This window comes from Nicotiana tomentosiformis, chromosome 10, assembly GCF_000390325.3.
Source record: "Nicotiana tomentosiformis chromosome 10, ASM39032v3, whole genome shotgun sequence".
Classification (NCBI taxonomy): domain Eukaryota; kingdom Viridiplantae; phylum Streptophyta; class Magnoliopsida; order Solanales; family Solanaceae; genus Nicotiana; species Nicotiana tomentosiformis.
The window spans coordinates 59,883,070-59,955,158 of NC_090821.1; the positions used below are offsets into that span (position 1 = coordinate 59,883,070).

General features: G+C 39.5%; 3 protein-coding genes across 4 annotated transcripts; 1 reads left to right on the plus strand and 2 right to left on the minus strand.

The window, feature by feature from the left end:
* Positions 1–36,760: 36,760 nt before the first annotated feature.
* Positions 36,761–37,639, minus strand: LOC104090646 (uncharacterized). The gene has a single exon (XM_009595796.1). It carries the CDS (start codon positions 37,637–37,639, stop codon positions 36,761–36,763), a length of 879 nt encoding a protein of 292 aa, XP_009594091.1.
* Positions 37,640–43,486: 5,847 nt separating this feature from the next.
* On the plus strand, positions 43,487–48,609 carry LOC104090644 (transmembrane emp24 domain-containing protein p24delta9). Its single transcript, XM_009595794.4, has 4 exons — positions 43,487–43,840; positions 44,951–45,160; positions 48,018–48,094; positions 48,209–48,609. Exons 1-4 carry the CDS (start codon positions 43,628–43,630, stop codon positions 48,351–48,353), a joined length of 645 nt encoding a protein of 214 aa, XP_009594089.1. The 5' UTR covers positions 43,487–43,627; the 3' UTR covers positions 48,354–48,609.
* Positions 48,610–48,961: 352 nt separating this feature from the next.
* Positions 48,962–57,858, minus strand: LOC104090645 (serine/threonine-protein kinase VIK). Of its 2 annotated transcripts, XR_004505528.2 has the most exons (12): positions 57,453–57,858; positions 56,605–56,679; positions 53,220–53,336; positions 52,367–52,461; positions 51,680–51,800; positions 51,499–51,578; positions 50,968–51,027; positions 50,702–50,823; positions 50,520–50,605; positions 50,312–50,427; positions 50,127–50,225; positions 49,341–49,490 (listed from the first exon to the last, which is right to left on the minus strand). XR_004505528.2 is itself a non-coding variant. In XM_009595795.4 (11 exons), exons 1-11 carry the CDS (start codon positions 57,765–57,767, stop codon positions 49,364–49,366), a joined length of 1,314 nt encoding a protein of 437 aa, XP_009594090.1. In that variant the 5' UTR covers positions 57,768–57,857; the 3' UTR covers positions 48,962–49,363. The 2 variants fall into 2 exon arrangements, 1 of the variants encoding a protein (XP_009594090.1); XM_009595795.4 differs by lacking the exon at positions 50,127–50,225 and having other exon boundaries at positions 48,962–49,490; positions 57,453–57,857.
* Positions 57,859–72,089: the final 14,231 nt, after the last annotated feature.

Below are 72,089 nucleotides of genomic sequence, written 5' to 3' on the forward strand. Positions count from 1 at the left end.
GCTTTCGAAACTTGGTATGCTTCTATTGTAACTTTATCTTCACCAGAAGCTACTTCATCCCTTTTGGACACGATATTATCACATTTGGCCTTCGTAATGTCATCAACTTTTACTCCCTTCACGATATGGTTCTTCAAGTAGAACTTTGCATCATCGAAGTATGTCTCGGCTTCAGTGAACAGCTTGTCGTCAGCAACTATCTTCTTTTCGATTCCGTCTTTATTATATTTCAAACATTGGTAGTAAGTTGATGGGATAACTTTGTTCTCGTATATCCAAGGCCTGCCAAGCAACAAATTATATGAAGTCTTTGCATCAATCACATGCATCCATACAGTTTATTGCATATCTCCCATGGTGATTTCCAGTTTGATAGCTCCTATGGCCCTTTGTCCCCCTTGATTGAATCCTTGAATCATCAGTCGGCTTTCAGAAAGTTCTTCAGTTGAGATGCCAAGTTCTTTCATTATGCAAATTGAAAGAATGTTAACTGCATATCCTTCATCTATCAAGATTCTGTTTATCCTCCACTCGAGCACATAACCCACCATAAACAAAAGGCGATTGTGTGGTGTCTCACCAAGTAGGAGATCGTCTTCAGTGAAGGTGATTTTTTCATTACAGACATCTGCTTCTTGGAATGAGGACTCAACAAGACAATTATATAGTGATAGAGACGGTGTTGATGTGACTTCGTTCTTTTTCTCTTCTTCTTTATCAGCATTACAACACAAGGCCTTGTCATCATCGTCAGGAATCCTCATGCAAAACCAACTCGGCAAGAATTCTCCCAAAGTCACCGGGTGGCGTGGCTTTTGGTGATGGTGTGTCTCTATCTCCACCTTCTTTGGGTTCTTAACCATTTGTTGCTTCTTTGGTCTTCTCACCATCTTATTCCTCATAGGTTGCTTCGTTGATCCTTTTTGCGGACTCAATTTACGGCGTCTTCGACGAGTCACCAGGGTTCAACCTTCTTTATCAGGTTGATCAACTCGGACTTTGTCATCCTCCAATAATTTTTTATCTTTATTCCCTTCACAGGTGCATACCTCAATCGGATCAAATAAGCCAAAGGAAATGGACACATGGTTTGTGCTCGCATTTTTGTCTTCAAGATCGATCTTCTTTTAACGAGCCAAATCCATAATTTTGTCCTTGAAGACAAAGCACTTCTCAAGAGGGTGACCTACAAGCTGATGGTATTTGCAGTAATTTGGGTCATTGATTTTTCCAGCTTCTTCTGGCCGCTTCATCTCTGGCAGCTCAATAAGCTTTAGCTCAAGGAGTTCTTCAAATATTGCAGGCACATCGGAGTCTAGAAATGGGTACTCCTTTTCTTGCATCTCTTTGAGAGTCAACTTCCGATTTGGATTGTCTTGAGAGGAAGCGGTTTTCATACTCTATTTCTTGCTCGCCTTGGTAGTAAACTTCAAAGGAGAGGCATTAACGTTCATGGATTATTTGCTTTCATTCTTGGGTACGAACTTGCTACATTTCTTAACTTCTTGCTTATCTCTTCCCTTGCGAGGTTCGTAGATGGGCTGCCCTTCATTTCCCATAGAAGCCATGCTCAACTCCATATCATGAGCACGGGTGGCAAGTTCTTCAAATTTTCTGGGCTTAATTCCTTGCAAGATGTAACGAAGTCCCTAATGCATTCCTTGGATGCACATCTCTATGCCAGAAGCTTTGCTTAGTCTATCTTTGCAGTTAAGGCTTGCATTCCTCCATCAGTTGATAAAGTCAATAACCAGTTCATCTTTTCGTTGGCGAGTGTTCGTAAGTTCCATCATGCTCACAGTACGCCTCGTGCTATAAAAGAGATTGAGAAACTCTTGCTCCAATTGGTCCCAACTATCAATGGATCTAGCCTCGAGGTCGGTGTACCAATCAAAAGCATTCCCCTTTAGTGAGTGGACGAACTGCTTGACAAAGTAATCTCCATAAGTCCCTGCATTGTTGCATGTCTCAACAAAGTGCGCGACATGTTGCTTTGGATTTCCTTTGCCGTTGAACTACTGAAATTTGGGAGGTTGATAGCCGGCAGGCATCTTCAAGCTATCGATTCTAGTTGTATACGGCTTTGTGTACGTGAGAGAAGACTTTGAATCAACCTCATACTTATCTTTGATAGTTCCCACAATGAATTCCTTCAATGGTTCGATGGGAATTGATCCTTCGGAGGAGACATGAAGTTCTTTGGCAGATGACACTTATTTTGTTGGAGGATCAGCCTTCTCGTGGACTTCAGGGAGCTTTCTAGGTGCATGACTTGATTCTCCATCCATCATGATTTCAACTATGCCTGTTAAGTTTGCGATACGAACATCTTGATCTTGAGCATACTTTGTTAAGCCTTCAATCGCCTTTGTCAGGTTTGCGAGTTGCTCCTCTATTGTCGAAGTGTTAGTCATCATTGCCTCCATGATTATTGCCGATGATGAAGAATAACCGAGACCTTCCCATGGATTGAACTCAATTTGGAACATGTCATGCGGCAAGATTTTCGTAGAGCCAACACTTAAAACTTCATCATCAGGTTGGGTAAGCTGACTCTTGGTATTGTATAAAGTAAGTTGAGCAAGAGCTTTCTCCACAACTCCTGCGATATTATCTTCTCTCTCTGATTTGCTAGCAGAGGACCTTTCTTCTTCGGATGATGAAGATCTCAAAGCATGTATTGGTGCAGACAACACTTTGAGTGCTTGATGTCCCAAGACGCTCGCCTTGCTTCGAGTGATTGGCCCAAAACTCCCCATAGTAGCGTTCAGGATACTTTCAACGTCAGAAGAAAACTTGGAGTCAGCAACTTTTGAGTAGATCTTCTTTGAAGCCATCTTAGTTATCTTGAATGTTGAGAGTTGAGAAGAGATGAGAGGTAGAGATGGTCCCACTGGGCGTGCCAAAATTTGTAATAACTAAATTTTGTTCCTGAAAAATAATAATGAAGACAAGAAATATAGCGACAAATATTATATTCAATTTCAAGTGATGGGGTTACAATCTATATAATATCCTGAATCTAAAGAGATGTAGTCCTCTGATTCTTCTCCTCACGAACGATGGTTCAAGATCTTGAGAGCTTGATCTTGAACTTGACAGATTTCAAATTTGTGGTGCGTCACGAACAACTTGAAGGTCGTCACGAACCAGAATTTGTTGTTGGGTTATCACGAACGGAAGATTTGAAACCGCCCGCTAATGATTTGCGTTCGCCTTTGGGATTTGACCACAGACGAAGATTGCATATGTGGATGGAGACCTTGATGCTATTCTTCAGAGCTTCTTTAGTCTTTCCTTCTGCTTACTTGATTGATCCTCTAGCCTTCTCCTGTGACCCCTTTATATAGGTGTGGGATGGAGCAATCTCCAAGAAAACCCTAGTGGGTTATTGGGCTTGAGGCTTATGGATCGACCCAATTAATAGAAGACCAACTAATGGGCTAACCCAATAATATACTAGACCTTTATTTAAATCAATTTAATTAGATTTAAATAATTGACCCGATCATACTAGCCCATAATATATATATATATATATATATATATATATATATATATATATATATATATATATATATAAAATTTATGATTAAATCTAAATTTCTTATGGATTTAAATTTAGTAAAATTTTAATTGTCTACAATAATTCTTGCACAAAAAATTAGAATGCTTCCATGCCTCAGTCACGAGGAAGCGTTCATTTTCTGCAGTTTCGTCAGGCAGAACAGGAACATATTCCTTAATGAACTTCTGTAGACTTAAAGTCGTCAAGTAGAAGAACATCTTCTGCTGCCACTGCTTGAAATCAATCCTGAAATTATTTTCGGGCTTTTCTGCCGGTGCCGGTGCTAATGCCGGTGTTGTTCGGCTTGTCGATGCATTGACAGTCACCATAGGAACATGTTGATTTCCGTTCCTGTTCGTTATTTCTATAAAAAAGAATGACACAAACAAATGTATAATATACGGCAAAGTTTTTATATCTTCAAACCGAATAAAATTGGAGTAGAAAATCACATAAATTTTAATTTCTAATGGAGTAGAAAATCGCTAGGATTTTAATCTCCAAATGATAGATAATAAACCAAACAGAATATACGTTAAAGTAAACAATTGGAGTAGAAAATCACAGAGGCTTTAATCTCCAAAACGAGAGTAGAAAATCACACAGGTTTTAGTCTTCGGAATAGTATATACAACACAAATACAAAATATAATTAAGTTCCTTAAGGTTGTTAGTAATCTGTATTTGCAAAGTAACTCTGGAAATAGAATAACGTAAAAACAAAAATGTAGAAGAAAAATAATTTAATCTGTGCCAACTGAATTCACAGTGTTTTCTTAAGAAACTTAATCCCCTCCTAGTATCCGAGGTTGTGGATTATTTCTTCCTAGGATAGAACGGATTACACACTGGTGTAGTGGCACTTCAAACACCAGTATTTCAGTGAACACAATGATCGGTAGCAAATCACACTTACAATTGCTTTCTTTGAGTTGAAATAATGCATAAGAAAGAAGAAGAATTTAGAATTTTCTTAATAAAAATATGAGGGAATCACCTGCTATTTATAGCCAACATATTGGGTTTAACCGAAGAGGTGCAACTCTTCAACATGACTCTTCGCATAAAAACGGTCATTACGTAAATCGTTATTTTCGCAAAATAAAACGGGAAAATCAAATGCGGGGGAAAATTAATTTACCATTACAAAAACGACTAATTTGAATTAAAATAATATTATGTTAATCTTAGTATTAACAAATAAATTTTGTCTAAAACAATTAATCAATCAGATCATTTGACCAAATCCGAAGCCGAAGCCGAGCCGAGCGACGACGACAGCGCGAGACTTGCCTTCTTCTCAATTCTTTAAGAGCTAGAAGAAGAGCAATTGTATATATACCCATCAAAACTCTTTTTTCCTCCTTCAATATGGGACAATGTCCCTTTGCCAAAGAGAGAAATTCAAATATTTTATTTTCCCCTCAATTTTCCATTCACTCTATCTTAAGCTTTTAACAAGTTTAAACCCAACACTAATATGAGGGTGTTTGAATTGACTTGTTTCAAGTGCTTATTGGCTTTAAAGCATTTTTTTAGTTTGTGTGGTGTTTGACAATGATAAAAAGTGCTTAAAAGCACTTACTTTTAAGCATGAAAAGTACAAAAATAAGTCAAAAGCCAAAAGTTGGGTATTACCAACTTATGGCTTTTAGCTTTTAGCTTAAAAGCTACTCCACTTTTTAAAAGCCAATCCAAACACCCTCTATACCTTATTCAACATTATTCTTATACACCCTACCAAACGACCCCTAAATCTACCACTTTCAAAGTAAAATACCAAAAGCAGAAAAACATAAGCCAGTTGCTGTCGATTAATGTAATTCTAAGAATTTAAAATCAAGTAGCAGTAAAATAATTGTATTTAGTGATAATTTATGTATTATTTTATGTGAAATAGAATGTAGAATAATGATATTAGTATCAATACTACATGGATTAAAGCAGTAAATTGACAAAACTAATCCGCATAACAGTAAACAAACTCTTACTTTGTTTCAAAGTAAACATATATTTTACATTATACGTCGCATGCTAATTTGTCATTTATCAATATAAACATTTGACATAAATATTTGCTACATGACAATCCTTGCGTTACTAAAAACACATGTTTCTTTCATATTTTGGACCTTAACTCCATGGAAAAATATGTTATTGCTGGATCATAGAAGAATTATAATCTTAAATCATAACATTATATTTGGATAGTATGAACTGCATACACAAGAATTTTTGAATAGCAAAAAATCATAAGATATTCAAGAGCAAGAAGTACTAGATTCTCTTTCGGATATGCCCTTAAAGGAGAAAGAAGTTTGAAATGTCAATAAGCGTCTATTATATTGGATTTACTTGATAATTCCTATTTCGGGAGCATCTAGTGCCCAAGTCACGTAATTGTCTATTCATGGATTATGTAATATACTTTATCTGTTGGATTACATGTGAGCATTTTATCGGAGGTTTCTAATATATTCTGTGTGATTCATGTTGAAGTATATACTCGGGGATGGTGCAGGACAGATGATTTTAAAGTGGGCTCCCCTCCCATTATTTAAATAAGATCACCAAGATTTCGCAATTTGATATAAGTATTCTGCATTACAAATCACTTCACACAATATCTTTATCTAAGCATCCAATCTTAAAACCTAAAGTAATGAGTGAAGTATGCTAGTATCATTTAATTTTCTTTAGAAATTTTTTTTGTTGCCCTTTTCTTGGAAGATTGAAGAATGAATATGATGTAGGAGAAACAGATAAGGCTTAAAAGGCTGAAGAGTGGCCCTGGAACTGAGAGAAGAGTAGGCTCAACAAGCTAATTAAGGAGCAAAGTTTGTAGTTCGATTTATTGAATAGAGAGAGAGATCAGAGTAGCTATATTGAAAGAGAATCCTACTGCATTACAGTAGGTAGAGAATTATTTCACAATCATATTCTATATGGACAAAAATTGATACGTAATATGAAAACTTTAAAGAGTCGTACTAAAATCATATTAAAAAGGAAAAAGGGTAAAACATATTTTCTTTTTGCTATATAAAATTTCTTTATTTTACCATTTGTTGTATTTTGGAATTATTCATACTCTTGTCATTATTGAATCGTTTTATAGTTTTTGTTAATACTGTTGAGCTTCAACCTGAATTATAACCCGAACAAACTTGAATTGTAGTAAAAAGTCAAAAAATAAATTTAATTATTTTTCTAATTGTATACGGGTGAAACCGGACCCATGAGATGGCCCAGTTTCCGATAAAATAAATCAAGTAAGAGACGTAATGACAAGGAGTCGGAATCGAGGTAAGAGACTCATTGAGACAGGTTCCGGGGGCACGACGCCCGCCATCGAGAATATCGGGGACGTGACCCCGGTATCGGTCCAAATCTTAAAAGACTTCAGAGAGCATTATCGGTCGACCGAACATGATTAACAGGAGGCCGTGATATCCGTGACCGGCCGGGTATCGCGGCGTGAATCTCGGCACGTACCAGCGAAAATCCGGTGATTAGTTAAACCGAAGATGTTTTTAACTTTTATGGTATTGTACTTAGAGTAGGCTTCCCCTACTATATAAATGGGGGACTGATTCTTCATTGAGGACATTATAATACGCATACCAAGGCAATTACTATTATTTTTCTATTATTCAAAACTCTTACGTTTGTTGATCAGTGTCTCATTATTATAAGCCCGGGATCAGAGACGGATACCTCATTGAAGCTGCCTTCGAGTCCAGAATCATCCCCCTTATTTTCAAGCGGCTTGATAATTTATTACATCTCTTATCTATTTATTCTAGCAATCTTTATCGTTTGTATTGAATAAATCCATGTATCCTTAAAACTATTTACAAATTTGATTGTTATCCGTTTTTTAGGGTAAACAGTTTGGCGCCACCGTGAGGCTAAGGATAATAGTGACAATTTGATATAAATTTCCATAACACACATCCTATTTTACACTTGTTCTTTGAAGTGTCTTTAATTTCAGATCAAAGTTTAAAATGTCGAACTCCCAATCTGCCCCACTAAACGTGGATGCTGAGTCCGGTCACCATGGCGAAAACAACAATATGGTACCCAGTAATAAGGTGCCTGATTGCGTCCAAATGCACACCTCAAAAGAGGTATGAAACGGTTGTTTGCAATAATAGAAACCCAACTAAGAGTTGGGGTCGAATCCACAGGGAGCTAAGATGGGAGTTAAGGGTATATATTTTAATGTCAGTGATTGAATTATCTAGAATGTACTTCCACACGAAGATTTATTTTCTATTTCTAATTTTACTCTAAAGATTGCAAAATAAAGAAAGAAGACTAGAGATAATTGTTTTTGAGCTTTTTCCAAATTGATAAAAAGCCTAGGGTTGTGACCATTACCTAGGTGTTTGCTTGATGGGATAAAGACTTTAATGCTTGTTTTATTGATTGGGGTGTAATATAGCTATCAACTCTAAATTATCCACTTAATACCTCTCGGTCAGAGAGTAGTTTTGCCCAATTTGGATTTCTCAATACCAAATGGATATCACACAAAATAGTTAATAATAGCTCAAGTCGGGTTATTACTATCTCTAGATTGAACCCTTTAATTGGGTTAATCAATCTCTTAATTGACCTAATTCTTGTTAGCTAAGTTATCCTAGACTAGGTCTCTCTTTTTCAAGTAGAGATTAAGTCAAATAAGCATGAATTAATGTTGGCAACCATTAATTTCACAATTAAAGCATGAATTAAGCTAAATAATTAAATATCCAATCATAAACAAGCACTTAATTAGATACCCATAAGATTTACACACTAGGGTTGGGTCACAACCCTAGTAAAAATCTAGCTACTCATACTTGGGTTTGAAGAAAATAGAGAAGAAAGACTAATTAAACTCATAATGAAAGCTTAAAATGACTAAATCTATTGTAAAATACACCAAAGCAAAATAAACTTCCAAAAATGGCAAAGAAAAACGGCTACAGTAATTTCAGAGGTTCAAAATTTGACCTAATTTTGTAAAACTCGTCTATTTATACAAGGCAGAAAATCTCGGATAAAAATACCCCTCGGGAGATTCTACGGCCGCACAATTCCATGTGTCATCTGCAGATTTCTTCATCTCGCAAGAGCTGGAGTTCTGCGGCCGCACAATTCTAAACTGCCATCGCGGAGTAACTTTTCTGCGGTCCGCAGATTTAGAACTGTGACCGTAAGATAATCTTCTGTGGTCCGCAATATTAAGATTGTGGCCGTAAGGCAATCTTCTGCGGCTGCACAAATCTTGTACGGTCCGCAATTCATTAAGGCTCTGGACTTGGTCTTTTTGCATACTCTCTGATCTTGACTCCTAGCCAGCTTTTGCGGCCGCACAATTCATGTGCGGTCCGCAATTTGTACAAATGCCTGCTAATTGTGCCTTCTTTATTTGTGGTCGCAGATGGAATTCCGCAGTCCTCGATTTCTTCTACGGCCACAGAATTCCTTCTGCGGACCGCACATTATGTGCTTATGTGCCCTTTATTGCCTTATGCATAAACTGCTCCTTTTTTGGTCGGATTTCATCTTGGGAGCCCAACTTCCAGCATTCCAGCAATTTTGCACAATTTCATTAGTTTCGGGAATACAATTCAATGCTTTTAGACTAAAACAAAAGTTAAAAGGCGCTAATAAGTAGTCAAAATCCCTACTTATCAACTCCCCCAAACTTAAGTCTTTGCTTGTCCTCAAGCAAATAAACTAACTCCCACCTCCAAAAGGTAAAGATCATTTCAACGACTCGAAGGTGAGCCATCCACATATCAATTGGTACCAACAATTACCCACACTACCTATGTATTATCAACAAGGTGACAAGTTAAATATTTATGCACATATAGTTCTAAAGTGACATTTGAGCATCAAAAGTTGACTTAACTTATCAAGGACTCATTCTCTGTCATGTAGGTCATGGTGGACTCCAAAATCTTCCTCTTCTACCTTCCGGTTGTCTGGCTCACTTAAGAATTTTAGTACTCAATCCAAAATTTTATGAAAGGTTCACTCATCTCTCTCAAGAGAATGTCGCAAGTACGGCTTCAAGTACCATAGACTTGCCCCTCATGTAGATCTCCACTAATGTAAGCTCACTCAGCTCGAAATCAGATAGGACTTCTGTCGGGATGTAATGAAGGCTTTTGGATTAGGGTTGGGTACAATATGGGTGAGTGGTTACACCTTTCCTTAATCACTCCATTTTTCATTTCTCGACTCACACTTTGCCAATTCTTTGAGGCACTTTCTTTTCCTTGGGAATCTAGAGAGACTTAACATCATTCTTTCTTGATCATTTTATTCATTTTCTCCCTCTTTGATTTCTTCATATTTAGGATTATTACCTCTCTTTGAATCCCTTCAACTCTCCCACTTATTCACTATTTTGTATTTTTCCTTTTGTTCTTTTATTTTCTTTCCTTTTCTTCTCATCACTTCTTATTCTCTTTTTGTCCCTTGATACCCTTTTCAAGCTCCTTATCTCTCCCCCAAACTTATATTTTTAGTCAATTATTTCACAAGAGTGTTAAGGAAAGCTCGGGTACCAAGAGAGAGTCACGATCAAACAGGTAAAAGCTTGTAACATGGCTGTCAAATGAGAAAGGCTCGAGGATCAACGGGGTTGACTAGGGATCACAACATTGGTGGGCAATAGAAAACTCAAACAGTCCAAGGAAAGCCTATCATCACTTCTCAAGCCAAGCAAAACTTAGGATTTCGCCTTGAATCACATCCAGGGCAAGTTCTAGACCTTTCACACGGGTACTTGGACTAGAAACAAAGTATCTCACCTCTCACGCAACCGAATTGTTAATGAGGACAGATTCGAGGGCCCACCACGACCACATTTAATTTTAAAGATCACTATGGTTCAATTAAGCTACTTGATGGTCGTCAAAGTCAACTCAAGAGTTACAAAGTCACTAACTAGAGCTATTTCTTTTAGAAACTTTGTTTTTAACCATAAGCACGCAGTTAAGTGTGTTGGTACCAATTGAAGCACGTTTGACTCTTCGAGCATGACTTAATTAGGTCTTTTTATTCATTACTACTACTATTATTACCTAAATACCAAAAACAGACTCATTCCCTTAAGAAGGTTATCACGCCATCCATCGTTGGGACGAGTCACTTGGTTCACACAATAACTACCTTTGGAAAGAACCGTGGCATTAAGAAAACCAAATACTTATTATCTACTAAAACATAAAAAGAAGCTACTAAAACAGACAAAGAAGCTGCTATTTCAAACTACGAACTAATAATGGAAAAAAAATAAAGAAGCTAATTAAACAAAAACTACTGAATATACATAATGAGAGAAAACAAAAAGAGAATATATACAGAATAAGAAAGAGAGAGAAAATAATATCAAGTTATTTAGGCCAATTGTCTCAGAATGTACCAAATATCATCAATATAAATTCCACCCCCACCCCCACCCCCCGAATAAAAATAAGCATTATCCCCAATGCTTAACAAAATAAGAGTATAAGAGGGGAAAGAGTGAAGAAAACTCCCTATGGCTCCTTGGACATCACTGTGTCCACAACAATGTCACCACCCTCAGTCTCATCCAACTAGATCTCATCGTCCTCAACTCTGGGAGTGACTGGGTTGGTGAACATCTGATGCACTACCTCGGTAGTGTCGGCAGTAGAGCCTGGCTCCTAAGACTGGCCAGCTGGTGCCACCAGTGCTGATGGTGCTGCAGGAACCGGGTCTGAAGGGTGTGGGTCAATCAGCATGTCAAAAGGGATATTTCTGGCTGCAACAAGCTGGTCACCTTCCTCCGGAGCTTGTCCACTGACTTCTTACTGGCTTGGGACTTTCTTATCTTCTTTACTTCTTTGCCCAGCTCTTCGATCACTGACTCGTGATGTACTAAGGTAGCCATGATGGTGTTCTGGTTCTCTAGGAGCTTCTTCAATGTCTCCTCAACTGTCGGGGAATCTGAGGTGCCTGAACTGAAGACTGTGCTGCAACAGTACTGGATAGGTCAGACAACCTTACAGTGGCTGTCTGTATTAAGTTGTTGAGGCTCGTGAATGTCTGGGAGACTCGCAACGTAGAAAGTGGGGTAGTAGGCATGAGAACCGGCTTCAAAACCGAGGTGGAACCTGTGACAGGAACTGCAGTATAAACTAAAGAAGATGGTGGAGTCATAGCTGCGACACTAGAGGAAGGCTCGGCCGAAGTGGATGGAACATTAACTGCCTTTGCAACTACCGCCATTGGCTCATCAGACTGGGCTGTGGTGGTAGACGACTGGCCTTTTCTCTTAGGGTTGTTTGCATCTATCAATGAGTACCATGAGAAAGGTTTCTTCGCCCTCACCTTTGTATCAACATCCCTCGGCTCTACCCTCGCATCCGTGAGATACTCTGTAATAGTGTTGGGATATGGGTAGGACGAGTCATCTTGCCGAGAAATCACTGAGATGTTGGCCGACATCACGACATACACATTAATAGGGTACCCGACCATGATAGAAGCAACTAGAACTGCCCAAGGAATCGGGAGATATGTATCATTCTGGCTCGGGTCCAGTCTGCTGCAGACAAAGGTTTGCCACCCCTTTGCCTCAAAGCTCAAAGTGCTCCTGTGAATAGGAACCCATGATGTGATCTATGGTGGTGGTGTCCTAGGAGCTGCAAGAATCTCTGCTAACCAAGGCCAAGCTGTATCTCCCATTTCATACTTCTCTAAGTATTCCGTCGGCTCGATATCTTCGAAACCCAAGTACGTGTTGAGAGTATTTTGATCAAATATCACTTTAAGGTTACGTACTTTGGTTACCTTTGTCCCTTTCTTGATATGCACCACATTGGCGTAGAATTCCCGGACAGGATATTCTTTGGCGTCCACCACACTCTGGGTGAACCACATCCACCCCTTGCGTTCCTTGAACTGTCTCAGTACTGCCAGGTTATACTTCTCCAGATCCTTCAGCTGAAACTGCTGCTCAAGAGTAAGAGACCTCACGGGCCACCATTGACGGAAGCTAGTAAAGGCGGCCAAGCTGACAAATCAATCTTCCTAAACCTCTTTCTTTTTTGTCCTTTCAAGGCCGGCAAATGTAGCATCTCCCCCTCTGCCATCATCGGGGATGTCCTGAACTAATGTATCTGGTGCCTCAGGGACAGGTGTAGCAGATGGCTCAGAAGCCCGACTAGCACTTTTCAAGCCCTCGGAAGTGCTGTGTGATGATGACGACTTGCCCCTCAGTTGAAATCTCCCTGACAGGTTGGACTGTACTGCTGGTTGTTCCTGACCAGAGGCCGAGTCGCCCTCTGATACGTCCCTAGACGGGGTGTATGAACTCGTCTCAGATAGATCTGTACCTCTCCCTCTCCCTCTCCCGGCTTTTGATTTCTTTGTGATTGTTCTTTGTTGGCCTAGGGGTAAGGCACTCTTGCCTCGACCCCTAGAAGGTTCACCCCTCCTTTTATCAGTATCACCTCTGTCTCTCGATCGAACTATTATCTGTATCAAATAGAAGCAGTTGTTAGTGGCAATTCAATGTTCAATCAGACACATGAGATGTATAAGAAAACACTAGAAAACACAGTGAAGGTCACAGTTAAATCATGCTTGCGGAATAAGGATCTTCGGCCCGCACATGTTTCTTTGTCGCCGCAGATGAGGCCTTGCGGACCACACAATTCTCTCTTGTGGCTGCAGATGTGAAGTGCGGTCCGCCCATTTTTCTTTGTGGCCGCAAATCAGAATCTAGAATTATGCCAACTCTCTAATGACAGAGAATCTGCAATATGTTTTCTGCGGTCCCCATAATTTGTCTTGCGGCCACACATCTGAGTCACAAAATGTAGACTCTTTGAAGACAGTAAAAGAACTGTTCTGCGGCCACAATGGAAATTCTGCGGTCCGCACAATTTTTGTTCTGACCGCAGACTCATCCTTAACTAAACTGACCTATAGTCAACTTCTGTGGACCGCACAATTTTTGTTGCGGCCGCAGAATTCAAAATATAAGAACAGTCAGTTAATTTCCAACTAGGGTTTGCAATTTTTGTGCACATTTTGACATGGTAACATCATCAAAGCATGAGAATACATTTACCCAGTCCCTCTAGAACATGTACTAGTTAACCCACTACAAATTTACCCACATATGTATGTACAATTGAATTCTAATGACATATGGCCTAAAATTGACTAAAAATCTACAAATTAAAAGAAGAAGATTAACAAGATTTTGAAACATACCAAATGAATGAGTGTGATGAGAAATTGATCAAAGATGTTGTATGAATGCATATGTAGACTCAACAAGAAACTTCAAAAGATTACTGTGATTTTGCTCAAAGAGGGAAAAGAGTAACAATAGCCCTAGCCCTCTATTTATACTCTTTATTTTCTAAGGGAAAGAAGAGTGAGTGAGGACGCAGAATTCTAATTGCGGACCACACTCTGTTACCTGGTGAGCTTAAATCATTATTTTGTCTGCGGTCCGTAGAATTTCGTATGCGACCGCAGATCCCATGTTGTGGCCGTACATTTCCTGTTGTGGCCGTAGAATGACCATTTTTATGACAGACCAACTTTAGAGAGTTGACATTTTCCACCTTCCATTTGTGCAGTCCGCATGAAAATTGTGCGGCCGCAGAGCATTTTTGCTGAAGCAAATGTAAATGTGTGGTCCGCACAATTCAACTACGGTCCGCAAATCTTGCAAAACTTAGCCAGATTTCTTTCCACCATTCCTGTTAAGCACACTCACCCCTATAGCACACTTCAAATCAAGTTAGCACACAAAAAATAACCCCTAAATACAAAAGAAGAAAAGAAAAGAAAAAGAAACATGGGTTGCCTCCCAAGAAGCGCCTGATTTAACATCGCGACACAACACAGAATACCATTAGTTGAAATGAATGACCACCACGACCTGGCCATCTCCAACTTTTCCCAAATAGTGCTTCACCCGGTGACCATTGACTTGAAATACCTCATTGTTTTTGTTCTTCAAGTCCAATGCACCAAAAGGCATCACACCCATAATTTCAAAGGGACCACTCCATTTAGACTTTAGCTTTCCAGGAAACATCCTCAACCTTGAGTTAAACAGCAACACAAGAACGCCCACCTTGTACTCTTTGTTCCAAATGTATTTGTCATGAAGATATTTCATCTTTTCTTTGTACAAGGACAAACTTTCATAAGCATGGTACCAGAACTCATCCAATTCATTCAAATGTGCAACCCTCAAGTTAGCAGCTACATCCCAATCAAGATTCAACTTCTTTAAAGCCCACATGGCTTTGTGCTCAAGTTCCACCAGAAGATGACAAGCTTTGTCGAATACCAAACGGTATGGCGATATTCCGATAGGTGTTTTGTAAGTTGTCCGATAGGCCCATAATGCATCATCAAGCTTCTTGGACCAATCCGTCCGGTTAGTATTCACTATTTTAGACAAAATACTCTTTATCTCCCGGTTGGAGACTTCCACTTGACCGCTAGCTTGTGGATTATTGGGAGTCGTGACTTTATGAGTAACACCATACTTGCAAAGTAAAGTGTCGAAAGCCTTGTTGCAAAAAAGTGACCCCCCATCGCTTATAATAGCACGCGGAGTACCAAACCTTGTGAAAATTTTCTTCTTCAAGAAGGTCGCCACACTTCTACCCTCATTGTTAGGTAGAGCAACAGCCTCAAACCATTTAGACACATTATCAACCGCGACCAAAATGTAGGTGTTTCCATAAGAACTCACAAAAAGGACCCATGAAGTCAATACCCCACACATCAAAGATATCAATCTCCAAAATAGTAGTGAGAGGCATTTCATTTTTCTTCGATATTCCACCGGCCCTTGACATTCATCACATCTTTTCACTACATCTTTTGCATCCTTGTAAAGTGTGGGCAATAGAAACCGCAACTTAGCACTTTGTCCGCCGTTCTTGATCTACCATGATGACCACCATATGGCGAAGAATGACAAGCCCCAATAATTTCACATTGCTCTTCTTCCGATGCACATCTTCTAATCACCCCATCTGTAAAAATCTGAAAAAGGTATGGTTCGTCCCAATAATAATCTTGAAAATCCCGTTTGAGCTTCTTCCTTTGGTTTGAAGAGAACTCAGCTGGGATGATACCACACACAAGAAAATTTGCTAGATCCGTGAACTATGGCACCTCCTTTATCTAAATGGCCAAGAGTTTCTCATCAGGGAAGGCATCATTGATTTCAAGGCCATCATGCGACCTCCCCTCCTTCTCCAAATGAGACAAGTGGCCCGCCACTTGATTTTCACTTTCTTTTCTATCTTGGATGTCAATATCAAACTCTTGCAACAAAATCACCCATCTCATCAGCTGAGCTTTGGAATCTTCCCTGCTCATTAGATAACGAAGTGCCGCATGATTTGTGTGGATAATGACTTTCGCACCCATCAAGTACAGGCAGAACTTCTCAATTGCAAACACAATGGCAAAGAGCTCTTTCTCCGTAACGGTATAGTTCACTTGGGAACCATTCATGGTCTTACTAGCTTAGTAGACCGAATGAAAAATCTCGTTGATGCATTGCCCCTAAACAACCCCAACCACTACGACACTAGCATCACACAAGAGTTCAAAAGGGACACTCCAATTTGGAGCGATAATGATGGGAGTAGTTGTCAACTTGAACTTTAACAATTCAAAGGCTCTCATGCAATCATCATTGAAGTTAAACTTAACATCTTTCTCAAGGAGCTTGCACAACGGGTTTACTACCTTAGAGAAATCTTTGATGAAATGCCGGTAAAACCCCGCATGGCCTAAGAAACTCCGCACACCTTTCGCCGAAGTTGGAGGTGAAAGTTTAGAAATCAGCTCAATATTTTCCTTATCAACTTTAATTCCATTCTTTGAGCTTTTGTGGCCAAAGATAATGCCTTCCTCGACCATAAAATAATACTTCTCCCAATTTAGCACCAAATTTGTTTCTTCACATCTTGACAACACTTTATCTAAATTTGAAAGATAATCATCAAAAGAATCTCCAACTACCGAGAAGTCATCCATGAAAACTTCAAGATAGTCCTCCACCATGTCCGTGAAGATAGCCATCATACACCTTTGAAAAGTCACCAATGCATTGCACAAACCAAATGGCATCTTCTTGAAAGCGAAAGTACCATAGGGACATGTAAATGTTGTTTTCTCTTGAATCTACGGAGTAATAAGGATTTGGTTGTATCTCGAATACCCATCAAGAAAGCAATCGAAAGCACGGCCGGCCAACCTATCCAGCATTTGGTCTAAGAAAGGAAGTAGAAAATGATCCTTCCTTGTGACTTTGTTGAGCTTGCGATAGTCCATACACACTCTCCAACCGATCACCGTTCTTGTAGGAATCAACTCATTCTTGTCATTGGTGATCACCGTCATGCTCCACCTTCTTTGGGACACATTGAACCGGAGAAATCCACGAACTATTAAAAATGGGGTAGACAACCCCGGCATCTAACCACTTGATAATATCTTTTTTTGACAATTTCTTGCATAGCCTTATTACGTCTCCTTTGATGTTCAATAGTTGGTTTGGCGCCTTCCTCCAAGTTGATTTTATGCATGCAAAATTCGGGGTTTATCTCCCCGAATATATGCCAATGTCTACCCAATAGCCTTCTTCCTCTTTTGTAGCACCGCCAATATAGAATCTACCTGCATGTTAGTCAAATAAGAGGAAAGAATAACCGGTAAAGTAGAACAACGGCCAAGAAATTCATACCGAAGATGTAGAGGCAATGGCCTCAACTCCAAGGTAGGAGGCTCTTTAATAAAAGGCTTTATAAGAGGAGTTTTCCTATTTTCAAGATCCAAAGATAGTTTTCGGGGTGTGTAATTGTACGACCTCATTCCTTGGAAAGAGTTCACTCATTCCATGAAACCATCCATCTCGTCATCATAAAAATTGAGCAATACAGCCTCCAACATATCACCAACATTGATTGTGGCACTTGTATCATCAACAATAACATCAGTCACCAAATCCACAAAAGAACACACCTCGTTGCTATTTGGTTGTCGCATGGACTTGCATACATGGAATGCCACTTTTTTATCACCCACCCAAAAAGTGAGTTCCCCGTAGCAAGGAAAGGTCTTTCAAGAATAATCGGCACCTCATAATCAACTTCACAATCTAGAATGATAAAATCCGCCGGAAGAATGAATTTATCAACAAGAACCAAGACATCTTCAATCACTCCCAAAGGTCTCTTCATGGTACGATCGGCCATTTGCAATCTCATAGAGGTGGGTCTTGGTTACCCAATTCCCAAGGTCTTGAAAACCGAATAGGGCATCAAATTGATACTTGCCCCAAGATCACAAAGAGTTTTAGGAAACTCAACAATTCCGATTGTACAAGGAATCATGAAAGCACCGGGATCTTCCAACTTAGGAGCCATTGAATGCACAATTGCACTCACTTGATGAGTGACTTTTATAGTTTCAAAATCCATTGACCGCTTCTTCGTCACGAGATCCTTCATAAATGTTGCATAACCGGGCATTTGTTCCAAAGCTTCAACTTATGGCACATTGATTGAGAGACTCTTCATCATTTGAATGAACTTTTTGGCAAGCCTTTGAAGGTATGGGGTGGAGGCTTAGGCAATTGTGCCATAACCTTTTGCACTACCGGCTCCGATATATCAATAATATGATCCCTAGACGGGTTCACCTCCTCTTGAGTCTCTTCCATACTATCATCAATATCAATTCGAACTTTATCATTTGCTTGCACCACATTGTTTGAGACCTCTTCTTCTTGTTCCACTTGCTCATCGTCCACATGTTGCTTTTGACTTGAGGTGGATGCATTCCCACCTCTTCCACTTCTTGTAGTAACGGACATGAAATGCCACGTGTTGTTTCCACCCTTTGGGTTTACCACTGTGTCACTTGGTAGTGCCCCCTTAGGATGAGAATTTAGAGCTTAAGAGATTTTCCCCATTTGAATTTCTAAGTTGCGGATCGATGTGTTGTGTGAGGCAAGTTGGGCATCCAAATCGGCATTATTTTCCATCATTTGCTTGAACATGTTCTCAATACACCCCATCTCATTGGTTGAAGAACTAGGACCATGGGAAGAATAATGAGGTGAGTTGTTTGGATGTTGATACATCAGGGGCCTTTAAAAACCCGACCCCCGATTGCCTTGATTATTGTTCCAACAGCCTTGATTGTAACCCCCTCCCCCCCTAAATTTCCTTGATTATTGCCACTCTAATTTACTTGATTATTGTTGTTATGCCAATTCCCTTGATTGTTTCCACCACTCCAATTTCCTTGGTTGTTAGAATTCCAATTGCTTTGATTGTTTTGAGGTCGCCATTGTTGTTGGTTTGGGCCTTGGAAGTTGTTACGTTGCCCTTGAAAGTTGTTCACATATTGCACTTCCTCTTCTTGGTCATTATAAGACTCATCTTGATCGAAACCACTATCATCTTGCACAAAATTCTCCACTCGATGTTGCACCTGTGGACCTTTGGTTCTCCTCTTATTCACCATCATGCTCACCCCCTCCATGGCATTGACTTGCTTCGGATTTTGCACTTGTTGAAGTTGAGCCTTCTCTAATTGATTCATGGTGGTAGTCAATTCGGCAATGGCTTGCCCATGGTCATGCAACTCTTTGTGAAGGTGGATCACGTTGGGATCACCTTATGGAACATTAGCCCGAGATTGCCATGCTGATGATGTTTCCGCTATTTCATATAAAATCTCACATGCCTCTGCATAAGGCGTGGTCATGAAGTTCCCACCGGTAAGTTGATTCACTACACATTGGTTGGTTGTGTTGATCCCATGATAGAAAGTTTGTTGAATAATGTTCTTTGTCATATCGTTGTTGGGATATTCCTTAACCATTGTTCTATAGCGTTCCCATATCTCGTGTAGTGGTTCATTCGACTCTTGCTTAAATGCCAAAATCTCACCCCGAAGTGTATCCATGTGCCCCGGAGAGATGAATTTAGAAATAAAGTTTTCCGCCAACTCATCCCAAGTGTGAATAGAATGGTTCGGCAAACGTTCTAACCAATCTAAAGCTTTACCCTGTAGAGAGAAGGAAAAAATCCTTAGCCTCAATGCATCCTCGGAGACATTTGTTTGATTGCTCCCCCAACAAGTGTCCACGAACCCTTTCAAATGTTTGTATGTATTTTGACTTGGAGCATCGGTGAAGAAACCTCGTTGCTCTAGCAAAGTGAGCATCACATTGGTGATTTGAAAGTTGTCCGCACTAATAGGGGGGGGACTATTGCACTTGCATATCCTTCATTGGGTAACACTCGGTGTAGAGCCGCTCATGGTGAAGGTGGGGGTGGAACGAGCACATGCTCATGAGGCACTCGACCTCTTCTATTGGCTTGAGGTTCAAGAGGAACCTCATCCACTTGGTCATCCTCAACGTCCACATCCCCAAAGCAATATTTTCAAGCTCATTGTTTGCCATGGTTGTACCTACAATTTTTTAAACAAGTTAGTAACACGGAAGGAAAAGAAGATACTCCAAAAACACACCCAAATATATAGCTAAAACCATTTTTAATGTTGGCGGGAAAAATTGATCGCATCCAAATGCACACCTCAAAAGAGGTATGAAACGGTCGTTTGCAATAATAGAAACCCAACTAAGAGTCGGGGTCGAATCCACATGGAGCTAAGATGGGAGTTATGGGTATATATTTCAATATGAGTGATTAAATTATCTAGAATACACTTCCACACGAAGATTTATTTTCTATTTCTAATTTTACTCTAAAGATTACAAAATAAAGAAAGAAGACTAGAGATAATTGTTTTTGAGCTTTTTCCAAATTGATAAAAAACCTAGGGTTGTGACAATTACCTGGGTATTTCCCTGATGGGATAAAGACTTTAATTCTTGTTTTTATTTATTGGGGTGTATTATAGCTGTCACGCCCCGACCTGGAAGCGAGACTGGCACCTGGTGCCTCAACTAACCTAGTGTACCAAATTGCGACTAAGGGACTCTGAACATATAATGTCATAATTTGGCCAAGGGGCCACCTTGCAAGACAATTTGCGAAGCAAAATATAAAACTGAATGGAAACTAGCGCTGACTAAACATCAATATAAAGTTGGGCCGACAAGGCCGTCATAACTACTACAACTGACAAACCACCAAAATATACATACCAGGCCTACAAGCCCAACATAATGCACTAACTGACAGGATATGTCTACAAGCCTCTACTGATAGATATATTGTGATTGGAACAGGGCCCCGACCTACCCATAATATATACACATACACACAGAAGATGTACACGAAAACCTAGACCCGATAACTCCGAAGGATGTGGAGCTTACCGATCAGGCTGAACTCTGGAAACACCTACTGAGGAGGTATACCCGTCTGTCTATCTGAACCTGCATGCATGAAATGCAGCGTCCCCAGAAAAGGGACGTCAGTACAAAATAATGTACCGAGTATATAAGGCGATAACATAACTGAAAGTTGAAACTGAACTGATAATATAATAACTGAAAGTAATTGGGAGTCAAAGATGATCTGGAGATATACTTACCTGTTGATACTGACTCAACTCCTTCAATATAGTAAGTAAAATAATTGTCCGGCCTTATAAGGCTCGGTATATATAACTGCTCTACCGTAGTAGGCTCGCTCATAGGCACTCGGCCATACTAGGCTATGTATCTCGACCATGTTGGGCTCGCTCATAGGCGCTCGGCCACAGTAGGCTCGGTATATAACTTTCCATCTGATCAGAGGTTGCCCAATAGGGTCCTGCCCATCGATTATAGCTCGATGGTAATGAAAATACTGTAACACTGTATATATAGGCTTGCTGCTATCTTGACTGGAAGAAGATAATACTAAATTGAATATAGAGTCTCGATAAGGAATAATATTATAACTTATGAGACTAGAATAGTGTGAATAAATTCATGAATATGAACTTCTCTTTTTGTCTCATTACTAACACATGTAGCTACGAGATCATGCCAAAATGAAGGAAGGCTTAGCCTTAACATACCTTATCACACTCTTTTCAATCACCAAGTTGAACTCGCCTCTTCTCACCTTAATCTACAACAACGATAATAATACTATCATTAAGTTATGAAACGTATAACTATCGCACAACGAACGACATGCTTATTTTGTATTAAAACGGACAATATTTCCCCTATAATTCTTACTTCCTCCAAATTCAAGATAACACCAACAACACCAAAAATAAAAATAACAATATATATACATTATTTTCCAACCTTATACACACCACACAATACTACAAAATAGCCCAACACACCCCAATCTCTTCATACATAAAACGACCACCGTAGTAGTGTCAACAACCCGAAAATGTTACGACGAACGACCAGCCCAACATCCTGCATTTATGTGGTGTTTCTCCACACCCTTCCTCCTCCAAAACTCCACAAAACAGTAGTAAAACACGCAGCCCAACAGCACCACAAAATAGTCCACAAAACAGTCCACAAAACAGTCCGCTACAAGTGAATAACTCGAACTCACGGCTTCCGATCACCGTCCTGTGAGTTCTTACAAATATAGAACGACTTACTATACATCTACAACAGAAAAAATGTATGAAAGAGATCAGTAAACTTACCTTATTTGTTGGATAACTCGACTCCTATCTTGGTTCTTCAAACTCTAGGCTTTACCTCCGATTAGAACTTGAAAGGGGGAGAAAATCAATTGGGGTTTGGGGGAAATATTTGGGAGGAGTTTTGCAGAGAATGAGTCTGATTATTTTGCCCTATTATCAGACTAATATATGAAGGGGATAGGACTTTAAAAAGGCCTCTTTGAACGACCCGAACTGGCCCATTTTTGGACGACCCGAACAGGCCCAGTTTTGGATTCTCGTTTAAGCAAGTAGGTAACAGTCTGCGCAGTCTCGCAAAAATGCCCATATCTCTCTACTCAGATATCGTATTGACAAACGGTTTAATGAGTTGGAAATTAGACTCATAGATCTTTAATTTGATGGGTGGAACATCCTATAACTCTAAGTATATTGGGAGAAAATCGCAGTTACATTTGACCCAAAGTTTCAGTAAAATTTATGAACGTAACTTGTGATGACTTTCATCGACTTTTGTTCCACCACTCGCTTGACTTCAAAACATAACATACGACTATCATACGAATAAAATAACTCGTAACATAACCTCCTTATCATGTAAAACACCCTGGTCTCATCCCAAAAGTACATGCTATAACATTCCCAATTTGTCGGCTTTCGACGAAACATTATTTTCTTCAATTCCTTTAGCTTCTAAACCTTCCAACCCTCTTTGTACTTGTTGTTCATGATATTCAATATTTGTAACTTTCGAGGTAACATGATTAAATTGCTTTATATATTTTCAAAGATGATCTCATTTTTTTTTGGGTCCTACATTAGTTTGCTCACGACACAGTTTTACGTACAAAAAAAAATATAGGGTGTAACATTATTCCCCCCTTGGGAACATTCGGCCTCGAATGTTTACTTTTAGAGTCTTTGGAAAAATTTTGCCAGAGTTTCCTCCGTACACTAGACTATAACCAACTTGCATGCATCCAGAAAATATACTATGCATGCCACACATGGCCAATGTCTATAAAAAACAACACTTTGCCTCAAAGAGTCGTAAATCATAAATACTGAAAGTCCGAAAATAAGAGCTTACCTGATGACCTACTAGCCTGAATAGAGTTGTGCTGTAGCATCCCATCTCGAGCCATATCTTCAGTTTGAAATAGATGGGGGTATTTATACTTCATTTCTTCCTCCGCTTCCCATGTCATCTTTTCCACATTATTGCTTCTCCATAAAACCTTCACGGAGGCTACCTCCTTATTTTGTAGCTTGCGAATTTGTCGGTCTAAGATGGCAACTGGAATTTCCTTATATGACAAGTCCTCCGTAATTTGTATATCATCTATGGATACCACTCTGGTAGGATCTCCAATGCACTTCCGTAGCATAGATACGTGAAAAACCGGATGGACTAACTCCATTTATGAGGGCAATTCTAACTCATAAGCTACTTGGCCCACTCTCCGAATAATCCTGTAAGGCCCAATATACCGTGGGCTAAGTTTGCCTTTCTTGCCAAACCTCATCACACCCTTCATAGGGGATACCTTTAAAAATACCCAGTCATTAATCTCAAACTCTAAGTCTCGTCGCCGCATGTCAGAATATGACTTCTGGCGACTCTAAGCTGTCAACAGTTGCTCCCGGATGAGCTTTACTTTCTCTATGGCCTGCTGAACTAGGTCTGGCCCATATAACCCAGATTCTCCAACATCAAACCACCCTATAGGAGATCTGCACTTACGCCCATACAAAGCCTCGTACGGAGCCATCTGAATACTGGAGTGGTAACTGTTATTATATGCAAACTCGACAAAAGGTAGATGTTCATCCCAACTTCTTTTAAAATCCAACACACATGCTCGTAACATATCCTCGAGCGTCTGAATTGTGCGCTCGGCTTGTCCATCAGTCTGTGGATGAAAAGCTGTGCTGAGATTCACCTGAGTCCCTAGACCTCTCTGAAATGACCTCCAAAAATGTGCTGTAAATTGAGCCCCACGGTCAGATATAATAGATACTGGTACTCCGTGTAGCCGCACTATCTCCTTAATATATAACTTTGCATAATCTTCTGCTGTATATGTAGATCTGACAGGTAGAAAATGAGCTGATTTAGTGAGCCTATCGACTATCACCCATATAGAATCGAACTTACGATGAGAATGAGGTAAACCCGTAACAAAGTCCATGTTTATCGCCTCCCATTTCCATGTCGGGATCTCTATAGTCTGCATTAGCCCTCCGGGCTTCTGATGCTCTATTTTCACCTGCTGGCAACTAGGACACTGGGCGACAAACTCAGCAATGTTCTTCTTCATATCGTTCCACCAGTACACATCCTTAATGTCATGATACATCTTCATCGACCCAGGATGAATGGTGTACCACGAATAATGTTCCTCTGACATAATCCTGTCTCGTAGCCCTGCTACATCTGGAACACACAAACAACCCCTATATCTGAGAACTCCATCTCCCTTGAGCTCTAACAATGGATTCTTCTGCTGTGGAACTCGCTCTCTCAACTCGACCAACTCTGGGTCATCGTACTGCCTTTCCTTGACTTCAGCTATGAGAGATGATTTTGCAGTGTTTTGGAGTACAACTCCACCATCGTCGAAATCTACTAATCGAACCCCCAAACAAGCCAATTGATGAATCTCTCTAGTTAATTGTCTTTTCTCGGCCTTTACATCTGCTAAGCTACCCATAGATCGGCGACTTAAGGCGTCTGCTACAACATTAGCTTTCCCTGGATGGTAGAGAATATTAACATCATAATCTTTCAATAACTCAAGCCATCGCCTTTGTCGCAAATTCAACTCTTTTTGCTTGAATATATATTGCAGACTTTTATGATCGGTAAATACATCAACATGAACACCATATAAATAATGCCGCCATATCTTAAGTGCATGGACAACCGCAACTAACTCGAGATCGTGGGTTGGATAATTCTTCTCGTGCTTCCTTAACTGCCTTGAAGCATAAGCAATTACCTTCCCATGTTGCATCAGGACACATCCTAACCCAACACCTGAGGCATCATAATACACGACATAACCCTCTGGACCCTCTGGAAGTGTTAGAACTGGCGCTGAGGTCAACCTGTTCTTAAGCTCTTGGAAACTCCGCTCGCAAGCCTCCGTCAACTGAAACTTAGTTGATTTCTGCGTCAACTTCGTCAATGGTGCCGAAAGGGAAGAAAAACCCTCTACGAATCTCCGGTAGTATCCTGCTAAGCCTAGAAAGCTACGAACCTCTGTCGGAGTGGTAGGTCTAGGCCAAGATTTCACGGCCTCAATCTTTTGAGTGTCTACCTTTATACCTTCATCGGATACAATATGCCCCAAGAATGCTACAGACTTCAACCAGAACTCACATTTAGAAAACTTAGCATACAACTTATGATCACGGAGGGTTTGGAGTACCGCTCGCAAGTGGTCCACATGTTCATCCTCTGAACTTGAATAGACCAGAATATCATCAATAAATACTATCACGAACAGATCTAAAAATGGACGGAATAGGCTATTCATCAAGTCCATAAATACGGCGGGAGCATTTGTCAACCCGAAGGACATGACAAGGAACTCGAAGTGGCCATATCAGGTCCTGAAGGCTGTCTTCGGAATATCTTTCTCCCGAACTCTGACCTGGTGGTATCCTGATCTCAAATCTATCTTTGAAAAGAATCTAGCCCCCTGCAACTGATCAAACAAATCATCAATCCTTGGAAGTGGATACTTATTCTTAATAGTTACCTTGTTCAGCTGTCTATAATCGATACACATCCTCAACGAGCCGTCTTTCTTCCGCACAAAGAGTACCGGTGCACCCCAAGGTGAGGTACTGGGCCTGATGAAACCTTTCTCCAGCAAATCTTTTAACTGCTCCTTCAACTCATTTAATTTGGCAGGTGCCATTCTATACGGAGGGATGGATATCGGTTGAGTTCCTGGAAGCAAATCGATGCTAAAATCAATCTCTCGCTCTGGAGGAATACCTGGAAGTTCATCAGGAAACACATCTGCATACTCATTAACTACGGGAATAGATTGAAGTGTAGATATCTCAGCATCTGCGTCTCTAACTCGCACAATATGATAAATGCACCCTTTTGCAATCATTTTCCTTGCCTTCAGATAGGAAATAAACCTACCTCTGGGTGCCGCTGTATTACCTACCCATTCAAGGACTGCCTCACCTGGAAAATGAAATCTAGCTGCCTTTGCTCGGCAATCAACTGTAGCATAGCAAGCTGACAACCAGTCCATGCCCATGATAACATCAAAATCCATCATCTCTAACTCAACTAGGTCGGCTGAGGTCTGACGACTACAAACTGTCACCGTACAACCTCGGTAAATCCGTCTAGCAATAATCGATTCTCCGACCGGTGTAGATACCGCAAAAAGGATCACTTAGTATTTCAGGCACTATACCAAATTTCCTCGCGACAAATGGGGTAATATATAATAAAGTAGATCCTGGGTCTATCAAGGCATAAGCATCGTGAGAGCAAATGGTCAATATACCTGTCACAACGTCTGGTGAAGACTCCTGGTCATGTCGACCCGCTAAAGCATAAATACGGTTCTGATTAACACCTGAACTGGAACCTCTACCTCTGCCTCGACCTCTACCAGCCGAAGATTGAGACTCGCGCCCAGAAGGATGCACAGACATAGATGATCCTGTCGCTGAACTTGCTGGTTGTGCCATACCCCTAGAATCTCTATTTGGGCAATCTCGCATCATATGCCCCGGACGCCCACATGTATAACAAGTATCAGAACTTGCTCGGCATTGGCCAAAGTGTCCTCTACCACAGATGTCACACCGCGGCAGAAATGACCATGTCTGCCTTGAACCTCGTTGTCGTTGCAAAACTGACGCCCGTGAGCTCTCACCTAGTCCTGACTGAGTATAGCGATCATACCTGTAACCCTGCAACTGAGCTGGTGGAGGCCTAGGTGGCCGTCCAAAGTACTGGGGCCTATAACTACCCTGAAATTGCTCCTGAAACCTAGGAAATCGCATCCTCTTATGCTGCCCTTGCTCAGTCCTCTTTGTACCCTGCTGTCGACGCCTACCCCTTTCTATATTTTGAGCGAATGCCTGAATCCGGGAGATATCCATATTATCATGCAATGCAACGGTGGCACATGCCTCGGTCAACTCTGGGGCTAACCCTGCTATAAACCTGTGGATCCTGTCACGCATAGTAGCAACTATGGATGGTGCATATCTGGCTAATGAGTCAAAATGGAGACTATATTCTCGAACACTCATATTGCCCTGTTTAAGGGCTAGAAACTGATCGACCCGAGCCTGTCGGATCTCCTGCGGTAAGTACTGGTCAAGGAAAGCATCTGAAAAATTCTCCCAACTAGCTGGAGGTGCATCACGTGCCCTGGACCTCTCCCATCCCTCGTACCAAAGGATGGCTATATTTTGGAGTAGAAAAGTTGCTAGCTCAACTGCTTCTTTCTCTGTGGCATGCATAACCCGAAAGATCCTGTGAAGCTTATCTATGAAATCCTGCGGGTCCTCCCTCTGATCTGACCCCGTAAACTCTGGGGGACTCAAAGCAATAAACTCTCGGACCCTTGAACTCCCAGACCCCTCAGAAGATCCTGCACTAGCTGATGCCCTAGCTTGTTGCTGGGTAGCTACCAATTGTGTCAACAAATGCACCGCACTCCTCAAGTCCTGATCTGGTGGAAGTGGAGGGGGAACTGGATATGCGGTATCCCTAGGAATCTCCTCAGGTGGTGGAGGAGCCGGTAATGGCTGAGTAGGGGTCTCGCCTTGAGCCTCAGACTGGGACCCATCTATTGGGGGTACACTGCTGGTCCCCTCACCTGTTGTTGTATCTCCCCTCTGGATAGCCGTAGTCTTTCTAGTCACCGTCATCTGTGTATGAAAACACAAACACGTAAGTTTAACTCAAATTAACTATAACTCAGTTCTACAGCACGATTTAGATTTGAAAGAAGGGAAACCAACTCCTAAATGCCATGTAGCTCCCTGCTTATATAATGTGGTGCACAACACATCTATAAATAAGATCCTACTAGACACGACTTGTAGACTCCCTAGGATAGAACTGCTCTAATACCAAGTTTGTCACGCCCCGACCTGGAAGCGAGACTGGCACCTGGTGCCTCAACTAACCTAGTGTACCAAATTGCGACTAAGGGACTCTGAACATATAATGTCATAATTTGGCCAAGGGGCCACCTTGCAAGACAATTTGCGAAGCAAAATATAAAACTGAATGGAAACTAGCGCTGACTAAACATCAATATAAAGTTGGGCCGACAAGGCCGTCATAACTACTACAACTGACAAACCACCAAAATATACATACCAGGCCTACAAGCCCAACATAATGCACTAACTGACAGGATATGTCTACAAGCCTCTACTGATAGATATATTGTGATCGGAACAGGGCCCCGACCTACCCATAATGTATATACATACACACAGAAGATGTACACGAAAATCTAGACCCGATAACTCCGAAGGATGTGGAGCTTACCGATTAGGCTGAACTCTGGAAACACCTACTGAGGAGGTATACCCGTCTGTCTATCTGAACCTGCATGCATGAAATGCAGCGTCCCCAGAAAAGGGACGTCAGTACAAAATAATGTACCGAGTATATAAGGCGATAACATAACTGAAAGTTGAAACTGAGCTGATAATATAATAACTGAAAGTAATTGGGAGTCAAAGATGATCTGGAGATATACTTACCTGTTGATACTGACTCAACTCCTTCAATATAGTAAGTAAAATAATTGTCCGACCTTATAAGGCTCGGTATATATAACTGCTCTGCCGTAGTAGGCTCGCTCATAGGCGCTCGGCCATACTAGGCTATGTATCTCGACCATGTTGGGCTCGCTCATAGGCGCTCGGCCACAGTAGGCTCGGTATATAACTTTCCATCTGATCAGAGGTTGCCCAATAGGGGCCTGCCCATCGATTATAGCTCGATGGTAATGAAAATACTGTAATACTGTATATATAGGCTTGCTGCTCTCTTGACTAGAAGAAGACAATACTAAAATTGAATATAGAGTCTCGATAAGGAATAATATTGTAACTTATGAGACTAGAATAGTGTGAATAAATTCATGAATATGAACTTCTCTTTTTGTCTCATTACTAACACATGTAGCTATGAGATCATGCCAAAATGAAGGAAGGCTTAGCCTTAACATACCTTATCACACTCTTTTCAATCACCAAGTTGAACTCGCCTCTTCTCACCTTAATCTACAATAACGATAATAATACTATCATTAAGTTATGAAACGTATAACTATCGCACAACGAACGACATGCTTATTTTGTATTAAAACGGACAACATTTCCCCTATAATTCTTACTTCCTCCAAATTCAAGATAACACCAACAACACCAAAAACAATAATAAAAATATATATACATTATTTTCCAATAACGATAATAATACTATCATTAAGTTATGAAACGTATAACTATCGCACAACGAACGACATGCTTATTTTGTATTAAAACGGACAACATTTCCCCTATAATTCTTACTTCCTCCAAATTCAAGATAACACCAACAACACCAAAAACAACAATAAAAATATATATACATTATTTTCCAACCTTATACACACCACACAATACTACAAAACAGCCCAACACACCCTAATCTCTTCATACACAAAACGACCACCGTAGTAGTGTCAACAACCCGAAAATGTTACGACGAACGACCAGCCCAACATCCTGCATTTACGTGGCATTTCTCCACACCCTTCCTCTTCCAAAACTCCACAAAACAGTAGTAAAACACGCAGCCCAACAGCGCCACAAAATAGTCCACAAAACAGTCCACAAAACAGTCCGCTACAAGTGAATAACTCGAACTCACGGCTTCCGATCACCGTCCTGTGAGTTCTTACAAATATAGAACGACTTACTATACATCTACAACAGAAAAAATGTATGAAAGAGATCAGTAAACTTACCTTATTTGTTGGATAACTCGACTCCTATCTTGGTTCTTCAAACTCTAGGCTTTACCTCCGATTAGAACTTGAAAGGGGGAGAAAATCAATTGGGGTTTGGGGGAAATATTTGGGAGGAGTTTTGCAGAGAATGAGTCTGATTATTTTGCCCTATTATCAGACTAATATATGAAGGGGATAGGACTTTAAAAAGGCCTCTTTGAACGACCCGAACTGGCCCATTTTTGGACGACCCGAACAGGCCCAGTTTTGGATTCTCGTTTAAGCAAGTAGGTAACAGTCTGCGCAGTCTCGCAAAAATGCCCATATCTCTCTACTCAGATATCGTATTGACAAACGGTTTAATGAGTTGGAAATTAGACTCATAGATCTTTAATTTGATGGGTGGAACACCCCATAACTCTAAGTATATTGGGAGAAAATCGCAGTTACATTTGACCCAAAGTTTCAGTAAAATTTATGAACGTAACTTGTGATGACTTTCATCGACTTTTGTTCCACCACTCGCTTGACTTCAAAACATAACATACGACTATCATACAAATAACATAACTCGTAACATAACCTCCTTATCATGTAAAACACCCTGGTCTCATCCCAAAAGTACATGCTATAACATTCCCAATTTGTCGGCTTTCGACGAAATATTATTTTCTTCAATTCCTTTAGCTTCTAAACCTTCCAACCCTCTTTGTACTTGTTGTTCATGATATTCAATATTTGTAACTTTCGAGGTAACATGATTAAATTGCTTTATATATTTTCAAAGATGATCTCTTTTTTTTTTGGGTCCTATATTAGTTTGCTCACGACGCAGTTTTACGTACAAAAAACAAATATAGGGTGTAACAATAGCTATCAACTCTAAATTACCCACTCAATACCTCTCGGACAGAGAGTAGTTTTGCCCAATTTGGCTTTCTCAAGACCAAATGGGTATCACACAAAACAGTTAATAAAAGCTCAAGTCGGGTTATTACTATCTTTAGATTGAACCCTTTAATTGGGTTAATCAATCTCTTGATTGACCCAATTCTTGTTAGCTAAGTTATCCTAGACTGGGTCTCTCTTTCTCAAGTAGAGACTAAGTCACATAGGCATGAATTAATATTTGCAGCCATTAATTCCACAATTAAAGCATGAACTAAGTTAAATAATTAAATACTTAATCTTAAACAAGCACTAAATTATATACCCATAAGATTTATACACTAGGGTTAGATCACAATCCTAATAAATAACTCATACTTGGATTTGAAGAAAATAGAGAAGAAAGACTAATTAAACTCATAATGAAAGTTTAAAATGATTAAATCTATTGTAAAATACACCAAAGCAAAATAAACTTCCAAAAATGACAAAGAAAAATAGCTACAGTAATTTCAGAGGTTCAAAACTTGACCTAATTTTGTGAAACTCATCTATTTATACAAGGCTAAAAATCTCGGACAAAAATACCCCTCGGGAGGTTCTGCGACCACACAATTTCATGCGCGGTCCGCTGATTTCTTCATCTAGCAAGAGCTGGAGTTCTGCAACCGCACAATTCTGAACTGCGATCACGGATCAACTTTTCTGCGGTCCGCAGATTTAGAACTGCGGCCACAAGATAATCTTCTGCGGTCCACAATATTAAGATTGCGGATGCAAGGCAATCTTCTGCGGCCGCACAAATCTTGTGCGGTCCGCAATTCACTGAGGCTCTGGACTTGGTCTTTTTGCATACTCTCTGATCTTGAATCCTAGCCCAACTTTTGCGGCCACACAATTCATGTGCGGTCTGCAATTTGTACAGATGCCTGCTAATTGTGCCTTATTTCTTTGCGGCCGTAGATGGAATTCTGCGGACCGCACATTGTGTGCTTCTATGCCTTTTATTGCCTTGTGCATAGACTGCTCTTTTTTTAGTCAGATTTCATCTCGGGGGCCCAACTTCCAGCATTCCTGCAATTTGGCACAATTTTATTAGTTTCAGGAACACACTTCAATGCTTTTAGACTAAAAAAAATGTTAAAAGACGCTAATAAGTAGTTAAAATCTCTACTTATTAGTGCCCCCTATCGATCCCAGTGGAGTTCTGGCCGCGGACCCAATCGACGCCAACTCACATGTGGCCATCGATGCGAATTTGCCTACCGATCATGAGAACAACATCCGCAGGGGAGTCCGATTAGTAGCCCAAATTACACACGGCGGTGATGGAGATGGGATCAATTTGCGAGTGATCTTCGAAATGCTACAGGCAGCGATAGCCCAGCTGCAGAACCAAAGCCGTACCCCCAGCAAAGTTGAGCCCAAGCAGCCCCGGAAAATCACTCGCAAAAACGAACCTGTCACGGAGAGGCCTAGTGAAGCTGAACCCGGGACTAACCCCGAGATCATAAAAATGCTCGAGGAACTGAAAAAATGGGTAGAAACGGGAGAAAAGAAAATTGAAGCCAATGACAAAAAGGTGGAAACCCACAATTCCAGAGTCGACCAAATCCCAGGAGCACCACTTGGATTCCAAGAAGGTTGTTCAAAAACCTTTTACTCCTAGCGTAGCTTCGAAGCCAATCCCAAAGAAGTTCTGCATGCCCAAGATTCCTAAATACAATGGAACAACTGACTCAAATGAGCATGTGAACTCCTACATGTGCTCCATCAAAGGGAACAACTTGGAGGATGATGAGATTGAGTCCGCCCTGCTGAAAACGTTCAGGAAAACTTTATCAAAGGGAGATATGATATGGTATTACAACTTACCCCCTAATTATTTTGACTCGTTTTCTATGCTTACAGACTCCTTCGTGAAATCACACGACGGGGACATCAAGGTCGAGACCAAGAAGTCAGACCTTTTCAAAGTGAAACAGAGAGATAATGAGATGCTCAGGGAATTCGTGTCTCGGTTTCAAATGGAACGAATGGACTTGCCTCCAGTCGCGAACTATTGGGCCGTTCAGGCCTTCACCCAAAGACTCAATACTCGAAGCTCATTGGCTTCACAACAGTTGAAGCAAAATCTGATAGAATATTCGACTGTAATTCCGTCCGACGTACATAACATTATCAATCAAAAGTTAGGGTCGAAGATGATCAGCTTGAGGCCCCTTCCGGGTCTGGTTATACCGTTAGAGCTATTGACAGATCCAAAAGAGACATTGATCGTGAACCAAGATCAAATAAGGACCGGTATCAACCATACAATGGAGACTGAAGAGGTAATGGGTCTGGGCAAAACTCAGTGAGAAGTGAAAGGAGAAGCGATCGAGGTCAAAATAATCGGGGAGTCATGAGCGAAAGCGATTTCGACAGGCCATCGGGCCTAAGGAAGCCCCAAAGTTATCGAAATACAACTTCAACGTCAATGTTGCTGTCATCGGACGCATCAAAGATACCAAGTGGCCTCGACCTTTACAATCCGATCCAGCCCAAAGGGACCCCAACCTAATGTGTAAATACCATGGCACTCACGGCCACAGAACTGAAGACTGCCGATAACTGAGAGAGGAAGTAGTCCGGCTATTCAACAAAGGACATCTCCGAGAGTTCTTGAGCTATCAAGCCAAAAACCATTTCAGGAATAGGGACTCTAATAAGCAGATCGAACAAGAGGAACCTCAGCACGTCATTAATATGATCATCGGTGGGTTCGACGTCCCCATGGGCCGATGTTGAAGCGCACCAAAGTATCCATCACAAGGGAAAAACAAACTCGAGATTACGTGTTAGAAGGAACCTTATCTTTCGACGATAAGGACACTGAAGACATCGTGCAGCCACACAACGATGCACTATTAATATTTGTACTTATAAATAAATTTTGAGTTAAGTGTGTGTTAATTTATCCAGGTAGCTCGGCCAATATCATCAGATTGAGAGTCGTAGAGCAGCTGGCTCTACAAGACCAAATTGTGCATGCAGTCCGAGTTCTAAACAGATTCAACATGGCATGTGAGACCACTAAAGAGGAGATAACACTACCGGTGAACATCTCCAGAACCATTCAATAAGCAAATTTTTATGTGATCGAAGGAGATATGAGATATAATGCTCTGTTCGAGAGGCTGTGGATTCACAACATGTGGGCAGTGCCCTCAACACTGCACCAGGTGTTAAAATTCCCAACGCATGAGGGATTAAAATAATTAGGAAAATCAATGGAGGTTTACATTGACAATATGTTAGTTAAGTCCCTACGAGCAGAAGACCATTTGAAATATTTGCAGAAAACCTTCAACATATTGAAGAAATACAATATGAAGCTGAACTCGGAGAAATGCGCATTCGGAGTCGAGTCCGGGAAATTTCTCGGATTCATGGTGTCTAACCAGGGAATCAAGATCAATCCCGATAAAATCAAGTCCATAGAGGACATTACCGTGGAGGACAATGTCAAGTCCGTTCAAAGGTTAACCGGGCGCATACACTTTGGGCCGATTCATTTCGAGCTCCTCCGACAAGAGCCATCAGTTCTTCTAATTATTGAAGAATAAGAATAGTTTCTCATGGACCCCGGAGTGTCAAAAAGCCTTGGAAGAACTCAAACGGTACCTTTCGAGCCCAACTTTGCTTCATACTCCGAAGGCAGATGAACAGTTGTACCTGTACTTAGCGGTATCCGAGATAGCGGTAAGTGGAGTCTTAGTCCGGAAGAGGAAGGTCCGCAATTTCCTATCTACTATGTTAGTAGAACTCTAGGCGAGGCCGAAACGAGGTATCCTTACTTGGAAAAATTGGCGCTCGCTTTGCTAAGCGCCTCCAGGAAGTTAAAATCGTATTTTCAATGTCATCCCATATGTGTCGTTACTACTTACCCGTTGAGGAACGTAATGCATAAGCCCGATCTCTCAGGACGATTGGCCAAATAGGCCGTGGAAATCAACGGGTACGATATCGAATATCGACCCCGAACAGCCATCAAATCTCAAATTTTGGCGGACTTCGTGGCCAACTTCACGTCGGCCCTAATACCCGAGGTCGAGAAAGAATTGTTGTTGAACTCGGGGACCTCCTCCGGAATCTCGACCCTCTTTATGGACGGTGCCTCGAATGCAAAAAGGGTCCAGATTTGGCATCGTGTTGAAGCCATCAATGGGTAATGTAGTTAGGCAATCTATTAGAACTATAAAATTGTCTAACAATGAGGCCGGGTATGAGGCTATGATTGCAGGTCTCGAACTGGATAGAAGCCTAGCGGCCGAGGTGATTGAAGCTAAGTGCGATTCCCTCCCTGTAGTGAACCCTGTCAATGGAACATTCAAAGTCAAAGAAGAACGAATGCGAAGGTACCTGGATAAACTACAGGTGATGTTACATCGGTTCAAGGAATGGACTTTGCAACATGTACCTCAGGATCAAAACAATGAAGCCGACGCTCTTGCTAACTTAGGATCATCGGTTGATGGCGATGAATTCAACTCGGGAATGGTCGTACAACTCATGAAATTGGTAGTGGAAGAAGGCCACACCGACATAAACTCGACAAGCTTAACTTGGCACTGGAGAAACAAGTATATAGATTACCTGAAGACCGGAAAACTGCCCTCGAATCCTAAAGAATCGAGAGCTCTGCGCACAAAGGCGGCTAGGTTCAGCTTGTCCGAGGACAATACCCTGTTCAGGAGAACATTCGATGGCCCGCTCGCCATATGTCTGGGATCAGGAGATACCGAATATGTTTTGAGGGAAGTTCATGAAGGAACCTGCGGGAATCATTCGGGTGTTGAATCGTTGGTTCGTAAGATAATCATAGCCGGCTACTACTGGATTGACATAGAGAAAGACGCAAAGGAGTTCATGCATAAATGCGACGGATGTCAGAGGCATGCACCAATGATTAATCAGCCCGGGGAGCTACTACATTCTTTCAAATATATATTTTGTCTCCTAAAAACTAATACATTTTGTTCCTTACGGACATCGAGCCCAAGGGCCACCTCTATTTAGACGGCTTGACTATCGAAGCCCGGGGGCACAAACACCTATTAGGCAGTGCCCGAACTTTAAAGGCTACGACTACCTCCACTCGGGGACTATCATCCTGGGCAAGCACGGACGGCTCGGGTATCGAAGCCCGGGGTAGTAAGACTATTGGGAAACACCCAAACTTAAAAGGTTACGGCAATACTAGAAACGGCTCGGAGACGTCCGAAACCCGAAACCAAAACATAAGGCCTTCAAAAATTCCAAACCGGTTCAAAGGTTACCCTCGACAAAATTATAATCTAAAAACTTCTAAGTAAGCACTTTGGGGAAAGCTTCCGGTCATACCAAAGCCCCCACGAGTTTTAAGCAAAATTACATCGAGAACAAGCCTTGTTCGAACCTCCGAACAAGACCTTATTACTACGTGCTAAGGCATTTGAAATCTTTGCAATCGTAAAGAAAAAGCCAAAAGAAACAAACTTGAAAATTGCCAAAGGGAAAAAAGAAAAGCCATGTATATATATAAAGATCTTTACAAAGGCCAAACGGCCTCAACAAAATATACAAAATACAAAAACAAAGAAAATCTACAAGGCATCTAAGCTTGATCTTCGCCGGAGCTCACCTTGTCACCTGGACCATCAGAGTCTTCTCCGCCCTCGGATTCGTCGGAACCCTCAGAGCCTTCCTCATCCCCGGGATCTGCTAACTTCTTGACCTCGGCCTCGAGCCTCTTAGCGTTTTTGATCTCGACCGATAGTTCGAAACCCCGTGCATGAACTTTCTCGAGATCCTCTCTTCGGGACTGCCACTTCATGTATTCGACGATGACTTTCAGGCGGTCCTGGGCTGTCTTAGCGTCAGCTATGTACTGGGCCACCATCTGTGCAGCATCGGCCCTGGTTATTTCCACCGCTGACTTGTCTATTTTAAGCTCCTTATCAAGGGTATCCTGTTCAGCAACGGTCGAGCCCAGTTGAGACTGGAGGTCTTCAATTTTTTGGGTCTGAGCCTCAGCTTTCTCCCTCGCCACTCGAAGTTGGACCTCAGTCAAGGCTAGCTTCTCCCTAGCAGTGTCCGTTTCTGAAGCCAATTGATCCATTTTACCTTTCCACTCTTCGGCCATGGCCTTGACCTCGTCCATCTCGGCTCGAAGCTGGTCGATTCGATAAGGATTCTGTAGGACCTGCGGGTTTTGACCGTTAGTCGCCATGCATAACTCATCATCACTAACTTCAAAGATATTTACCTGTTCCACCAGGGCGACATGTTCTTTTTGAGCCGCATCCAACTCAGCCCGGAGATTCTTGACTTCTCCTTCACGTTGCTCGTTGAGAAACTTATACATGTCCCTCTTCTCAGCAAGCTCTTTGGCCTCGACCTCGAGTTGGCTAAGCTCATCCCGGTACCGGAGAAAGGTTTTATAGTGGAGCACCGAGGCCTTGGAGAATGTGAAAATGAAAATGCTAAGAGTCATCAAAAACTGAATTCGAAAAAAAAAGAGTGTGATAACACTACCCGGTTCAGCGCCTGGCGCGCTTCGTTGAACAAGCATGGTGCATCTACCTCGTTCATTGAGAGGGATTAGCTTCCGTTGTTTCCCCCTCGGCTGCCACCTGTTCCTCGGGAACGGACGGCTCGCGGGCCACAAAAAGATCATCCTCCTCGGGCTGGTCCCTGAGCCGGAAGAGTGAGTCTGAGTCAAGCACTCGGGAGCTAGATATTTAGTTTGGCTTACGAGCCAACCTTCTCCTTGGTTTCTTCTTCTCCGAGCTCGGGGAACTCGTGGCCCTCCTCCTTTTCTTCTCTCTTGTTGTGGCTCCGGGCTGCCCCGAAGCAGAAGGATCAGTGGGCAGGTCCTCGCCCTGCCAAGGGCCTAAGCTCGATGGTCTTAGGCAAGCCTGCAAAAAAGAAGAGAAACAATGAGGACATAGTGTTGAAAGAGAAAGTCTAGTGCTACTTACTCGGAAAGAGGAATCTTACCATGAGAACGGGCCTCCCAGCGGCCCTTCGAGAGCTCGCGCCATGATTGTTCGGCATAAGGTATCTCCGAACAAATGCCTCTGATCCACTCCTTGAGCCGAGGAATAGCGTTTGGGACTCGAGCGAGGGCTGCACCATACCAAACACCGATGAGTAAAGGGAAGATAAAACATAGAATCAATGTTTTAAAAGAGTTATACTTACATGATACGTTCCACTTTTCGGGGAAAGGCCTCCACTCGACAGGTATCATGTCGGCAGTCCTCATCCGGATAAAGCGTCCTTGCCAACCCCGATCCCGATCCTCAACGATACTTGAAAATGGGGCTTTGCTGGCCCGGTGTACAAGCTTTATCAGCCCCACTCCCCCCTCCCCCCCCCCCGCGCGAAATATTCGGGGACTATACAAGCGAAGTAGATGATCAATGATGAACGTACATGAGTCAATTTTATTCACAAAGAATCGGAGAAGGATCACGTTCCCCAAAGCGATATGTGGATTCTGGCCGAGGCATATGTTGTACCTCTTACAAAAGTCCAAGATGACCGGGTCCACCGGGCCCAATGTAAAGAGATAAGTGTAAACACTCATATATCCCTCAACATGGGTAGTAATATCGTTATCGGTCCCGGAAATCACTACATCGTTATCCGCCCAGCGGCAGGCCTTTCGAACTGCAGGAAGAACCACCTCAGTAATGGAATAGATGTATTATGACACCTTATCGCATCAACCTTGAACCGAATAGGGCTTTTCGACCTTGAAGTCATCATTAATCGAACACCCCCCGGGGACGAACATTTTTAAGGGGGGCTCGGTTGCCGGTTCATCAGTGGCCGTGCCTGGAGCAGACCTCTCGAGGACGACCACATCAGGGGCGGTCTCCTCGACCTCAGTGGTCGACTGCGAAGAAGAAGGGGCATCTTTATAGGGAACGGTCTTGGAAGTCTTTACCATTTTTATCTGGATAAAAAGGTTTGAAGGTAAGAAGGAGAATGATGAGATGAAGGGTGAGAACTTGCTAAGAAAATCGAGCACACTGCTTAAGTGAGGTGTAAAAGAAAGGTTGTAATTTGAAGAATGAAGGTAAGAATATTGAAGAACGAAGGAAGGCAGTGATATCTTGAAGGATCGAAGGTAGAAGCTTGGTCCAAAGTAAAAAATGAATGAAAGAAGGGGTATTTATAGGGGCCTCGTGCCATTCCGCATCCAGGAGCAACCTGCCGACAACTGACACGTGTTGGGTGTCATTATGACGCGACTGACGGGACATTTCACTTTCTTTGTCATTTTGTGTCGCAACGTGTTGGAGAAGAGATCGAAGAACTCATGTTGTTCCTCGTCGTTTCCGTAAAACTTACTCTTCGAGAAACGAGGGGATAATCTGTATACGGGTGAAACCGGACCCATGAGACAACCCGATTTTCGATAAAATAAATCGAGTAAGGGACGTGATGACAAGGAGTCAGAATCGAGGTAAGAGACTCATCGAGACAGGTTCCGGGGGCACGACATCCGCCCTCGAGAATATCGGGGACGTGACCGCGGTATCGGTCCAAATCTTAAAAGACTTCTGAGAGCATTATCGGGCGACCGAACATGATTAACAGGAGGACATGATATCGGTGATCAACCGGGTATCGCGGCGTGGATCTCGGCACGTACCGGCGAAAATCCGGTGATTAGTTAAACGAAAGATTTTTTACCTTTTATGGTATTGTACTTAGAGTATGACTCCCCTGATATATAAAAGGGGGTCTGATTATTCATTGAGGATATTGTAACACGCATTAATCAAAGCTCTTACGTTTGTTGATCAGTGTTTCATTATTATAAGCTCGTGATCGGAGACGGATTATCACAACCCGCACTTTGGGATTGTGACTTCGGCCAAGAACTGGTGAGAAAAGGCTCTTCTGATTGTCTGACATAGACATGTCTACTCGGGCAACTTGGTCTTTTTAATTTTAAGTATATATAAGGGGGTATAGGTGATGAAAGCTCCGACCTGCTTCCCCCATACGTGCTGCCACCAAGCCGTATTGAAAGAGCTACCTTGAGGGGGAACCTCAAGGGCCTGCCTGGATGACTCAAAGGAGTGTCTTAGGTATCCATACGAGTTAGGGAACTCTATGGACGGCACGACGCCTTCGGGCTAGCGTTGGGCACCAAAGTGGCGCTAGAGGCTCGATGTGTGGGACGGCCTACCCCGCGGGCTGCCAAAATTTTGGAAGGATACCTCTGTGCCGATTGGATACTTGATGCACCTATCTTAGGGGCGTCATGTATCGACTTGTGAGCATGGCTTGAGTTCAACCATGCAAGCAAGGGTCCGTTGGCCTAAACATGCAGTTGTGGGGCGACACTGCACTATTCGGGATGGAAGTGTGTCGCGAGGGCTATGTATGGGCATGGCACGAAATACGCGCGTGACAAGGGCCAAGGACTAAAGGTTGCCTTTCTCGGGTGAAGCACGAGCTAGTTGCGGATGCACTAGGCGAGTGTCAAGCTTGAGGATTGGGTTGTGCACGCGAGAGCGATGCTCAGTATTAGGCGAAGGACAAGACATGTCCTAATCCAACCCCTAGGCGGCACAAGTTGGAGCATGCCTTCTAGGCAGGCTTCACCAACAGGCATAGGATCGTGCTTGAAAACTTGGGAAAGGACGAAGGCTGGCCTGCAGCGAGGGGAACTGCAGGCGCTACATAGGAAATTCGGTACCGCTGGCGAGCATAAGGGAGTCGGCCCGTGACACGTGGTATCAGAGCTGATTAAGGCCATACTATGCCATGGCACAATGTCAAGGCAAATGGTGGAGAAGGCGAGTGCATTTTGGATGTCAGTGCGGAGATCATGTCAAAGCAGAGATTGATGTTCATATGCCACCAGAGATCGAGAACCTGATACTGCTGGTCGAAGAAAGAAATGGGTGATTCCACTTTATTTCGAAAGTCTAGGTTCCTATTGAATGAGGTGATATGCCAATGAGTCGGATGGTCAAGAGAAGGCATGTTTGCCAGGTCGTGCAACCATATTGCAAAGAGTGGGAGCCATGCACTATAAACATTCGGCATGATCATAGCGGAGATCTTGCCAAGGATGCGTGCGACGTATCAGTTGAGTGTCTTTCGTGTAGGATAGACTTTTGGACTGCCTGAGGGCATTGCCAAGGTGAGGAGACGAATTCGAGGGAATAGCCAAGCTTCAGAATTGGGTGGATTTCCAAGTTAGAAGGTATTATCATTCTGGAAAGGAGTACGCCGAATGATCGGGGACCGTTGAGAGTCCAAGTGCTAGGTACAACCGAACCGGGAAGTCGTGATAGCAGGACCAAGAGAGTACCTGTCTATAAGGCGAGTATTGAAGTACTACCGGGAGCATTGGGTACTTGCTGAGGAAGTGACAGTTAGAAAATAAAGAGCTTTGTTCGGGAATGCGACAATGCTATGACTTTGAGAATGTAGTGCTCACCAAGAGTCGTCCCAAGAGCTGGCCGATTGCCAAGTGGGACGACAGCGCTAAGAAGTATCCTTCACATTGAGTGTGGGAGGATCCCGCCTATGCAAGAGGCATAAGGGCGAAGTAGTGAGTCCGGAAGCCAACACATCTTCAAGGTAATAAAGGCAAGGAAAAAGCTACGGGAGCAAAAGGCTACGGGAGCTATGCCAGAGGGCGTTGTAAGGCTAAGTGAGCGATGTAGCTACAAGAGCCGCGCCAGAAAGCACGCTGATGTGCTTACCTGTGAAGGGAAAGCTTCAGACGGACATGAAGGCTGTGAGGGTCATGGTGTAGTTGACTAGTGTGGGTCAACTACAAAGTTAGACACCAGAGGGTGCAAGTGCGGAGGCACTTTCCAAGTGAACACCGAAAGGAGGTGAAGTGGAGAGGCACGCTTGGATGATACTTGGGGGAGGAGTGCATAGGGCAAGAACTGGTGAGAAATGGCTCTTCTGATTGTCTGATGTAGACCTGTCTACTCGGACAACTTGGGCTTTTTAATTTTAAGCATATATAAGGGGGTATAGGTGATGAAAGCTCTGACCTGCCTCCCCCGTACGTGCTGCCACCAAGCCGTATTGAAAGAGCTACCTTGAGGAGGAACCTCAAGGGCCTGTCTGGATGACTCAAAGGAGTGTCTTAGGTATCCATACGAGTTAGGGAACTCTATGGACGGCGCGACGCCTTCGGGCTAGCGTTGGGCACCAAAGTGGCGCTGGAGGCTCGATGTGTGGGACGGCCTGCCCCGCGGGCTGCCAAAATGTTGGAAGGAGACCTCCGTGCCGATTGGATATTTGATGCACATATCTTAGGGGCATCATGTGTCAACTTGTGAGCATGGCTTGGGTTCAACCATGCAAGCAAGGGTCCGTTGGCCTAAACGTGCAGTTGTGGGGCGACACTTCACTATTCGGGATGAAAGTGTGTCGCGAGGGCTATGTATGGGCATGGCACGAAAGACGCGCATGACAAGGGCCAAGGACTAAAGGTTTCCTTACTCGGGCGAAGCACGAGCTAGTTGCGGATGCACTAGGCGAGTGTCAAGCTTGAGGATTGGATTATGCACGCGAGAGCGATGCTCAGTCTTAGGCGAAAGACAAGACATGTCCTAAGCCAACCCCCAGGGCGAGCATGGATTAAGATCCTAAGACGAGAAGCGCCACGACATGTCTAGGGCCAAGTGCCTAGACATCTTACGGGCGGCACAAGTTGGAGCATGCCTTCTAGGCAGGCTTCACCAACAAGCACAGGATCGTGCTTGAAAACCTGGGAAAGGACGAAGGCTGGCCTGCAGCGAGGGGAACTGCAGGCGCCGCACGGGCAATTCGGTGCCGCTGGCGAGCGTAAGGGAGTCGGCCCGTGACACGGATACCTCATTGAGGTTGCCTTCGAGTCCAGAATCATCTCCTTATTTTCAAGCGGTTTGATAATTTATTACATCTCTTATCTGTTTATTCTAACAATCTTTACCGTTTGTATTGAATAAATACATGTATCCTTAAAATCACTTACAAATTTAATTGTTATCCATTTTTTAGGGTAAACACTAATGTTTTAAGCTAACAACAAATACAAAATCGTTTGTTAACAACAAGACTATGATGACTTAAGTATAAATAAAAGCAATTTTAAGATACTTTATATAGTAGAAATCTAAATTTGAAGTAGTCTCTACTGAAAATTATATTACTAGTAAATTCTTGTTTTTTAATGAAAAGAAAAAGATTCTTGTACATTAAATTAAAAGAAAGAAAAAATGAAAACGAAAAAAATATGATGTAGATCAGAAATCCCTCGTGGAGACACACAAAAAAAAAAAAAAAAAACCTTTATTTTCTTTTTAATAATAACAACAATATTCTCCCTCAATCTGAATCTCTTCTCTGGACCAACATTCCCAACCCCACCATCACTTGAAAATCTAGCAATTATTTCTTTAATTTCACTTCATTCTCTTTTTTCCTCCTAAAATCTAACAGTAGGATGATGATTCAGAGAAGCAACACGTTATTTCTGGTTCTAATTTTGGGGTTTATAGCGACCCAAGTGAATTCCCTTAGATTTGATCTGCAATCTGGTCAGACTAAATGCATAGCTGAAGACATCAAAAGCCATGCTATGACTGTAGGCAAATACCATATTGTTAATCCCAATGAAGGTTACCCTTTGCCTGATACTCACAAAGTTACAGTCAGGGTAATTTATTTTTCTTGTTACTGTTTTTTGCTATTTAAGCAAATGGGGTTTCATTATTTTTTCTGTTTATGTTAAAGTTTGAGTCTTTTTGTGAATTGTGAATGGTTTGTGCATGTTGGATGTATTGGTTAGAACTTTGAATTTTATGCTGGAGTTGTAAAAGATTCAATTTTATTGATTTATTTGCTATTTAAGCAAATGGGGTCTCCTTATTTTATCTGCTTATGTTAAAGTTTGAGTCTTTTTGTGAATTGTGAATGGTTTGTGCATGTTGGATGTATTGGTTAGAACTGTGAATTTTATGCTGGAGTTGTAAAGATTCAATTTTATTGATTTATTTGCTATTTAAGCAAATGGGTCTTATTTATTTGATCTTATTATGTTTAAGTTTGAGTCCTTTTGTTGATCTTTGGGTAACCAAGAATGGTCTGTAATTGTTGGATTTTTTGGTTAGAACTCTGAATTTTATGTTGGAGTTATAAAACTTTAATTTTAATTGATTTATTAACTATTTAAGCAAATGTTTTTTCTTTGTTTGATCTTTTTATGGTAAAAAATTGAGCTTTCGGTTAATTTTTGGATAACCAAGAGTGCTTTGTACATGTTGATGTTTTAGTTAGAACTGTAAATTGGAGCTGTAAAGATTCAATTTTTGAATTTACCAATTAATCAACTATGCTTCAATCTCTGTAATGTATTATTCCATTTCATTCCAATATGGTGAAAAGATCCCCACTTGTGGGATTTTACTGGGTTATTGTTGTCGTCGTTATTCCAATATGGTGAAAGATTGAGTTTTAGTGTATTAGTGAAAATTAGTTTGATTGATTATCTTGTTCAATTGACTATGCTTTTTCTTGTTTATAACAATAAAAAAATGCTTTTTCTTGTTTGGATGAACTAATAACTTGATCTGTGTAATTTGGTTTGAACTGTGAATTTTATGCTGGAGTTTGTAAAGCTTCAATTTTGAATTTACCAATCAATCAACTATGCTTCAATCTCTGTATGTAAAGTATTAGTAAAAAAAATGTTTGATTGATGTTCAAGTGAATATGCTTCTTCTGGTTTTTGATGAAGATGAACTAATAACTGATATGTGTAATTTAGGTGACATCAACATATGGAAATACCTATCACCAATCGGACAATGTTGCTGAAGGGCATTTTGCTTTTGAGACTGCAGAAGCTGGGGATTATATGACTTGCTTTTTTGCTGCTGATCACAAGCCCCCTGTAACTGTTACCCTTGATTTTGACTGGAAGACTGGTTTTGCTGCTAAGGATTGGACAAATGTTGCCAAGAAAGGCTCTGTTGAAGTAAGCCCGCTTTCTTCTTTTGCTGAAGTTCTCTCAATTCCACATATACTTGTGGTGAATATGCTTTTGCCTAGACGATATGGCAGTTTGTACTCATCCTTAGGTTTAATGAGAAATAGCCCTAGACTGGAACTTTGTATAGCTCATAAGCATCCCTTGTGCATGATAGACCGTTCTACAAAAAATTGCACTCGAGAAGTCTCATAGACCACATCATTAGTTCAAGCCAACCATTTGCTGTTGTCACCTTTCCATGAGAAGAAAACATGAAAATTATGGATGCTGTTTAGTTTGAAGGCTTTCAATTTTTTGATAGATAAGGTAGTGTATAGCTGATTCCAACTTTTTTAGAATTAACAATAGTTGTTATATACCAGAATTTGGGAACGTCTTATGAAGTGATATACTTTCAGTTCCCTTTATTAAGAACAATTCTTCGCGCTTATCGATTTACAATTAGTTTTTTGGATAAGAAAAAAAATAAAAGCAATTTATTAGTTGCCTTCAGAACATTGATCTGTGCTTGCACGGTGGTAATTGCCTCCATCATCTTGCCTCTATTGCATAAATGCGCTTGTTGCGGTCCTCATCCGCGTTGAGCAGCACCGCGATGTCACCCTCGAGTTCCTCGATCTCCTTCGAGGGGTGATATTCAGTTGACTACTGCATGTGGCTCATAGCTTCCGATATGTGGTCAAGAGTTGCAGCCCCTCTTTTTTTTTTGATTGAGAAAAAGAGAGTTCGAGCCCTTCTCACCCCATTAATGATTAATGCCCTCAATAGTGGAATCTCTACTAGATGAAACTCTTTGTAGAAAGAGGTGACATGGAACGAACTTCAATTGAATGAATGGCTTTTAAAACCAATAGGATGCCAAAAAAAGTGCTAATAGATTTATCATCTCACATTTTAATCAAGGTATTAATGTACTGTGCATTTGTTTGCGCATATAATGAGATTCATGTTGCTGCATGCATGTCAGCATGAACTTTAGGAGTTAGTGTCTACTGCTTTTGCTGGAGAATCTGCTATAGCAAATGATGTTGTAAGCACTTCTATTTTCCTCCGGAATAGAATAGAAGGGAGAATAGGCTATAAACATTTTACCCCTATGAAGGCCTGACTCGGATAAGGCGGGTATTATTGCCAAATTCTTGTTACTTTCAGTAAAAGAATAAAAAGCCTACAAGGCCATTAGGCTCTTAGTAAATTTCATTTTAGTTTCAGGTCAGTCTGTCATCAAAAGAGGTAGTGAAATAAAACCACGTCACTAGAATTTTAATACCTTACAGCCTATGGCTCAATCCTCAAGAGAGGTAGATGAAAGGATGCGTGCTTCCATAAGTGTTATGGATTTGGTTCTTGGAAACACTATACGGATAACAAGGGGTATTCTCTTCAAAAAAATATTTTTCATGAATTCTCTTCGTATTTGCAATTAAATTTTTCTGCATTCCGTTATTATTAATTAAGATTCCTTCACTTTTCTTTGTTTTGAACAATAGTCAAGAGTCTTCTGTTTCTATACCAAAAATAAAGAGAATCTTGGGATCAGGTTTGTGAACTCAATTAAAGCTTCAGTACACCTTGTATGGGTTTTTGTGTGTCTCAGAGAGAGGGAGTTGTAAGAACAAGAATTTCCTTGTTAGAGCGTCATGCAAGTAACTCATGTCTGACGTGTATTTTATGGTCTCTTTATCTTTCTGTTTTTAATAATTGCTCCTTTCGGCATACTTATTTAAGAAAAAGGTAGTATTGCCTTTTGTATGAATGAGTTTTAAATTTGGACGGATCCAAATGGAGAGAAGGAAAATAAACTGCTGTAAAATCAGATGCAACAGGCGCTGTTCTATGATAGCATACATGTAGATATAGAACACATTCATAGGCTGATTGTTGAGTCTTTCTTATGGATTCGGAGTGTATTTCTATTTTCTGGCAAGTGTGGCTGTATACTTGGAATTTGCATTGTTTAAGACTTAACAAATTATTTCACACCACAAAAAATAAAACGAAAATAAAACAAAATTCATGGCATTCTCAACGCTTTTCTATTTTTAATTACATTTTTAATTACATTCATGACAGGAAAATACTGTTTAGCTTAGATTTTCGTAGCTCTATGGACTTTGAAATCGTGGACTTTAGGCTTTAATTTACTGGACAGCAGCATAATTCTTCTCAACCGACACAGAAGTTTGTGCCGCAAACCTTTTGTTAGCTTGTCCTCTACAGCATAATGCTGATGGTGAACTTTATTATTCATTTATACTAATATTTTAAAGAAGCAGATACTCTTCACCTGGATAGATGTTTGAGTTGAAGTATCACTACATAAAGTGAATTATTTGGAGCAGTCTTATGCTATGTTCCACTTTCTAAAGTTGATATGTTCACAATGCATATCAACCTTGAGATAGAAGATTATGGGCTTGTGGATCTGTTCATCACTTGTGAAATGCATATGGGGTTTCCTGTTACATTTTTGTGATGGCACGTACTTTATATCTGTTTGATTGCTTAAAGCTCCTCTTGCTCTTGATATAAAACTAAGAATCTTTAGGGGACACATTTGGTATTGGTTTGTATCTTTCATTTAAACGCAGTAAAAGTGATCTGCAGTTATAATACAAGAAAGAGATTGTCGGCAGAAACTTTTGCTCACATTTCAAATGTTCAGTTATATTAACTTTGTGCCTGAGACGAAGGGGCTTCTGAAGGTGGTAATTAGGGAAGAACGGAGAGTTGTGGGGAAGAGAGAGCATGTTTTTTGTTGACGATGAATTTCATGACTGCACCTTTTAGGAGTTTTGAGATGAAACTAATGTAATGCTCTTTCATCTTGTCATCTTAATAGGTAATGGAATTTGAACTAAAGAAGATGTATGAAAATGTTCAAGCCATCCACGATGAGATGTTTTTTCTCCGTGAAAGGTGAGTTTATCCTTCGTTAACAATCCTCATGAACATATCATTTAAAGCAATCTTGTTACATTTAACTACAATCCTCATGAACATAAGCTTGATAATTTTTCCGCACGTTTGTAGGGAAGCTGAAATGCAGGAACTGAACAGATCCACCAACTCCAAAATGGCTTGGATGACTGGCTTGTCAATCTTAATATGTTTATCTGTGGCATGGTTGCAGTTGTGGCATTTGAAGACCTTTTTCGAAAAGAAAAAGCTTATCTAATATTTTTATGCTAGCTTATAGTACTCCATGTATGTGTAGAATTTTCCATAGATTACAGTTGAAGAGGGAATACAATGTTTTGAGTTAATTGTGAGAGAGAGTTGGATTGTCAATGAAGTTGGCACTGCCATGCTCGTGTTTTCTTATTTATTACTCAGATTTGTCCCATTTTATGTGACACTGTCCTCTTTATCTGTCGAAGAGCATAGCACATTTCTACATTTAAAAATAATTTAATTTTAAATTTTTCATTTTATTGTTGATGACATAATTGTAGTTGCATGTTTACTATCACAAGTTTAAATTTTTTTTTTCTTTTTAAACTTCACCTTCATATAAAATGGGATGGAGAGTGTATTATTGCTCTTTACCCTTTCCGCAGCTGAGGAATTGACAAATCTAATAGTTGGACTGGGAACAAAACACGCTTAGAAATAGAAGAAATACATTAACTGTCAATGCAAGCAATTTAAGAAGTAACTCTTTCTATAGAAGAAGAATGAATGGGTGAATAGATAAATCAGTGAATTCTTTTTAACTTCTTTGCTCACAAGACATTTTCAGCTTTGCTTAGGACCGGTGGTCTGTAAGCTATAATAAAGTATGAATTTCCTATCAGAATCGTCTTGAGTTTTATCATTTAACCAAAGAGTATAAGGGTAAAAACAGAATACAGTTGCTACGTTCATTTTCAAGTACACAACTGGGAATTTAAAAAAAATAAAAATACAGATGGATTGAGGATAGAAAATCTGACAATCAGAACTAATAAATTTTGTTACAGGTCTATTGACCACACAGTTCTATTTGGGTATATTCAGGAAATACGTTGAACAAATCTACAACGACCATAGCTGGAACGTCGAGTGGGGCATAAAGAATTGGTACAGCAACAGTTTTTGCAGACCCTAGCCAGTTGATCCTATGCACAATCATACGAACATATCAATTTCAAAAGCAAGTTTGATGGGAGGATTCAACTCAACATGGGTCAACTCTTGGATTTGATGTCATGAATTGAAAATGTGCCAATGATGCTCTGAGGGTAAAGCTTCTTTAATTTTTTCAAGTCTTTTTAGGATCTCCAAAAATGAAGGTCTCTGGTTCATATCTGGTGCCCAACACTGCTCCACCAACCTGCAAAAAATTAGCTGGATTTAGCAAAACAAAGCCCTGACCACCATCTTTTTGTCTTGGCAAATAGTCAAAAGAAATAAACCTTGCAGTGCATATTTGAAGCCTTAAGGTCGCAAGAGGACGAAAAAATATTTCTCATGTTTCACTTCACAAGAGATCTAATAGATGCTTCTACATAATTGTCATATCAGTGGATGTGTAAATAATAATAATAATAAATAAAAAAAACTAAAACCATGATCTCACACCGGTGGCGGTTTCTCCTTTTTATTCCAAAGCCCATCCCAAAACATGTGGACCAAATTGATATGGACATCTCTATTTATCAAAGCCCACTCTGCAGATATTTGCACACAGTTCCATCATTTTAATCTAGAATGATCTCTTCTCTAAACCATAGGATAATTTTCCCATGCTCTAATGGCAAAGAAAATTTGCTGATCAAGTCTGATAACAAAGAACTTTAACGTGCTGCTTATGTTGCTTCAGTAGTTACTCTCCTTCATAGTTATTTCTATTTTCTCTGCAGTTAGGATGCCTACAGCTCACTGAAAGAGGAACTTCACAGCAAGTAATCTCAGTTTTGGCAATCCCCATTATTCCACCCCTACCAGAATCTTTACCATGCATTAATACCTATAAATGCTTTCAATACACCCAGCTACTGCACTGTGCTCCTGCGATATTATAGCCATCTTCTAACTGTGCCACATTTGTCAATGTTGTAACCCCACCCTATCCATTAATTTATTCATTGAGTCATACATAGCTAAAAATATATGCTTCAAAAGTGGGAGTATCAAGATCCAGTTTGCACTTACTCTTTCAATTCTGGGGTAAAACCTTTTACCCTGAAAATAGGTCTGTGTCCTTCTGCCACGTACTTGGCTGCTTCATATGGTTCATAGTGGGATAATGGTGGATCACCTTCTAGCATCTGCACCAGTAGAAAATTCGTTGACCAGTTATTTGTTTCATCGATCATGTTATACCTAATCCTAACAGGCAGAGCCCAAAAGTGATAATTACCTCATATAAGATCATTGCGAAAGAGAACACATCGACTTTCTTGTCATATTTCCGGTGCTTGAAAACTTCAGGGGCCATATAGCGATCTATTTTTCGATTATAGAAGAAGATATCACAAATAAATAACACATTTGAAAGAATATGTCAATCATTCGAGGGAGGAATATGAAATTGCCACTTACAGCTCCCCGTCTCCCCAGTCATTTTATAAACATCATGGGAGTTCTGAACCCTGATTAGTTTGCTTAATCCAAAGTCTCCAACTTTCAAATGGTCAGCATTGGAGTTGACTAGAAGAACATTCCTAGAAACACTGACACATTCAGCACTAAAGCTAATTGAATCATAACAATAAAAAGGTAGCATCATTCTCATTAAACAATAAGATCCCCCTAGGTGAATAGCAACATGTAACATATAGCAGAACCATGTTGAGAGAAAAACAGACCTGGGCTTTAGATCTCTGTGGATTATAACATTTGGCTCATTGTGAAGATAAGTCATGCCTCTGCCCACAGAAACATCAAACATAACATAAGTAAACTATGCATTGCTATTCCTTTTTTATAGAAAACCCGGCATTGCAATCTTGGGCTAAAATGCCAGATAACAACAACATTTCTCATAAAATGGTATGACGAGAAGACGAAAATCACAGAAGCTATGCCACAGGTCAGAAAGAGCTACTGAGAGTATAGTAACTTGTTCACGTCATCAGGACCATTTTCTGGATGCACTTTTTGCATTTCCCCAACAAAAAGTTCAACAGACCAGCTAACTGTGAATAATATGAGTTTTAGACAGAAGGTAAATCGCAACAGACCGAGTGACATTTAGTCCATCAATCATGCTGAGCACATCAGTCGGGACAGATAGGCAACTCAAAACATAGCACGCATGAGTTTCAAGAATCAGAAAACATCAAGAGAATTTTGAGTTTTTCAAGGAAAATGAAGTATGGAGTGCTATATCCAACTACCTTGCTATATCCATAGCAAAATTGATTGCTGTCGATGGACTAAGAGCACCTTTTTCCTTAAGGTGCTGATGCAGATCACCCTACAACAATATATGCACCAAATCAGCACAGGTACTTCATAATATAAAGAAAATACTTCAATGTTCACTTCAAAATATAGGGAAAAAAGGTAACCACATACCCCCCTTAAGTATTCAGTTATTAACATTAAGGGTTTTTTCTCAGTAACAGCTCCAAGAAATTGCACTATATTTGGATGACGGAGCTTCACCAACAAATTTACCTCATGCCTGAAATCCTGACTGCAAGAAAGGAATTAAATCAGGCAGAACCCATAAAATAGTAAAATATCAAAAATTAATCAACTGCAGAGGGCCTAAGTAACAGCCTACTTCTAAAATTATATAAATCTGTATCAAGCTTAAAGAGAAACAATTGTGAATTGGGAATGTTGACAGCCTTAGGTAACATATAAAGCTTCTTGATCCACTTTAATTTCGGTTCTGCTTACAATATTAGCAGAGTATATAGAAACCTTTTTCTTTGCAAATATGCTATGATTGATTGACCATTAGAGGATGTGACTTGTTTCCAAAAGCAGCATCTTCTTGTTAATATTATTGTTTTGGTCAAGGACATGGAAAGCTTTAAAGGTCTAAATATAACATAGGAGACCAAATAAGTTCCCATCCTCCTTCCCCACCCCCCGCCCCACAACCAACCCAAAAAAGAAAAAAATTGTGAAACTTGACAACAATAGCAGATAGCACAACACATTTTTTTTGATAAGGTAAGATTTAATGACAGCACAACAAACCAAAATCATATATAGAGGATATTGTAGTGCTAACCCCTCAAGGAAACTTACATCACCAATCGATCATCTGAAAGGTTTGGGAGGATGCGTTTAACAGCTACAGGTGTTCCACGCCAGCAAGCTTTTAATATCTCACCAAAAGACCCCTATCCATATCAGCTTCCATATTAGATACATAAATAGCAACCTCACTGGTAAATCTTTGACCAGGATAAGAAGCAGATTAAGCAATTAGAATAAAACACGACAGTATAAAAAAATAGTTAATAAGATAAAACGGTTTGAAGCAAAATGGACAGCCAACTTCGCACCAGAGACTGCCCCTTCCTTTTCTTGTGGGTAGGCCCAGGAATATGATAGCTGCATATTAAGGTTAACAAAGGAAATAGAATTCTCATACAGTTCTTAACTATAGACAGAATATAAAATTACTAAAGGAAAGCGCCAATCAAAAAACACCTCGGCTGACAGCCCCAAACACAAAAAATGGTCCGTCTTTCCTGATTATGAGACACTTTCTACTTTGGAATGTAATGAAATGCTAAACACACTGCAAAACTAATTATATTCTATATAATTATTCACATATTTTTAATTAGAAAGCTTAACACAGTTGAGATTTTTCATTCGACAACACTCCACAGAACAAGTACTAGCTTAACCATCACAAACTCAGCTTCAATTGCTCTTATGTTTTTGGATAAACCTCTTCAGAAAAGGCGAACAACACAGAGGTAAAAAGCTTTTATTTAAATAACACAAAAAAGAAGTGCAAGAATTGCTAATCTTTTACACTACAGTTGTCAATTCATTTGAAAAGACACTGGATAAGACAGCTTAAACAGACTTCAATTTAACCTCCAACAAGCTTATTAGCAGTCACTTCTAACATAGCCAATCATACCTTTCCAATGATTACAGAATTTGAGAAGTCCAGCTCAGCAGGATCAATCTCCCAGTCACACTTCTTTGGTAGAGGGGGTGGAACAGCCCTTGGTTCAAAATGGCTTCCATTTTGCCCCTGTAACATTATCTTAATACATTAGAGGCTTTCAAAGACAAATCCTCTGAAGACACTATTTGCATATTCAGAAAAAAAATCAAGTAATCCTCAATAATTTTTGTAAAGAAAATCTTGAAGTAGCTGAACAAGACAAAGGCAAGAAAGGTGTTCAATAACTTGGAAGATATGCATTGCACATCCTGCACAAGGCTTTTCAGTTTATTTTCTTACTATAGTAGTAGCAACCAACAACCATTAGCTCTCGGCTCGTTGTTAAGGCGAGAGCACCAATCAGTTATTTGCAAAGTATAAGATTTTTGCCCAACTTAGGTCAATGATCTACTAAATCATGCCGTCAATCTACATATGGTCTGGGTCATCATCCAATAGCTGTCTCTTCCCTAGGTAATCAACAATCAACAACATAATTTGACTGAAATGGAGAATATATCATGTCTGGATATATTAATCAATACATAAAAAGAGAACAAAACCAGGAAAAGATTCACTGTTTCTAAAGGTGAAAAACGTAGAAAAGCGTCAAGCTTTTGCTAGTAGTTTAAGCCAAAAATGTTAAAGATTTTGCTAATCGAAGAATAGGTATGGCAATGGAGCGATGTGGGTGCGGGGTCAGTTACAGCCTATGCGGTGCGGTGCGGTGCAATTTACAGCTTAAGCGGGTGTAGGGTGGCACGGGTTGGAACAAATCTTCTTAGAATCTAAAGTGGGGCGGGGCGGGGCGGGGCGGTTGTGGGTTGAGATAAGACACAACTGGGTTTTACCCTGAAGTAGAAATTCTGGGGGAAGACATAACAAAACGAAAGTTCCATGATATACTAGATATCATAAATCTCGTGGAATACTAAAAAGAAAACTTATTCATACTTTGTGAAATTTTGATTCGAAAATATTAGTCCTGATTGTTAAAATTTGATCTAAAACTTACTCAACAGTTCTTTTTATGATTTAAGTTTCTTGCCCCGGCGATGGATGTGCTGACGCGACACATCCAAGGGGAGGTGCCATGGTGTATGTTATTTGCAAATGACATAGTGCTGATTGACCCTGGAGTCCAAAGATTTCAAAGATTTCAAGTTGAGTAGGTCGAAAACAGAATACTTAGAATGCAAGTTCAGTGATGGGCGCATGAAGCATAATTGGAAGTGAAGCTTGATACACAAGTAATCCCCAAGAGAGATAGTTTCAAATATCTTGGGTCTGTAATCCAAGGCAACAGAGAGATTGACGAGGATGTTACACATCGTATTGGAGCGGGGTGGATGAAATGGAGGTTCACATCTGGTGTTTTGTGTGATAAGAATGTACCACCAAGACTTAAGGGCAAGTTCTATAAATTGGTGGTTAGATCGACTATATTGTATGGGGCTAAGTATTGGCCCGTCAAGAAATCCCACGTCCAGAAGTTGAAAGTAGCACATCCAGGATGTTGAGATGGATGTGTGGGCATACCAGGAATGATAAAACTAGGAAAGAAGTTATTAGGGACAAGGTGAGAGTGGCCCCTGTGGAGGAAAAGTAGCGGGAATCGAGGCTGAGATGGTTCGGGCATGCGAAGAGGAGAAACATAGATGCCCCGGTTAGAAGGTGTGAGAGGTTGATCATGGCGGGTCTGAGGAGGGATAGATGTAGGCCAAAGAAGTACGGGGGAGGGGTGATTAGGCAGGATATGCCATTGCTTCAGCTTGCAAAGAACATGACTCTCGATAGGAAGGTGACGAGGTCGAGAATTAGGGTTGAAGGTTGACATGAGCGTTTCTCCTAGTCTTACCAGTAGTATTAGTAGTATTCTTGTATTTTCTTATTCTTGGATATTTATTATTACACGTGTCGTTTTCTTCCGTTATCTTATTACCTTGTTGTTGTAAGTGTTTGTTGCTTTTTCACTATTCCTTGAGTCGAGGGTCTATCGGTAAAAACCTCTCTACCTTCACAAGGTAGGGGTAAGGTCTAAGCACGCATTACCCTCCCTAGACCCTACTTGTAGGAATACACTGGGTTTTTTGTTGTTGTTGTTGTTGTTTAAGTTTCTTTTTGTTTCTGGTTTGTTGGGTTCAGAAATGAGGCGTAAGTCAAAGTAGTAACAAAATGGAAGAAAGTAAATAACTAGTATCTATTTTCTTTTTATAATTAAGATACTAAAATTTTAATTTTCTCAGGGATAAAAAAATAAACACACTGTTTGAAAGAGCAACTCTTCCAAACTGATTGGTATAGTAAATCTTTCATCATCTATTTCATTTCTATCAGCTTTTGATTGCCTATAATTTAGCTCCAGCTTTGTGTGTTGTAGGGAAAAAAAAAAAGGGGATGTCGATCTAATTTGAGAAGCTACACTAAATAAGATAATTACCTATAGCATAACTCTAATTTTGTTTAACTAAATAACAAAATGGATAAAAATAATTCTTAAGCGGGGAGAGGTGGGTTGAAAATAATTTTAAAAAATTATGCGGGGCTTGAAATTTTGCGGGTTAAGGCTCAAACGGCACTGCACCCGCCCCGCCCCGCCCCATTGCCATTCCTGATGAAAAAAGGTTAATGTCAATGAGATCTTTTCGACAAAGTAAATAATTTTTTGGATTTGGGAAAGTCTCGCGTGTATGTAGTAGTTATACAAAAGAAAAGAGCTAACAATACAATGTAGGTAAGTCTACTCAACAAGGCTAGAGCAGATGGGTCAAATTGAGTAGTTTTAAGTTTCTCACTTATAGATTTATTGACTAGTTTTCTGATGCTAAGTTTCCAATTCCTATTCCTAATTACTAACATATACTTCCATATGGAATCCTTTCTTTTACCGTGTGGGAGAAGTCTTCCATAACATTTGCTTAACAACTAATATATCACTTTGCTGGTTCTTTTTACTGTCCAGCAGCCCCTCTTCGCCATAGAAAAGCAGTTCATTGCTACTTGTGCACCCTTAGAACCTTGGTGCCTACACCAAAACCGCTACCTAAGAGAGACATAGCGCCCAAATTATGCTGCACCTACCTAGCTTTAGGTCTTAACTGCAAATCAAGCATGCCTTTAACAACATGGGAAATGTAAGAACAAGATCAGTTAGTTAATAAACAACTCTGCTAGATCATCAACCACAGACCTGGATGGCAACAGAGGTAGGAGCCCGATAAATATGCTAGCTAATATATCTTTTAACCTAAGAACAAGTTGATGCATCAAATGCCGATAACTACAAGCTTTTTCAAATGGCAAACGACCATTACGAGAAGTTAGATATATCAAAAGGACAAGGAGTGAAACTCACATAAGATAGTCCACCATATGTCTTTAACAATTCAATCATGCCATGTTTCTTAGCTCCTTCTGCATCGGCTAGAGGCTGTCACAAACAATTGAAAACTTAGACAAAAACAGCAGATTAGTGAAACTAACTGAGAGTCAAGGATTGCATAGAAAAGTCAGTGTCACAACAGGCACATGGAAAAGATTCAAAATGTAGATGAACACACAAAACCAGAGAGATATGGATGGTACTCGATTCTCGTAGGGAAAGCGGATAACTAGCACTCTTTTAAATCACACTCTTAATTTTACATGCATTCATAAATGAACTATCAATTGGATCATCAATGCCTCTAAACAAGGTCAGTTACAGCTAACAATGTAAAAACTATTCCTATTAATTACAAAATAACATGGCTGAACCGGCACCCAAGGATGTGGCCTAGTGGTAAATGAAGTGGGCGGAAATCTCAGAGACAAGAGCTCAAATCCTGCTAGGTGATTTCTTCCCATCTGCGTGTGCTAGTGGGAAGTACCAGGTGTCCAGTGGAATAGTCGAATCCCGTTAATACTGCAACTTATCACCAAGACATCATTTAATAGCTGAAGACTCAAATTCAAATTCCTGATGATTAAATTTTCGTTTCATTAAGAAGATATAACTTCAGTAATAGCAGCAGCTTTTTCATTACTAAGAGATCAACAACTATTATAATTGCTCCAAAATCAGTAAGAGGTAAAACAAACTACTGTGATACTACCAATTATCAGTTTCATATATATACACACACAACTAATACAAGTGTATACGCATAACATGTACTATACAAAATTTACCAAAAAAACAAAAAACAAATGCACAAATCTTACCGTGTTTCTCCAACGATCCTGAGCGTTGACGTCGGCGCCATAATCGATCAAGCACTTCGCAACATCGATCCAGCCATGTAACGCCGCAACATGAAGCGGAGTGCGATTATCGTAATCCCTAGCTTGAACAAGCGTCCGATCTTCCTCTAGAAGCTTCCGAACGGCAGCTGCATCGTTATGGTGAGCGTGCCATAGAATTTGCGATGTTTTGCTTACTCTTGACTTCTCCTTCTTCTTCTCCGTTGACGCTGCTACCGGTGCGACAGCTTCTCCGCCGCCGGCAGCGGAGCCGGAGCTTCCTTCGCTTCCGCTCATTTTGGATGGATCGCTGTTCGTGTGTGTGAAAAATCTCCTTTTTGCAACTGACTCGTGTGTGTTCCGTTTCTTTTGAATGCGTGTGCGTGTCAGTTTTTAGTCTGTTTCTTCTTCTGTATTTATTTGAGTAAAAGATTAAATTAAAGTCTGTTTTTTAAAAAAAGGTGAATAATGGGATATTTTTTTATTACTTTGTCAATAGAATTTGATTCTTTTCAAACACCTTTGTTAATGATTTTTTGAATCAATCAATAGATTGAGGGCAAATAAACTTTTCCAAAAAGAAGGTATAAAACAATAAAAGAAGAGAGTATTGTAGAGAAAAATAGAGAGAATTCTTATTGGTTTGGAATAATTTATAATTGAATAAAAACCCTCTATTTATAGGGGAAACGTGACTTAGTCATCAAGTAACAAACCCTAAAATATAAACATTCACCTTAAATATTATTGCTAATCGTCGAATTTGGAAATCCCGTATTAAATTCGATGCTTTAGCCACTAATTATGAATGATAAGATCTACTTGAAGACCGATTAAGGAAAAATGTGATATTAGCATTTTATTTTGAATTAAGTAATATTGTGTAGTTAGAGTGATATCTATTGCAACATTTTGATTACATTCCCCCCCCCCCCCCCCACAAATCATTACGTAAAGAAAGTATGAGGGGACCTTTTCTCGAAAAAAAAAAATTCTTGCAACTACGAAAACCACAACACAAGCACCCCTTTTCCATTCATTCTATCTAAGAAAAAGAATTCAGCATAGACCACGACCCCCCCATTTTTTCATTTCTTTATCTATATTTTGCCAGGTTAAAGAGTCCCCGCTCTCCATGTTCTTGAGAAAGTTTTTCAGCTTGCTGACTAGGGTTGGCAGCTAAATTCAGTCTTCGAGACCCCATAACATAAGAAAGTCGTGGAGTGCATAAGCCCCTTTAGAGATAGGGGCGACTTTCTTGTGGTAGTAATTGCGAATGAGCAAGTAGGGGGCGGCAACTAAAGAGGTAGCGAGACTGACCGCAATTTCAGGAATAGGTTGACTTTCTTTCATTTTTGTTATGGAAAGTGAAAGTCGTTTCGTTTAGTACGAGATCGCTTCACACCTCGCGGTGCTTACACCTCTCGCCTATCGAAGTTCTGTTCAAAAACCTCGTCCGAGAACTTGTATAGAGAAGGATTTCCCGCGGCGCAGCAGTTCTTCCATACCAACTTAGCTGCCCGGCGCTGCTATTGGAACACTATAAATTTAGGGAGAAGTTGTCAACTTGTTGTTTATCAAGGCCAACATGTTTTTCCAAAATTTATTTGAACTAATATTTTTTTTTCAAAAATATATCTAAGACTGTAATAAAACCAACTCAAAATCTTAGCAAAGTTAGCAAAAATGGATTGTTTACTTGTTTGAATTGTAATGAAATATGTCATTCTTAAGACTCGAGTCAAGGTTAATTTTTTTATTTAAAATTTTATCGATTATGTGCATCTTAATTAATCCATTTAACGCTTACCTTTCATTAGTATAGGCATAAAATAACTTTGCTATCATCTAATAGGGAGATAAGAAAAAAATTACTTATTAACACCTCTATCAGGATTTGCGTAGGTAACGTTCTTAAGAATTAGAACATAAGGGTTTGAAGTACTAGTTTACAAATTTGGTAGTGACATTGTTAAATTATACCACACTAACATACTCAACATGATTTCACAAATGGGGTCTAAGAAGGGTGAAGTGTACGCAAATTTTACCCCTACCTTTTTTGAGATAGAGATGTTTCCGATAGATCTCCGCCTCAAGAAAAATATTTTTCAAAACAAGTTTAAAGATACAAGAGTAAAAAACTTATGATAAAAATACTGTAGAACAAAAAATTAATGATAGCAAAAAAATAATAAAACTAACCAAAATGAAAAAAAAAACACCTGTAGTCATAAAATTGAAGAAAAGCATAATAGTAATAATAATAATAATAATAATAATAATAATAATAATAATAATAATAATAATAATAATAATAATAATAATAATAATAATAATAATAATAATAATAATAATAAAGATTGGGCATTGTTAAATTATACTTGAATCTGTTATAAAATAAAAATTATAAAGTAAAGACAAGTATAGAGAGAAATTGATATATTATTCAAATTTCAAACTTATGTACATAATGAACTGAAAACTCATCTATTTATAGAAGAAAGGAAGCAGCTGCGAGGCTTTTCAGGAAGCAGCTGCAAGGCTTTTCTTTAGATTCTTGTAAGCTGTCTGCATGAGCTGTTTGCAACCTGCCTATTTAATAAGAAGCTGCTGCAAATTATTTCATTGAGCTGCTTGTAACCTGCCTGCATCAGCTGCTTGTAGATAAACTTCAACAGAGTATTAAATGGATAATCTTCTTCAGGAAGATTATCTATAGCGGAGTAATAAATGGACATGCACAATATAATTATTTTCATAACACTCCCCCTTGGATGTTCATTAAAAGGTATTGTGCCTCGCTAAAACCTTACTAGAAAAAAATCCTATGGGAAAAAAATCCTAGTGAAGGAAAAAGAGTACACATATTTAGTAATACGCATTGCTAGCTGCCTCATTTAAAACCTTATAAGAAAAAACCTGTGGGAAAAAATCTTAGTAAGGAAAAAAGAGTACATCGCGTATTTTACTCCCCCTGATTAAAATCTTGTTTCAAATATTTGAGTCTCCGCATTCTAATATTGTATACCATCTTCTCAAAAGTTGAAGTTGGTAAAGATTTAGTGAATAAATCAGCCGGATTGTCACTTGAACGGATTTGTTGCACATCAATGTCACCATTTTTCTGAAGATCGTGTGTGTAGAATAATTTTGGTGAAATGTGCTTCGTTCTATCTCCTTTTATAAATTCTCCCTTCAATTGGGTTATGCATGCAGCATTGTCTTCGTATAAAATTGTGGGTCTTTTCTCACATTCCAAACCACATTTTTCTCCAATAAAATGAATTATTGATCTCAACCATACGCATTCCCTACTTGCTTCATGAATAGCTATTTATTTCAGCATGATTTGAAGAAGTAGCAACAATAGATTGCTTTGTGGAACGCCATGATATGATAGTACCTCCACATGTAAACACGTACCCGGTTTGAGATCTAGCTTTATGGGGATCAGATAAATAACCTGCATCTGCATAACCAACAAGATCTGCACTATCTTTGTTAGCATAAAATAAACCCATATCAAGAGTTCCCTTTAAATATCGCAATATATGCTTAATCCCGTTCCAATATCTCCGTGTAGGAGAAGAACTATATCTTGCTAGTAAATTAACAGAAAATGCTATGTCAAGCCTTGTAGCATTTGCAAGATACATTAGTGTACCAATTGCACTGAGATAGGGTACTTCGGGACCAAGGAGTTCCTCATCCTCTTTTGGAGGTCAGAATAAATCTTTATTCACTTCAAGTGATCGAACAACCATTGGTGTACTCAATGGGTGCGCTTTGTCCATGTAAAAGCATTTTAAGACCCTTTCTGTATAGGAAGATTGATGGATAAAGATCCCGTCTGCTAAATGTTCAATTTGCAGACCAAGCCAAAGTTTTGTCTTTCCAAGATCTTTCATCTCAAATTCTTTCTTAAGATATTCAATTGCCTTTTGGAGCTCTTCTGAAGTTCCAACAAGATTTATGTCATCAACATAAACAGCAAGTACAACAAATTCTAAAGCCATTTTTTTTATAAAAATACATGGACAAATAATATTATTTATGTAATCCTCTTTCAGCAAATATTCACTGAGGCAATTATACCACATGCGCCCAGATTGCTTTAAACCGTACAAAGATCTTTGTAATCTGATTGAGTACATTTTCCGAGATTTTGAATATGCTTCAGGCATTTTAAATCCTTCAGGGATTTTTATGTAAATTTCATTATCAAGTGACCCGTACAGATAAGTTATAACCACATCCATTAGATGTATTTCAAGCTTTTCGCGTAAGGCTAAACTGATGAGATATCGAAATGTTATGGAATCCATAACGGGTAAATATGTTTTTTCATAATCGACTCCAGGTCGTTGTGAGAATCCTTGTGCAATAAGGCAAGCCTTGTATCTTTCAACTTCATTTTTATCATTCCTTTTTCGCGCAAAAACCCATTTATGACCAACTGGCTTTATACCAGCAGGTGTTTGGAGTACTGGTCCAAAGACCTCTCTTTTAGCAAGTGACTTCAATTCCGATTGAATTGACTCTTGCCATTTTGGCCAATCAGATCTTTGTCGACATTCTTCGACAGATCGGGGTTCAAGATTCTCACTATCTTGCATAATGTTAAGTGCAACATTATATGCAAAAATATTATGCACCACTATTTCAGATCGATTTAAATTAATTCCATCACCAGTAGAACTTATTAAAAGTTTCTCACTCACTTGAGTCTCGGGTTCATTGATTTCTTCAGGAATCTCATAACTAATCAGATCTTGGGTCTCTTCAGGAGATCCCTTTATAATATCATTTTGATCATTTGTAGATTTTCTTTTTCTAGGATTTTGATCCTTAGAACCCAAAAGTCTACCACGCTTCAGGCGTGCTTTAGGTTCACTAGCTCTCATGCTAGTAGATGGTCCTGCTTGGACATCAATTCAGATAGGCACATTCTCTGCAGGGATGTGCGACTTAGTTATCCTTTTCAAATCAGTGAATGCGTCTGGCATTTGATTTGCTATATTTTGTAAATGGATGATCTTCTGGACCTCCTGATTACATATAGGGGTACGTGGATCAAAGTGAGATAATGATGAAACTTTCCACACAATTTCTCTTTTGATTTCCTTTTTCTCTCCCCCTAATTGTGGGATATTTGTTTCATCAAATCGAAAATCTGCAAATCGAGCAGTAAATAAATCTCCCGTTAATGGTTCAAGATAGCGAATAATAGAGGGTGATTCAAACCCAATATATATTCCTAACCTTCTTTGGGGGCCCATCTTACTGTGCTGTGGTGGTGCTACTGGCACATATACATCACATTCAAAAATTCGTAGATGGGCAATATTTGGTTCATGACCAAAAATCAATTGTGACGGAGAATATTTATTATAATGTGTCGGTCTGAGACGGATAAGTGATGCTGCATGCAAGATAGCATGGCCCCAAACAGTAGTGGGCAATTGTATTTTCATAAGTAGCGGTCTTGCTATCAATTGCAGGCGTTTAACAAATGACTCTGCAAGGCCATTTTGAGTATGAACATAAGCTACAGGATGTTCAACTTTTATCCCAACTAATAGACAGTAATTATCAAAAGCTTGAGATGAGAATCCTCCAGCATTATCAAGGCGAATAGCCTTTATAGGATAATCTTGGAATTGTGCCCTTAATCGAATTATTTGGGCTAATAGTTTTGCAAACGCCAGGTTGCGAGATGATAGTAGGCACACATGAGACCATCTTGAAGATGCATCTATTAGGACCTTAAAATATCTAAACAATCCACTTGGTGGGTGAATAGGTCCACATATATCCCTATGTATACGTTCTAAAAAGGCAGGGGACTCAATGCCAACCTTTATTGGTGATGGTCTAATGATCATTTTGCCTTGATAATAAGCATCACAAGAAAATTCATTATTTGTAAGAATCTTCAGGTTCTTTAATGGATGCCCACTCGAATTTTCAGTAATTCGTCTCATCATTATTGATCCAGGATGACCCAAACAGTCATGCCAAAGCACAAAAGTATTTGAATCAGTAAACTTTTGGTTTACGATAGAGTGTGCTTCAACTGTACTAATCTTTGAATAGTATAAACCAGAAGATAAAGTTGGTAACTTTTCTACAATACATTTCTGGCCAGAAATATTCTTTGTAATACAAAGATATTCCACGTTCATTTCATCTATTGTCTCAACATGATACCCATTTCGACGGATATCTATAAAACTCAATAAGTTTCTTCGAGACTTGGAGGAGAATAATGCATTGTCTATAATAAGTTTTGTTCCCTTAGACAGAAATACAATAGCTCTTCCGGAGCCTTTAATCAAACTTATATTACCAGAAATTGTAGAAACATTTGCTTTTTCCTTATGCAAATAAGAAAAGTATTTCTGATCTTTGATTATGGCATGAGTTGTTCCACTATCAATTACACAAATATCTTCATAATTGGTCTTTGATCCAAACATAATTTGAGGATTATCCATATTCTTCAAAATGACATAAACAAAATAAATATGATAGTAAACATTATTATCAAAGCATAACTTTTATTTATGTACAATAATTACATAACCATACTATCTACTACAAACAACAAAAATTAAAATATTTACATCTCTAGAGATTCACTACCGATCACATGACTTGTTTCTCCTTCTGGGAGTGCAAAATAATCAGCTACATCCAAATACATGAAGTCTAAATTATCTTCAGAAATAAAATTTGCTTCAGCATTTTTCTCTGTCTTCTTCAGGAAGGCTTGATACAGCTCAACCAGGTACTTTGACGTACGACATGTACGTGACCAGTGCACTTTTCCTCCACATCTATAGCATGTATTTTTTGGCTTTGCTTCTTGCACCGCTTCATGCTTTTGTTCCTTCCTTTTCCACTACTGATGGTGAGGAGGGTTCTTTGGTGCATTGTTATACCACGATTAGAGTTTCCTCCCCGACCACGGCCATGACCACGACTGGGGCCACGTCCTCTTCCACGATTAGCTTGGTGGAAGTTCGTCTTATTCACTTCAGGGAATGGACAAGAACCAGTAGGTCGGCTTTCATGATTTTTCATTAATAACCCATTATGTTGCTCGGCTACAAGAAGATGTGAGATAAGTTCAGAATACTTTTTAAATCACATCTCTCGATATTGCTGCTGCAGGAGCATATTCGAGGCATGAAAAGTGGTGAAAGTTTTCTCCAACATATCATGATCAATAATATTATCACCACATAGTTTCAATTGGGAAATAATTCTGAACATAGCAGAATTATACTCACTGATAGATTTAAAATCTTGTAGCCTTAGATGAGTCCAATTATAACGTGCCTGTGGAAGAACGACCATCTTCAGGTGGTCATATCTATCTTTTAAATTATTCCACAGTATGACTGGATCTTTAATAGTAAGATATTTCATTTTTAGGCCCTCATCAAGGTGATGGCGTAGGAATATCATTGCTTTGGCACGGTCTTGATTTGATGCCTGATTTTTATCTTTGATGGTGTCTGCCAGACCCATCGCATCAAGATGGATTTCTGCATCAAGCACCCAAGACATGTAGCTTTTGCCCGATATATCCAAGGCTACAAACTTAAGTTTAGAAAGATTTGACATTATTTAGAAAAAGAAAGTTCGTACCTCTGATACTTTCAAAGTATTTTTTTGAGATGGCAGAGTCTCGTGCTGATAACGTGTTATAAAATAAAAACTGTAAAGTAAAGACAAGTATAGAGAGAAATTGATATATTATTCAAATTTAAAACTTATGTACATAATGAACTGAAAACTCCTCTATTTATAGAAGAAAGGAAGCAGCTGCGAGGCTTTTCAGGAAGCAGCCGCAAGGCTTTTCTTTAGCTGCTTGTAAGTTGTCTGCATGAGCTGTTTAATAAGAAGCTGTTGCAAATCATTTTATTGAGCTGCGTGTAACCTGCCTGCATCAGCTGCTTGTAGATAAACTTCAACAGAGTACTAAATGGATAATCTTCTTCAGAAAGATTATCTATAACTGAGTAATAAATGGACATCCACAATATAATTATTTTCATAACAGAATCTATATTTTATGACCATGGAACGTGAAAATAAGTTAGAATATTGCCACCACTCACCGGCGATAGACAGTCAGTGGCCTTTATAACAAGCACCATATGACCGACAATCCTTGATGTCGACATACATTTTACAATACACATAATTTGCAAAATGTTTGTTGGTTTATATATCAGATAATAAAACTATGATATCTTTCTACTTTTTAGTTGTTCTTGTTTAAATTAAAAAAGAAAACTCATTTGGCCATATGCTTAGCCAAAAAAAGAAAAACCATGTCGTTTTCGAAAATAAGATTGGATCTTAGCATTTTCATCCTTGTAAATTCCATGGTGACAAAGAGTATAATTAATCTAATTGAGACCCCACCACTCTTGTTCTTTTAATGTTTTTTGATGATGATGATCTTATCAACTAGTATGCATTTAAAATAATCAATTAACTTCTGCCAACATAAATATCATCTAAATTATACTTACCGCAACTTAAACAAACAAATATAGGAAGAAGTCATCTCGTGCTTTTGAATTAAAAAATCTAGTGCTCTTTGATTTTAAAAATTAAAACTTGATTTCCAAGTTGCTATTTCAATTCTTTAATTGGGGTGTTTGATTTGATGCAGGAATCAAACTTGAGTTGTCAAATGTTCTTACTCCTTTGCATAATGGGGTATCCTAAACAAAATACTGATATGACTATAATACTTCTACATGTTCATCACTTCATTGGTTAATTCATCACAAAATTATTTTAAAATTAGTTTATCCTAAAGGGTGGACTTCACGATGTTCAACTCTTTTGAAGAGATTCCTTTGTAGACGACCCTATCTAATTTCTCTTGAAAATGTACTTTATATTGATTATTGACAGATGATTTCATTATCCTCTGCATATGATATCCATACTTATGTTGGATCTTATCCAAATTAGAAAATGAGTTGTCGTTTTTTTTATGGCAATGTATTAATCAAATATTTATGACGAATCTTCTTGTTCCAGTCAATTTCCCATTTAAAGACTCGTTCAATTTGGTTGAAATGATACGAGAACATGCAAAAGTCAAGTCAGCTAGGAGGAAATCTTCCGAATAATCAGGATCAGGCTCTAGGAGTTCTCATTTCTCACGAAAAAGAGGGAAGTAATTAAATATGCTTGTTATCATCTAAGTCAACCATAACCCATAAGCAGTAGCCCTTTCGTGCTTGCTAAGCTTCTTAAGTTTTTACTAATTATTTTTATTTTTCTGATAAGGCCATTCCTCATTTGCATCAGCATCACATGAGCTTGGCCGGTCCAAAGGACACGATTGTCGTAATATAACGAGGGTGGTGTCCGGATCAGCTTGTATGCACCTTAATATTCATTCGAATACTTGTTACCTCCCATTAATACAAATACTAGATAACTCTATCCACCAAGATTTAAACAAATAAAAATAAATCATCTAATATATTTTATCTGAAATTTGAACTTGAGATCTTATGATTTTTCTTTCACTTTATGTCTACTAGGCCATGCATATCTTTGGTGCAACTAGACATAGTACTACCATCAATAAGTACGTTATGTGCTTAAATAATATACGTAGTAGTTTTGTGTAAGAGAATAATCTCCAATCCAAGCTTTCTTTGTCAATCCGAGTGACAAACAATTCTTATATACGGGTTTTTAAGAAGCAATAGGACTGTCAATTCTTTTTTGAGATTGTTTGTACCACAGTATTGAACCCTTAGACCTAGTAGTTTGTAGAGAATTCCCAACCACTACGAACAAGGATGGCCGGTAATAGGACTGCCAATTCATTAACCCCAAAAGTACAAAATGGCTATTTGATGAGCTGCTCCTAGTGGATCTATATACTCTTTAGGGGTGTATAAACAAAACCGATAAATTATACCAAATCGATAATCCGAGTCAAACCGGGAAAAAAAAATCCGATGTGGTTTGATTTGGTATTGAAAAAATAAAACCCGACCATAATTGGTTTGATTTGGTTTTAAATAAAAAAAAGTCAAACCGAAACCAAATCAACCTGATAGTACATTTATATAATTTTTAAAAATATTTTATAAATATAAATATTTATTGTAATGTAATTTATAAATATTTCTTAAACTTTTTCACAGTTTTATCTTTTAACGTATTATTTCAAGTTTAGACTTAACATTCTTGAATGGTAGATAAATTTTAAAACCCATAAATGTAGGAACTCAATCAAAGTTCAAATCCATACTAATGCTAACAAAAGAAATTCAATTAATACTAGGAATGACGATAGTGTTGGATAATTATTTTAGTTTTACATTGGTTTATAATGAAAATGCATAACTTAGTTTATCTTTTTCCTTAGTGCTTAGTTATGTAATTAATATTAGTACTTATTAGCTATACTTATTTTAGCATGACCTATATAGTATTTTTAGATTATGTTAATTTTTATTATGGCTTATTAATTAGCAATATTTATTTTATGTAATTTTATTATTTTATCTTTGTTATTGAATATTTTAGTATAATGCTATGACTTATCTCATATTATTGTGTTAGTTTCTTGGAAAATACACTATATAGTTGTATTTTACTAGGACTTAAGAAAATATTTGGAGCATAAGTTACATATTTTGTGCCATGAAGACTTTACCGAAAAAAAACCCGAAAACCCGAAAAATCGAGATTGAAAAACCCGACTTTGTTGGTTTGGTTTGGTTTATAAATTAAAAAACCTGACACCATTGGTTTGGTTTAATAATTGAAAAATTCGAACCAACCCGACCTATGTATACCCCTAATACTCTTTGTCTTGTTTAAGGCTGACAAGTGGGCCGGTCCCGGGCCTAAACGGGCTAAGTGGGCCGGTCCCGGTCCCGGATTGGTCCCAAATTAAACGGGCTTCGCGATCCCGAGTTTCGTGGGCTTTTTGTAGGAACCGATCCGGAACCGAGCCTACGAACTAATGGTCCCAGGCTAAGTGGACTGGCCTCGGGCCTAAGTGGGCCCAAGTGGTCCCAACGGATATTTTATTTTTATTTTTAAATTTTATAGAAGTTAGAGAAAAAAAGATGGTAATAAAAAATATCTAAGGCAATTCCTTGTAAATTATATGTGACCTAAAGTTTTTAATTCAAATTTAAAGACAAAAATATTGTAAAGAGATATTCAAAGTAATACGTTATAATTTTATTATAGCATTAAAAAACATGGCAATATCTTTCTTAGTCTTCCTCCCCCTATGGAATGAGCACAACAAGGTGCTCATACCACCATTGAGAAGAAAAAGAAACTAATCAAAATGTGCCAAAATACAAGTTACATAATACATACTAATTTTTGTTCATACAAGTTACATGGTATCTTTTACAAATTTCATAAATCTATCAAGGTCCGGAGGAATTTCTGTTGGCGGTGGCGGAAAAATAGCTTGGTCATCGCCGCTTCCGGGCGAAGCAGCATCCTCCGCAAGTTCAGTTAGCATTTCTTTGTAAGCTTCGTCTACCTCTGGTTGTGATTCAACAAGTCCAAAATTTCTTCTTTCCGAACGGATCCAATCTCTGAAAAATACTAATTTTTCCAAGCTCTCTCTCATAGACGCTCTATAATCACCGAGTTGAAGTCTTGCTTAACTGAAAGCGCTCTCCGATGCCACTGTTGAAGCTTGAATAGTTAAAATATCTCTGGCCATCCTTGAAAGAATCGGAAAGTATTTTTCTTTGTCCTTCCACTATTCCAAAATATTAAAGGAGCCGTCGAGATTCACTTTCTCAATTCCCTGTGACAAATAAACTTCATGTTCATTTAGTTGTGAAAAATCACTAGTAGTAGAACCTTGAGAACCCCTGAAACCCGCCCAAGCACTAAGTGCTCTTACTCCCGCAGTTCTTTTAGATGATTGAGAATCAGAAGAAGAAGGAGTTGGAACATTTGGTCTAGCCTGATCTAATGCAACTTGATAAGCATTATAAATAGTTTGAGTATTTATTTTAATTGAGGCTATTGCTTCCGAAAGTTTAGACAACTCCTCTTCTTCGAGTACTAAACCATTATAAACAATTTCATACCAAAATTGAGGACCTCCTAATTTCATAGTAGGATTTAATAAGGCAGCAACACCATAAATATGGGGAATAGGGAAAAAATATTTTTTAAACTTTTTTCTCATAGAATCAATAGCAAGTTGATAAATTTTCCCACCCTCTGAAAAATGAGCAAACAAATTTGCAAGTTCTGCAATATAAACTAAACAGTTAGAAATGGTAGGGTAATATTGCCCAGAAAATTTATTTGTAGCAATATAAAATTTTTCTAAAAAATCTACAAGCATTTTAACATTAGCCCAATCCGCATTTGTAAGGTGCTCATCATCGTCACTTACATGAGCATTAAACGTTGAGTTTATGGGGTTTCTATATTCATATGCAACAACTAAACTTTCATACATGTAATTCCATCTAGTTGGACAAGGTTTAGGAACCTTTCTTTCTCTTAGGCCAAATTCATCGCATCTTTTAAAATATTCTCTAAGTCTACTTCTACGGTTTGAATAAAAAAGCCAGTTAAGAGCCATTTTAACCTTTTCAATTTCAATATTTAAAATTCTCATATCATCACCCACAATTAAATGGTAAATATGACAAATACATCTAACATGAAATATGTTACTAAATGCAGGACTTAGTGTAGTGGTAAGCAAAGCTACAACATTTGTGTTACTAGTAGCATTATCCATTAAAATTAATATGATTTTATCAATAATGCAAAAATATCTACAAATATCCGTAACTGTGCTAGCAATAAACTGCCATGTGTGACGTGAATTAATTATTCTATAAGCAATAATGCACTTTTGCATTATCCAATCCTCATCAATCTAATGACTGGTAACAATAAGGTAATCACAGTCATTACCACTTCTACCAATATCAGTTGTAATAGCAACACGACAATTTATATGAGTAAATAAATAGCGCAAATATTGTTCATATTCATGTTTATATTTATAAATATCGCTCTTTACAGTTGTGCGAGAAAAACCTTTATAAGTAGGATTAAAAAAAATTCTAATATAATGCACAAAGTGAGGGTTAGAAGGAAAACTATAGGGTAAGCACATAACAGTAACCATTTTTGCCAATTCTTCCCGATCTCTTTTTGGATCATAATATAAAATACCACCGGTAACAGTGCTAATTCCCGGTTAAAATTAATTTGACCCGGTAATAGGGTCATCCTGACTAGGAGTAGGTACACTTGTCCCCTCGGCCAAGGCTTTCATACGAAGATATTTAGCCTTATCTTGAGGGTGTATCAATATGTGTCTAACCAAAGTTCTCGTCCTCCCCGACCTCCAAAATATTTAAAAGTTAATTCCTTGCCACAAATTTTACACTCAGCCTTATTTTGTGGAATTAGTTGAGTAAAAAATGGCCAAACAATAGATGTTTCTGTCCGTTTGGTACGTTGTCTGGAAAAAGTAGGGCTAGTAACAGGAGGGTCAGACAGGGCATCAATTGGATTATCATTAGTTGGGTTAACTTCAGGAGCAGGACTAGTGGGTGTATCGTCATCCGGTTGCGTTTCATCAAAAACTATTTCCTCCTCATCATTTTCATCAATAGTTGGATTAGAATAAAGAGTATTCATTAATTCATGGTCTAATTATTCACCAGCTCCAACATTATGGCAAAATTGACTCTCAGTAAATTGTAATAAACTATTATCACTATCAAGAATAACAGGTGTAGGACGGGAACGGGTTTGGGTCGGGGAGCAGGGGGAAGTGGAGGAGGAACAGATTGGCCACTAGATTCGCCACTCTTGGATTTTCCCTTATTTTTACCAAAAAGTTTTTTAAGGAAGACATCGTAATTAATCAAATAATAGAAAATAAAACAAACAAACAAAACTATAATATTAAAAATTAAGAGTTGGAACGAGTTTACCGAATTGACGAATAACTTGTTTAAAATTGATTATCGTTGAAGACTTGAATATTTCAATTCACCAACTTCACAATTTTTTCACAAATTGTAACAATAAAGTAAGCAACAGTAGTAATTATAGAAGAAAATTAGAGAGAGATTGATGATTTTGTGAGAAAAATGAAAAAATGAGGGGGTATTTATAGTTGAAAAAGGGGAAAAAGTGTAATTATAAAAAGTTTGGGGTTAAAACAAAGTTGGGGGGGGGGGGGGGGGAGGGGGGTTAAATGACTATTTTATAAATAGCCAATGGCTATTTTTTAAAGGCCAACGGCCAGATTTTTACAATCCCAAACAGTCAGATTTTTTTTTAAAATTATGACCGTTGGGACCGTTTAGGCCCGCCAAGGACCGGTCCGGTCCCGGTCTCAAACGGTCCCGGTCTCGTGGGCTCAATGTGAAGGACCGGCCCAACTCCATGGTCACGGGCTTATCCGGTTAAGGACCGTTTAGGCCCAGAAGCCCACATGGGCCGCGGTCTCGGGCCTGGACCGACCCACTTGTCAGCCTTAGTCCTGTTATTCCAGCTATTTTGTAACATCTCATATAAACTAGTAAAAGTCAGCACTGA

What these genes read in the sequence shown, in the direction of transcription:
- LOC104090646 (XM_009595796.1), bottom strand. Translation starts at nt 37,639, where the DNA reads ATGACTCTTAGCATTTTCATTTTCACATTCTCCAAGGCCTCGGTGCTC.
- LOC104090644 (XM_009595794.4), top strand. Translation starts at nt 43,628, where the DNA reads ATGATGATTCAGAGAAGCAACACGTTATTTCTGGTTCTAATTTTGGGG. An exon ending in CCAAGAAAGGCTCTGTTGAA is followed by an intron (nt 45,161 to 48,017) that starts GTAAGCCCGCTT and finishes TCATCTTAATAG; the next exon opens with GTAATGGAATTTGAACTAAA. An exon ending in ATGTTTTTTCTCCGTGAAAG is followed by an intron (nt 48,095 to 48,208) that starts GTGAGTTTATCC and finishes GCACGTTTGTAG; the next exon opens with GGAAGCTGAAATGCAGGAAC.
- LOC104090645 (XM_009595795.4), bottom strand. Translation starts at nt 57,767, where the DNA reads ATGAGCGGAAGCGAAGGAAGCTCCGGCTCCGCTGCCGGCGGCGGAGAA. An exon ending in TTTGCTATGGATATAGCAAG is followed by an intron (nt 51,028 to 51,498) that starts GTAGTTGGATAT and finishes TTCTGTGGGCAG; the next exon opens with AGGCATGACTTATCTTCACA. An exon ending in CACAGAGATCTAAAGCCCAG is followed by an intron (nt 50,824 to 50,967) that starts GTCTGTTTTTCT and finishes CAGTGTTTCTAG; the next exon opens with GAATGTTCTTCTAGTCAACT.